General features: G+C 32.1%; 3 protein-coding genes and 1 long non-coding RNA gene across 4 annotated transcripts; 3 read left to right on the plus strand and 1 right to left on the minus strand.

Annotated features, from left to right (window-relative positions):
• The first annotated feature begins 6,071 nt into the window (after positions 1–6,071).
• LOC104881989 (uncharacterized) lies at positions 6,072–6,737 on the plus strand. The gene is made up of 2 exons (XM_010663866.3): positions 6,072–6,447; positions 6,544–6,737. Exons 1-2 carry the CDS (start codon positions 6,081–6,083, stop codon positions 6,558–6,560), a joined length of 384 nt encoding a protein of 127 aa, XP_010662168.2. The 5' UTR covers positions 6,072–6,080; the 3' UTR covers positions 6,561–6,737.
• Positions 6,738–35,600: 28,863 nt separating this feature from the next.
• On the plus strand, positions 35,601–36,236 carry LOC104881990 (uncharacterized). The gene is made up of 2 exons (XM_010663867.3): positions 35,601–35,941; positions 36,053–36,236. The coding sequence occupies exons 1-2, from the start codon at positions 35,614–35,616 to the stop codon at positions 36,067–36,069; spliced, it is 345 nt and encodes a 114-aa protein (XP_010662169.1). The 5' UTR covers positions 35,601–35,613; the 3' UTR covers positions 36,070–36,236.
• An 11,215-nt stretch (positions 36,237–47,451) lies between these two features.
• On the plus strand, positions 47,452–48,570 carry LOC132252694 (uncharacterized). Its single transcript, XR_009464462.1, has 3 exons — positions 47,452–47,595; positions 47,745–48,193; positions 48,377–48,570. It is a non-coding gene; the product is annotated as an uncharacterized LOC132252694 (long non-coding RNA).
• A 3,022-nt stretch (positions 48,571–51,592) lies between these two features.
• On the minus strand, positions 51,593–52,376 carry LOC100258077 (putative germin-like protein 2-1). The gene is made up of 2 exons (XM_002276279.3): positions 52,247–52,376; positions 51,593–52,149 (listed from the first exon to the last, which is right to left on the minus strand). Exons 1-2 carry the CDS (start codon positions 52,374–52,376, stop codon positions 51,593–51,595), a joined length of 687 nt encoding a protein of 228 aa, XP_002276315.2.
• Positions 52,377–67,781: the final 15,405 nt, after the last annotated feature.

Here is a 67,781-nt window from a genome sequence, read left to right on the forward strand (position 1 = left end):
CACCTAAGTAAAACCTAATCTAAACTCGAAGATAGTCAAGGTCACAATAAGGGGTCAAATAAATCCCTTAATTAAAGTCTCCAAAGTGGCTCAAAAGAAGTAAACTGTATGAGTGTCAATGGGCCACCAAGGGATAACTACGAGTCAAAAGAGAAATACAAGAAAACATCTAGTGTCACATGTGCTAGGAAGACAAAATGGAGGATCTACAACAAATTAAAAAACAATTTTGAAAGATACTGTATTTTTCAAATATATTTTATAATCTTTTTAAAGATACGTAGTTCTTCAAAAAACCTGAGTATATTATATTGCATTATTTTTAAATAAATAAGAGTTTAAATTATAAAATATGAGCACAATGGATGGTACTTTGGAATTATATGCAAGGCATTCTAACAAAGTCTTATCCACCACATGCACAACATAAGCATGGTTGGAACCCTCTAGATTGGGTATTGACAATATTTTACTAAAATAATATTTTATTACATTTTGTTTTTTTTTTCTTTAGCATAATAACAAAGCTATATTTATTATAAATTAATAATATTTGTTCTATGACTCTAATTCATAATTAGACTAGGAGTCCTAATTAATATAAGAAACCTAAAGAAATAATAATTCTTAATATTTCTCAAATTTCCAAAATTCTTTTAATTTGTCTTTAAGTTGGATTACTAATTTCAATATCCTCCCATCAGTCGATTAAATCAAGTATTATCTTCAACTTATTCAACACATCCACTTTTAGTAGCTTTGTAAATATATTGGCAATTTGATTTTTTGATCTACAAAACTCAAGCTTGATTTCACTATTTTTCATGAGTTCACTAATATATATATATATATATAATGAAACTTGATGCTTATAGATTTGCTTCTATCATGAAATATCAAATTCCTTATCAATGCAATAGCAAACTTATTATCACACAAGATCTTTGTAGGATTTTTTTTGTTTATGTCCAACTCAACAAACATCCTATAAAGCGAAATTGTTTGGCATGATGTGAAAGTCATTGCCATGTGTTTAGCTTTTGCAGTTGATAATGCTACAACTTATTACTTCTTTGATGATCGGGAGAAAGTTCATGTTTCAAAAAAAAAAAAAAAAACCTATACTTTTTATAATCTCTACATCACCTTCCCAATGATTATTTGTGTAACCCACTAAATTGAAGTTACTTGATTAAGAGTATAAAATTTCATGATCATGAGTACTATTTACTTACCTAAAACTTCACTATACTATTTGCAAGTATGAATGATATGGTTTTTCCATAAATCGATAAACAATTCCTACTTTATAAACAATATCTAATCTAGTAGAAGTAAAACAATGAAGACTTCCTACTATCCCCTTGAAATATGAGATTTAATAATTCTACAATGGCTTGCTTTTTCCTGTTTAATCACTCTACAATAGGAGTACGAATTGTTGATGATGATGATTCCATCTTAAATCATTTTAGAATGTCTATGGCATAGTTCTTTTTTGTGAGAAGAAGATACCATCAAATGTTTGTTGAATTTCAGTTCTAAGAAAATATGACACTAATTTGTAATCTATCATTTCAAATTGTTGTGTATGCCTTTATGAAATCTGAAACATCTGCCAACAATTTCTTGTAAAAATTAAATTATTCATATAAAGACATAAATCAATCACACCAACATTAGAATTTGATTTGATGTAAAGTGTTTGCTTAAAAGGACACTTTTAATAATCATGCTTCAATAAGTATGTGTCAATCCACATGTATTAAGCATGTAGTGCCTACTTTAACCCTTACAATTATTTTTTATGTTTATAAACTTATTTCTCTTTTCATTCCTTAATATATCTTAGTGGTTGTTTAATAAAAACTTCTTCTTCAAATACACTATTAAGAAAAAGGCGACTTATCAATTTGGTGAATTTTTCACATTTTCAGAACTGTAAGTGCAATTTTCATGTGAATGGTATCTAGCTTGGCAACTGGTGTAAAAACTTTAAAATAATCAATACGTAGCTTTTGTTTGTAACCTTTTGTCACCAATCTTACCTTAAATCGATTAACTTTACAATCAGATTCATAGTTTGTATTATAAACTCATTTAACACCTATTAGCTTCTTTCCAATTGGTAGAGTAGTTGGCTCCCATGTATTGTTCTTCTCTATTGGTTGAATTTTTATTACTTTAATCCAATTCTCATCACTTGCTACTTCTTCATATGAAATTAGATCACAATATGCAAACATACAAAAGTTAACTAAAGCTTGATCATTAATTTCATCAAAGTGATTTGTTATGACCAAGAGATTTTACCTTACTAGGATCACATACATCTATATGCGTCAATTCTAAAGGTTGTTTAGCTCTTTTGAATCTTACAACTAGAAAAAAAATCCTTATGTTAGTTCTTTAGGAAACATCCTTCATTGACACAATCTAGAACATCAATAAGTGGTAATTTTGTTACCATATTCTTATACACTAATAGCTTCAACCTACAAAAATTAAGATGACCAAAGTGAAAATATCAAAGCCCATTGTTATATTCTATTGTTGCCTTCAAATTAAATAAAATTTCTACTTGAAGAAATATAGAAAACATCCTATTCTTTGTCATATGTACTTTTGCAATCATCTTCTTATTTTTACCACTAAGAATGTAAACTCCATTAGATATATTAATGCTACGCCTTTTTCCTATTAATTGTCCTATGCTTAACAAATTAAATTTGAAGAAAATATTTGAAATAAAAAATGCATTTGTTATAGTAATATTAGTACCATCTTTAGAATGTATTTTAATATCACCTTTGCCTATGATTGAGACTTTGAATTTATTTCCAAAATGAACTTCTCTTTTAACTTATTCATCAAAGTGTAAAAACAATTCCTTTTGACAACACATGTGATTGTTGCATCTTATATCAAGGTACCAAACATCTTTGTAGTCTGTGTTTGATGTTATATTATAGGCTAATGCTAAATTTTGACCTACCTCAATGGTATTTGCCTGCTTTATTTGTTCATTCTGTAATTTCGTTCAACATTCTAACTTATATAGTGTTTGCACCTCATACATTTGAAATATTGTTTGTGCAACTTGTCTTTAGATTCAAGAGTGTTGCACCTTCCTCTAGAATAATTTTGCTCACCATGTCCATCTCTATTATTGGAGTTGTTGTGTTCTCCTCCACCTTAGGCATGACCACAACATCTACGACCTTGTTACCCACCATAACCTCTTGTAGATGCTCTACTCTGTAAGCTTGCTTCAAATTAGTAAAGTTGATTCTCTTATTCATTCTTTGTTCATGTGAACACAATGAATTCATCAACCCTTCAACTATGAGAAATATATCCTTTCCTTCTTCAATCACTAAAACATATTTGAATTTCACACTTAAAGATCACATGACTTTCGCTACTATTCTTTGGTCATCAAGCTTCTCACTTTAACTTGCATTTGGTTTACAATGGTATGTACTTGGTGAAAATAATTTGAGATTGATTTAGAATTAGTCATCCAAGAGACTCAAATTCACCTTTTAATGTTTGCAATTTCATTCAAATAATCTTTATAGAATAACCTATGCCTTTTTTGCTATTTTTGTCTTTGAGATTTTCTCAAATATGAATTCATTTACTGCTTAGAATAATGCATATGATGCTTTCTAATCTTTCTTTCAAGTTTCTTTCCACAAATCTTTTATATTCCTTTGATAATGCCTTGAATTCTTTTGAATTGGTCAATATTTACTAGATCCCGTAAATCCGAAGATCTAAACAATACACATATTTGAATGCACTAATTATCTAAATGCATAGTCCCTAGTATTCTAGCTTTGATCTTCTAGATTTTGCACCTTCCTTGATCAACTTGACTTTGATACACATGTTGGAATCCACATGAATGGTTGTTGACGATAGTTTGCTAAAATGATATTTTATTACATTTTATTCTCTTTCCCTCCTCTCTCTCTCTCTAACATAATAACAAACCATTATTTATAATAGACTAATCATACTTGCACTATGACTCCACTTCATAATTAGTCTAGGACTCTTAGTTAACAATAAGAAACTTGAATAAATAATAATTCCCAATGTTTCTCAAATTCTAAAATTCTTCTAACTCGACTTTAAGTAGGATAACTGATTTCAACAATCACATTAATGAATCTTATTAAAGACTTCAATTTCCTACAAATTTGTGAGACAACACAAATTAAGAGTTCGTAAGTTTTCTTTTCTCCTTGGTTTTTGGCTACAACTTGATTGCTCTAACCTATATAATGAGCTAGAAATTTGATTATTCTTGATGGGTTTTGGAATTGCTATATAAAAGTGTGTTTGGAACATGCTTTTCAAAACAATTTTTTATTCTTTAGAACATAAAAGCTATTTTCTCAATTAAAAAGCACATTTAACAAAAAAATTTATGAAGAAAACATTTTAAAAATTTGTTAAAAAACAAGTTACTTTTTAAAACAAATTTAAGATGTCTTTCGGAATTTTTTTATAGTATGCGTTTTGAAAAGCAATTGAAAATATGAATATTAATACTTTGAGAAGTTTTATATTGTATATAAAATCAACATTAATTTTATATAGAATAAATTGAGAAAACTATTTTCCATATTTAAGTTCTTAAAAATGACCTCTAATAGACTCTCAAACTCTTAAGAGAAACGCATCATCATGACCTTGATCAACCTGATTCAAACAGTTTTATATCTATGATTTCTTCATGTTCCTCATTGCCATGATGCAAAGTTTGAGGAATGAGAGAATTCACCGATTGGGTCATGGATATGTACCGACAAAGTGGGAATTTGGGTTGCAAGGAGAACATTTTGTAAGATGAAAGAAGGGGAAAAAAAATTAAAAAAAATCAAAGCTAGTTTCTCCAATGGGGCTTACTAAATTGTTTTAAGTCAATGGGTGAGCAAGGGTGTCTCTGACGCTCTGCCTTGACCATTTCACCATCTCTATGATGAATTATGGCAGGATCATTCATGGGGTTGGTCTCAAATCTTGGGACTCTTCACTGTTGGGCCTAATTCACTGGAGTTGTTTGATGATCAGCTCGTATTACCAACAGACCCACTTTTAGCTTATGTTTTGGTTTTGGGAAAAGTTGATGGAAAATATGAGAAAACGTAGAAAAGAAAAAAAAAATTGAAGTTAATATATTATTTTTATACATTACTTTATATTAATTTAATTTATTTTAACTTTTTTTTGCATAAATATTAAATAATTTGAAATCGTACAAAACTCAGTAATTTTAATTAAAGATAGAAATATAAGAGATTTTTAACTTTATTTATTTATATTTTTTTCTTATTATATTTATTTTCAAATTTTATAATATATAAATTATATATTTATGATATTGCATATTAATATTAGATTTGATTATTGTTGAATCACCTATACAACCAATAAATTAGGATTCGATAATATTTTCAATTCAATGATTGATTTGGATCTAATTTTGAAAACGTATGTAACCGCACTACAAAGATCAAGTACAACCGCTCTACCTAAGATGGATTGAATCTCGAACATTTTATTGATTCCAGGTTTTGGTGTGCCTACTAAAAGAACACTGCAAGATTTTCCAAACAATATTATAGCCGGCCAAATTATTTAATACATAATGTATGATGATATTAGAAAAAAAGAAAATGTCAATCTCAGTGAGACCAAAACCTTCAGAAACCCCTGGGAAAGTCCCATAGAGAGGTTGGCGTGAATTTTGGGAGATGGAAACTAAAGCCCAATCAATAAAATGTTCTTCATAGTCAATGGAAACTAGAGACAAATTAATTCCACAATCAATAAAGACTACATGTAGAGAAAGTTCTTCATAGTCATCATGAAAGTGACATTGTCTCCATTGTTACAGTCTTATGGATATGAGTCTGTACCCGCAGCTTAAACCCAACAACCTCTGGTTTGAACACCACCCGGGAGGCCATAGACTTTCTGCGCAAAGTAATGGACACGGCAAGTAGAAAATCCACTTGGGTCCCATCTCATTTCTATATATTGGAGCGGCTCTTCCGAAGTGTTATATGCTAATTGTAGAGAAAAAAGAAAAAAAATTGGTGAGAAGCATGAGGGGGGCAGTGGTGGTGGCGGTGGTGGTGGCTGCATTGGTGGTATGCGGTTGGGGGAATATTCAGATGGCAAGTGCGGACACGAGTCCCAGCCAGTGCAAAGAGGAGAGGAACCTGCTGGTTAACGCTTGCAGGCCAGTGATCTACGGGCGCAGCCCATCTGCGGACTGCTGCCAGCGCGTTCGAGTGAGCCATGTGGAGTGTGTGTGCCCCTACGTCACTCCCAAGACCGCCTCCATCATTGGGGTCATTGGTGTTGACAACGTGGTTAAGAAAATTGAAGGGTGTGGAAGGACAGTGCCTCGCAAATTCAAGTGTGGGAGTAAGTTTAAGCTACTTCTCTACGGCTTTTATTTTATTTTATTTTTCATATTTTGGAGGCCATTGATGATTGATTGATGATGATTGGTTTCTGTAGGTATCACCACTCCATGAGGAAGACACCCTACTCGGCTTCGTATGAATAGCGTTTTAAGTACTATTATATATGTTCATGTACTTCGTACAATGGGGTGTAATTTTTCTGATGTTTAAGATTTGATTATCTCCTCGCGTTATGTGGGAGCTAAAAACCTCCAATAACTCCACTATCAATGAAACAAGAGAACGATTTCAATATATTGCTAGCCTGTGGATATAAGTATGGTTTGAAATTTTGTGAAATATCGTAGATATTTCACGTATCGGGAAGAGTCGACATGATATTCCATGAAAGTCACGCAGTCGATTTTCAGCAAAATTTTAAAATATCACAAAAATATCAACGTTTATCAGTTTTTTTTTTTTTAACCTTATTTTAAAGAAAATTTTCAATTATTTTGAGAAATCAACATGGATCAACTTGGGCAACGTGGGTAAGTCCAAATTTTTTGTGCCCCGAACTCGGGCCAAAAGGCTTGGGTTGAAGCCCGAGCCAAATCCACATTTGTTAGTATATGTTAACAAACATAAATATGTTAAAGTTCATTATTAAAAGAATAAATTAATTAATTCTAATGACTTTATTTTAAATTTTATTTAATTGATTAATAAAAGTATAAAAAAACTTTACTATAATTTTCTTAACAAGACTTTTTTTATATCATTTATATGATAATTAAATATAAAAACATAAATATTTTAAAAAATTATATATACATAAATTATAGTTTTAATATTAAACATATCATCATTTATCTCATTAATCTTATTTTAAAAAATTACTAACACTTTATTTTTAATTTTTTTATATTTATCTTTTTAATTTTATTTAATTTTGAATATTTTTATTTTAGAATATTAAAAATATAAATTTATTCAAAAAATTACTAATATATATATATAATAAAGTTCTAATATTTTATAAATTAAAATTAATTTGATAAGATAAATTATTAATATAATTTTTAATAATTTAATTATTAATAAATTAATGTCAATAGAAAAAAGTTATCACCACAAGTAATAAAATTTTAGAAATTAAATATCAAATAAAATATTTTTATATAAATCTTAAAAAGGCTTTATTTATTTTTATTTAAATTGAAATAAAATATATTTTAATAAAAGTAGTTTTTAATTTTTAAAATAAATGAATATAAATATATTAAAGGAATTTGAGATAATTTTTTCTAAAAAATTTTGATAAATATTTTTTTTAACTATACTTACATCAATTATATTTACAAAATAACTTTAACTATATGTGGACCCCGCAATTTCACGTGGGTTCCCACTCGACGGCGTGACTCGCTTTTTTATTTGTTTAGTGAAAAACTGAGTTTTAGAAAAATACTTTGAGTCGCCACTTATTTTAATTTTTTTTTAAGGGAAAAACAAAATAAGAAAGAAAAACTCTAAGTATGACTCTTAAAAGAAAAACAGGTTTATGAAAAATCAAAGTCGAGTTTAGGGGTTAGGATACTTATTGGGAAGGTACGGTGGTGAGCCGTAACACCCCCTCTAAGCCCGTATACATACAGCCTCTACTAAACGAATGAGGGGAATTGTGGCAATTAATTAATTAATTAATTATGGATACTAAGAAAAATAATCAATGTACAAATCATAATGAAAATCAATATACACAAAAATAATGATGAAATCTAATTATAAGAATACATAAAATGAATAACAAGAGAATTGTGCAAAATTGATTTATTGAATTAAAAAAAATGTATTAAAAAAATGGTTTTCAAGAAATTTCAAAGGATTTTATAAAAAATGATTTTGAATTAATGATTTCAATTTATTTATTTACAAAAAAAAAAAAAAAGTTTCAATTTATTTTCATTTAATGATTTGATTCAATTTCATTTGTATTTAATTTTCAAAAAAAATTATTTGTACTTGTTGTACCAAAAAAATTTATTACAAAATTTTAATTTGACAACAAAAATTATTTTACTTGTTTTTTTTTTTTAGAAAATAATGATTTTTTAAAATTTTATTTACAAAAGTATTTTGATTCATTTTCATTTTAAAAAAAAAGTGATTTTTACAAATTATTTAAAACAACATAACTTTATTTGAAAAAGAAATTTTAATTAAAAAGAAAAACAAATATTTAAATCCTCTATTTCTAAAAAACAATTTTAATCCCATTTTAATTAAAGAAAAATAATTCAAAAAAATATTTTTTGGAAAATTTTATTAAAAGTTAATTTTTGGGACAACTTTATTTACAAAACAATTTTTAGACAATTTTTATTAAACGAAGAAATGTTTGGACAATTTTATTAAAAACAAATTTTCAAATTCTATCAAAAACAATTCTTTTGGATTTTTATAAATGCATTTTTTTTGAGTTTTTATAAATAAAAAAACTTTCTCTTATTAAAAAGAATATTTTAAAATTATTATTTTATTAAAACATATTTACTGAATTCTTCCTCTTAATTAAACAAAATTTATAGTTTGTTCGATATTCAATTCTGTATACACTCAATAAATATATACGAACGAATATTTATAAAAACTAATAAAAATAAAACCAAATAAAAGTGGAAAATAAAATATGTACCTAAAAAAACTTACAACAAGCTCCACGTGTCATCAATTCGTACTCAGCCAATAAGATTGCAGAATGGACCCATGCAAAAAAACAAGAATAACACAAATGTAAATATAAAAAAATATGTAGAGTCCAAAATAATCATTCAAGTTTCAAATTAGTCCAATAAATTTCAAAAATGGGCTCAAATTAACAAATATAACCCAACAAAAAATATCTCACATGTCATAAGCCCTAATATAAAATTTTCAAATTAATAGCTAAAATATAAGCTCAATTAATTAAACCCAAAATATGATAAATTAAAATAAATCTCATTAGGCCTAAATTTAATATCTCATCATTCAAGCTCAATTTAACATGGAAACCTAAATCCACAACCAAAATCAACCCAATTTAATATTCAAACCCACATCCAAAATATACTACAATATTACATCATATCCAAATAAAATAATTCAAATGAATACAACCATATAAATTATCAACTAATTTAGCCCAAATTAACAAATTCCAAATTAATTCACCAACAATAGATTAGCCAAAATTTCATATTAATTCAACAATCCAAATTTCACAAACAACAACAACAACAGCAACAACAACAACAACAACAGTAATAATAATAGAAATGAGTGGGATGGGAAAGTGGGGGAACGGGAGAAAATGAGAGTCGCTGGCCGGTAGTGGCTTACCGACGTCACGCCTCCGCTGGCAGTGGTGATGGAGATTGCTAAAGAAGGGAAGTGGTGTGAAGAAGAAAATGAAGAGAAAAAAAGTAAATAAATAATAAATAAATAATAAAAAAATAAAAAAATGGGTTCGTGAGAGTGAGAGTTTAGGGAGAGAAGTAGAAAAAAAAAAAAAAAAAGGAATAGAGGGTCGATCGGTCTTCTGGGAATGAGTGGCTATGTGTGGGAGGAAGGAGAGGAAGAATGGAAAGGAAATGGGAAAAAAATTGGCTAGCCGTTTCTTGGGAAAATGGGGAAGAAGAAAAAAAATCAAATGGGGAGAAGTAGTGGGGGGTTCCTAGCCGTCCAGAATGGGTGTTGCGAGAGGAAGAAAATAAAAAAAAGAAAAAAAAAAAGAAAAAGAAAAATGGGGCTGTGAGGAGGAGAGAAAAAAATGGAAGCGGGAATGGCACACGTCGTGTGTGTGAGAAGAAGTGGGAAGCCAAGGAAAAAAATGAGGGGGAAAGGAAGAAGGATGGAAAAATAAAATAAAAAAAATAAAGAATAAATAAAATAAAAATATAATATAATACAATATAATATAATATAATTATAACAATAATAATAACAAATAAACTGAATAAAAAAAATAAAAAAATAAAAAATAATAAAAATAATTTACAAAATAATGAAAACTAAAAATTAAAGGGTGAGTGGGCCTAAAATAACACATGTAATCGGGATTTAAAATTAGGCTCAAAATTAATGTAAAATTAAAATTGGGACAAATTTTGGTGTTTACAAATATGCCCCTCTTCGGTAGAGTTCACAAGTAAAGTGAGTGTATACACAAATGAAACGAAGTGAACTTTGTCGAAGAACAAGAAAGACTACCAAATTTGTCCCAGTATGACATGGGAGAAGATGATGGCTCTAAATGTCAAACTGAAGACATGGCTCTGAACACCAAACCGAAGACATGGCTCTGAACTCCTAAAACTGAAAGAGATGGCTCTGAATGCCTAAAACTGATGAAAGTGGCTATGAATGCCTGAAATAGGAAGAAATGGCCTTGAACGCCTGTACTAAAGACATGGTTCTGAACGCTTGTATTGAAGACATGACTCTAAACGCCTAAAATTGGAAAAGATAGCTCTAAATGCCTATGAAAGAAAATGGTGGCTTTAAATGCCTAAATGGTGAAAATGGATCTGGATTGTGAGCTTAGGGCTCTAAATGCTAAAAATGACTCTAGGTTATAAATGAGAAGAACGACTTTGAGTGGCTTTGAGTGCTAAGAATGACTCCGGGTAAAAAATGAGAAGAACGAATCTAGGTCGTGAGCTCAGGGCTCTAAATGCTGAGAATGACTCTGGATCATAAATAAGAAGAACTACTATGGGTCGTGAGCTCAGGGCTCTGAAGGTTAAGAATGACTCTGGATCATGAATGAAAAAAACGACTCTAGGTCGTGAGCTCAGGGCTCTAAATGGATAGCCGGTCAGGATGTTTTCCGGTTCATGGTGTCGGGTCGAGCCCACTCACATGTGGCTAAAATGATGAAAATGAAACATCTCAGGGATGTGAAGGATAGGAACGACTCCGAGTCGTGAAATCAGAGCTCGAAATGCCATGAATGATTCTAAGTCATGATGCAATGAGTAACTCAGGGCTAAGTGAACAGCTCAAGGCTATGGGCTCTAGGCTCTATGACTGATCAGTTGGAAAGAGAATGCGATACGCAAACTCCAAGTCATACCACTCCTGGCTAACCAACTGATGAAGGCTCAGCTCAGGGTTGGAAAGACTCTGGGTCTTAAATGAGAAAAATGACTTTAGGTCTTGAGTTTAGGGCTTTAAATGGAAAGAATGACTCTGGGTCATGAATAAGAAGAACGAATTTGGGTCGTGAGCTCAAGGCTCTAACAGAAAGAATGACTCTAGGTCACAAATAAAAAAAAACGACTTTGGGTTGTGAGCTCAAGGCTCTAAACATCTAAAGTGAAGAAGATGACTCTGAATGCTAAACTAAAAGAAAACGACAACTCTAAATGCTAGTAATGTGGCTCTGAACACCGAACTAAAAGAGAGTGACAACTCTAAATGCTAGGAATGTGGCTCTGAACACCAAGCTGACTAATGGCTTTGAATGACTGACTATGAATGACGGCTCTAAACACCAAACTAAATATACGACTCTAAACGCCAAACTGAACAATGGCTCTGAATGCCAAACTAAAAACACGACTCTAAATGTCAAACTGAAACAAATAACGACTCTAAACACCAAAATGAAGATACAACTCTAAACGCCAAACTGAACAATGGCTTTGAATGCCAAACTAAAAACATGGCTCTAAATGTCAAACTGAAACAAACAACGACTCTAAACACCAAAATGAAGATGCAGCTCTAAACGTCGAACTAAAAGAGATATGGTGGATCTGAACGCCTAACTGAAGAAAGACATGATGACTCTAAACGTCGTAACTGAGAAGATATGATAGCTCTGAATGCCAAGCTGTAAAGAGATGGTGGCTCTGAACGCTTAAATTGAGAAGAGATTATGGCTTTGAGCACGGAAACTGAGAAGAGATAGTGGCTTTGAACGCTAAACTGTGAACATGACTCTAAAGGCCAAACTAAAAAAAAATGGTGGTTGTGAACGCCATAATTAAGGAAGGATGGTGGCTCTGAACGCCAATAGGAAAAAAGACATGATGACTCTAAATGTCGAACTAGGAGCAAACAACGACTTTGAATGCCAAACTAAAAAAGTGGCTTTGAAAGCTAAACTAAAAAGAGATGGTGGCTCTGAACATTGGAAAGGTAGCGACGAATGCCCGATCGTGATAGGATGATGGCTTTGAATGCTAAACCGTGAAGGGATAGTGACTCTGAACGTCAAACTGGAGATGCGGCTCTAAACGCCAAATTGAAAACATGGCTCTGAAAACCAAACTGAGAAGATATGGTGGCTCTAAATGCCAAACTGAGAACTGATATCCCTGAATGTCAAACTTAGAAGGACGACTCTGAACGTTGAAACTGAGAAACGATGATAGCCCTAAACGTCGAGCTATAAGGAGATGGTGGCTTTGAACTCCAAAACTGAGGAAAATGACTCTGAACGTCATAACCGAGAAACAATGATAGCTCTGAACACCATAACTAAGAACTAACATCTCTGAATGCCAAATTGAGAAAGATGACTCTGAACGTCATAACTGAAAAGGAGTGGTGGCTCTAAACGCCAATCGGAAGAACTGACATCTTTGAATGTCAAATTGAGAATGATGACTTTGAACGTCGTAACTGAAAAGAGATGGTGGCTCTGAATGCCAAACTGGAGATGAGGCTCCGAACACCAAACTGAAGAAGATGAAGGCTCATAATTCCAAATCGAAAACATGGCTTTGAACGCCGAACTGAGAAGAATGAAGGCTTTGAACGCCAAACTAAAGATACTAAAAGTTTTGAACGCCAGGAATATCAAACCTAGGATAGATGACAGAACCAAACACCGAAACTGAGAATGTGACTCCGAACGTCAAAATGAAAAGGCGACTCTGAACGTCAAATGGAAAAGAGACATGATGGCTCTGAATGTCGAACTAAGGACAAATGACGGCTCTGAACGCTAAACTGAAGATGCAACTCTAAATGTCAAAATGAAAAAGCGACTCTGAACGTCAAACGGAAAAGAGATATGATGACTCCGAATGTCGAATTGAAATGACGACTCTGAATGCCAAAATGAAAATGCGACTTTGAACGTAAAAGAGACATGGTGGCTCTGAATGTCGAACTAAAGACAAATGACTTATTTGAACGTCAAACTAAAAATGCGGTTCTGAATGCCAAAATGAAAATGCGACTCTGAATGTCAGACGAAAAAGAGACATGGTGGCTCCGAATGTTGAACTGAGGACAAATGACGGCTTTGAATGCCAAAACTGAGAATGCGGCTTTGAATGCCAAAATAAAAATGTGACTTTGAAAGTCAAACAGAAAATATACATGATGGCTCTGAATGTCGAACTAAGGACAAACGACGGATCCGAATGCTGAAACCGAGAATGCGGCTCTGAATGCCAAAATGAAAATGTGACTCTGAATATCAAAAGGAAAAGAGACATGATGGCTTTGAATGTCAAGCTGAAAATGCAAGGGAATAATGAGAGGAGATATGCCCCAATGTAGTGTGCTGCTACAACTCTCAATCCATTGGAAGGGTTTGAAAGAGACTCCATGTGTCTCAAAAGATGCTTCACTGATGAGTCGGGATGGTCAAACCGACTATAAATATGGTCTCACAGCCCATCTGACTGAATCACGAGACCTGATGATGTGACACAATAAGTAAGATGCCTCTAACTTGACATGCTCTACTGGAGGAACCCATCGTCGTCTCAAAGGAATGATCCACTAGGGAGTCACATGAGAATAAGCCACTAGGGTAACTATCATAATCTCAACATAACAATATACTGAAGAGTCATGGATGGTGGGACAGTCAAAACTCGAAAGTCGTGATCATCTGGAGGCTCATCTCGACTAAAATCATTGAAACAATGACATAGTAATGAAAATAAGCATACCTTGACAGAGTAATGAAGATCGTAATAGATTTGCGAGAAAAAAATCATCTCCATAGCTAAATAAGGGAAATATGCCCCAGTATAACAACTAGTGCATCCAATCTGTCTTGATAACTCGAGAATAACTCCATGGGATGTATAAGAAATCTAACATGTACTCCACTGAAACGATGATATGGGAGGCTATGCATCTAAGGTAACTCCACCCAAGAATCACGGCAATATCAGAAAGCACGAGCCCGACTGAATGACTTAAGAAAGGCTCTACTAGAGAATTATAACAAAATGAAATCGGGTCATTAGCCCGACGTACATCTAGCAACTGAGGATGATCATGCAAATCAATGAAGATCTACAAATCTCAACCGAAATAGGAAATATGCCCCAATATGGCATCGAATGCGTGATAGGTCAGAAAATCAGATGATATCAAATCATCCATCATCGAATGTCCAATCCTAGTCATCCACGTCCGTAATTGAATCGGACCCACATATCAAAAGGCGTACCCCATGAGGAGCATGATGACAACTAAATGTAGAAAATTATGAGTCTGACTGGATGACCCAAGAGAGGCTCTCTTAGGAGATCATGATAAGATGACAAACAATTCATTGTCACGACGTGAATCTCATAAGTGAGGATAAGCATGCAACTCCATGAAGATCTATAAATCTAAATCGAAATGGAAATATACCCTAGTATGGAATCAGATGTAGAATAAGTTGAAAATCGGACAACATCAAATCATCCATCATCAAACATGTGATCTCTGTCACCCAAATCCACAGCTGAATCAAACCCAAACATCAAGGAGACGTCTCCTGGAAGAAGAAGGATGATGATATCTAAATGTCAAAAAGTGTGAGCTTGACTGAATGACCAAAGAGGAACTCCACTGGGGGATCATGATAAGATAACAATAGACTATCAACTTGACATGCATCTCGTGAGTGGTGAAGATCATGTGACTCCATGAAGATCTGTAAATCTCAATTGAAAGGGAAATATGCCCTAGTATGGCATCAGGTGTATGGTCGATCGGAAAATCGAACAACCTCAAACCATCCATCATCAAATGTGCGATCCCAGTCATCCATATCCACAACTGAATCAGGTCCAAACATCAAAGAGGCGTCTCCAAGAAAAAGCATGATGATATCTAAATATCAACCAAATCTCAAATGCCTGTCTAAGTAGGGGCTGTCGAAGATGACATCTGATCCTATGACCTCAGGGTGGTCTTAAGACACGGGACGTAATGTAGGCTTGGGCGATAAGGTAATATAAATGAAGGGAAACTAGGTCCAAATACCCAATGATAAAAAACTCATGCCCTCATGTATAAAATGCAACATGTATAGAAAAACTCGTGAGCCATGGACCTGAGGGTGCACAATGTGAATATAATATTAATAATGAGACAATGAAGCAAATCAAACTGATAATGAGATACGTAAGAATGATGCAAAAGAGATATCAAACATGGAATAGGTCAGTGTAAGAAAAGAACAAATGGGTGAAGCAAACGGATGAATTGCAAGCAATGACGGGGATGATAGCGAAACAAAGAATATACGAAGAAAAGTGATGATAAACTCAAGTCAAACATGGAGTGAAGTCACATCAATAATGAATGTAATGATGGAAAAGACAATGACCCAAAGTCTCTAGGAGAAGGTCACTCATCTTACTCTAAAAAAACATATGACAAAGTGAATACAAAGAAAATAGGATCTTAGAAAGCTCAAATACGAACTCTTAACAACAAACATACTTAATAAAATGACCCTCAGATCTCAATATACACACTCAATGATGGAGAATACTATGCACATACACACATGTGCTTAATTTTTTTTTCTTATATTTTTTGTTTCATCAATTTTTTTTTCAATTTTTTTTTGTTTTACATATATACAAATACACATACCCTGAACATAAACAAATGAACCCCAAAAATGATATCAATAATGAATAGACACACTCCCAAGTACTAAGGTAACAAAAAACTCTCTTTGACAAGATGACCTTCTCAAACTAAGGATCTCTAAATCAGTGTTTGTAGGATAGATAGTGGAAATGATGTGACTATCCCCCATGTAGTGAACTGAGGAGGATCACCACTTAGGGTGGAGAGAATATGAAGCAAAACAAGTAGTAGATAGAATAAAGAAGGAGAGATGAAGAACACAACTAATGAGATATGAAGGAATGCAGTAGTGCGATGGTAAGAAAAATAATGAGATAAAGATGTGCCTATAGGCCCAAGGCTCACAAAACTCCTAAATGAAGCGTGCATACACTAAAGGGCCCTTATCTCGGTGTAGAAGTGTCAGCAAGGTAATAAGAAAGAAAGGCTCTGATGCACATGTGAGACTCAATGGGCTAGCAACGGTCTATATATCCAAATGGTATAACAAGGTATATGCCTAACGGAAATGATGGCCACCCATCCTACGACTGTGATCTCAAACATAATACTTCTTCAGCTGATCTACATTAGTTGGTTTCGAGAATCGGTTTCCATCTAGACCCATCAACCATGCAGTGCCCTCTAGGGTCAACTCCCTAATGAAATAAGGTCCGCTCCAATTGAGTCTAAACTTCCCTCTAGGACCTCTGGTCAATCCCCTAATGACCCTCAAGATCATCCCAAGCTGTTGAACTGTCAGATACCCTCAACTGCCTGATACGCTGCTCAATACGATCCATGCATGCGTGAGTATCCTCAAGGACTGTGGTTTGTACTACTACTAGTGAGGCAATCTCAGAATGACCATGTAATAGATAAGGTGGGGCTTGTGGCACTATCGGAACAAGTGGTGGTGATGGAGGTGGCAATGAATCATAAGATGTCTCATCCTGAACTACAAGTTGTTTACTCTACTGACTGTCTATCTTCTGTCTAAGACTAGCCAAGGCCTCCTGAATAGAAGCCATGGCAGCCGTGAATTGATCAACTATGACAACCCGTTGATCCATGTTTGATCTCTCGGAAAAGCGAACTAAACTCCCCTCTACTCTGACCCAAGGTGGTAAATCCACACTGAGAATGAAAAACTAATCCCGAAAAGCATGAAACACGAGATATGGTATGCATAGGGAAAACATGGAAGAAATGCTAGTTTGAACTGGACTGAGCAAGACATCAAAGTGTAGAAGGACTGTTCGACTGTAACTCAAACCCGTACTGATCTCGGTGCACTCTCAACTGGAGACTAAAAGAGGGAATATTGAATCCAAACTATGACAAAAGAGGCTTTGAAGGCCCTTAGATGCACCCAAGTGTAGGGAAGGAGTCCTAATCGAAGGATCTACGGCTCAACCTACAAGGTCAAGGTGGCTCTAAAAGGATAAGGGTGTACTTTAAAAGATCCTTAGCAGAAGCGATCATACCCTCCGGCGGTACGCAACCCTCTGCACGCCCCCTAAGAGACGGGGCGCTTCCATGCAAGGTGGTTATCACCTCCACACATGCACTACCTCGACATTCCAGGGGGTTTCCTATGGTGAAACCTCTCAAAACTCTCAACACTCAGTAGTCGATTAAAGTGCACAGTGAGTAGTGTGGGTGCATTAGAAAATCCTATGAAGTTAAAGTAGAAAAAGAAACACACTGATCACAAAAATATCCATGAAACCTAGCTCTAGGCTATACAAGTGTTCCAAGATCGGACTCCAATCAGCATCAATGTGTCGGCCTCCTTTAGAATGCTCCTAAACATCGATATAGCCCGTCGCTAGACCCTAGTCCTAACATCTAGCTCGGTCGAAGAGCAAACAAAGTAACAAGTCTCATATCAAATATGAGATTAAGTGAAACAAGGTCGACCGAGTCTAGGGAGTTGGAGGTAAGGGGATAGATGTGTGTCCCACATAGACAAGTAATACATGCATCACATAAAAGAATAGCAGTCATGCAAATAACAGGTATATCACTCATATTTACACACAAGCTAGGCAAAAATATGATAAGCAAAATAGGAATATAAGAAGAATAGACAATATGTTGAGATAAACAAGATAATATACAACAAATAGAATCAATCATGCCAAGATGAATGAGATATACAAAAATGAGAATATACATGTCCAAGAAAGCAAGATAATCATACAACAAGAAGAGTCACTATGCTAAAGTAGGTAAGAGAATCAATCGATGTAATCAACATGTCAACATCTCCCATGAACAATAATAACCAAACATGCATCACAGATAAACATATCAAAGCTCTCAACACGTAATCAACACCCAATCATACAAAGACACGTAGAGAGGGGTATCAACTGATCAACTAATCAAACGCCACATTTCTCTCAACTTGAGTTCAAGTTTGACCCTTTAAAAAAAATCCCCAATGGAGTCGCCATTTTGTGGACCCCACATTTTCACGTGCATTCTCACTCGATAGTGTGACTCGCTTTTTTATTTGTTTAGTGAAAAATTGATTTTTAGAAAAAGACTTGGAGTTGCCACTTATTTTAATTTTTTTTTTAAGAGAAAAACAAAATAAGAAAGAAAAACCCTAAGTGTGACTCTTGAAGGAAAAATAGGTCTGTGGAAAACCAAAGTCGGGTTCGGGGGTTAGGTTACTTATTGGGAATGTACGGTGGTGAGCCGTAGCACCCTTCTAAGCCCGTATACATACGACCTCTACTAAACGAATCAAGGGAATTATGACAATTAATTAATTAATTATGGATACTAAGAAAAATAATCAATATACAAGTCATGATGAAAATTAATATAGACAAAAATAATGATGAAATCTAATTATAAGAATACATAAAATGAATAACAAGAGAATTGTGCAAAACTGATTTATTGAACTAAAAAAAAAAGGTATTAAAAAAATGGTTTTCAAGAAATTTCAAAGGATTTTATAAAAAATGATTTTGAATTACTGATTTCAATTTATTTATTTACAAAAAAAAAGTTTCAATTTATTTTCAATTAATGATTTGATTCAATTTCATTTGTATTTAATTTTCAAAAAAAGTTATTTATACTTATTGTATAAAAAAAATTATTACAAAATTTTAATTTGGCAACAAAAATTATTTTACTTGCTTTTTTTTTATTTAGAAAATAATGAATTTTTACAGTTATTTACAAAAGTATTTTGATTCATTTTCATTTTTTAAAAAAAATGATTTTTACAAATTATTTAAAACGACATAACTTTATTTGCAAAAGAAATTTTAATTAAAAAGAAAAACAAACATTTAAATCCTCTATTTCTAAAAAACACTTTTAATCCCATTTTAATTAAAGAAAAAGAATTAAAAAAAAAACTATTTTTTTTTGACAATTTTATTAAAAATTAATTTTTGGGACAACTTTATTTACAAAACAATTTTTAGACAATTTTTATTAAACGAAGAAATTTTTGGACAATTTTATTAAAAACAATTTTTCAAATTCTATCAAAAACAATTCTTTTGGACTTTTCTAAATGCATTTTTCTGAGTTTTTATAAATAAAAAAACTCTCTTATTAAAAAGAATATTTTAAAATTATTATTTTATTAAAACATATTTACTGAATTCTTCCTCTTAATTAAACAAAATTTCTAGTTTGTTCGATGTTCAATTCTGTACACACTCAATAAATATATATACGAACGAATATTTACAAAAACTAATAAAAATAAAACCAAATAAAAGTGGAAAATAAAATATGTACTTAAAAAAACTTACAACAAGCTCCACGTGTCATTAATTCGTACTCAGTCAACAAGATTGCAGAATAAACTCATGCAAAAAAACAAGAATAGCACAAATGTAAATATCCAAAAATATGTAAAGTCCAAAATAATTATTCAAGTTTCAAATTAGTCCAATAAATTTCAAAAATAGACCCAAATTAACGAATATAACCCAACAAAAAATATCTCACATGTCATAAGCCCTAATCTAAAATTTTCAAATTAATAGCCAAAATATAAGCTCAATTAATCAAACCCAAAACATGATAAATTAAAATAAATCTCATTAGGCCTAAATTTAATATCTCATCATTCAAGCCCAATTTAACATGCAAACCTAAATCCACAACCAAAATCAACCCAATTTAATATTCAAACCCACATCGAAAATATACTACAATATTACATCATATCAAAATTAAATAATTCAAATGAATACAACTATATAAATTATCAACTAATTTAGCCCAAATTAACAAATTCCAAATTAATAAATTCCAAATTAATTAACCAACAATAGATTAGCCCAAATTTCATATTAATTCAACAATCCAAATTTCACAAACAACAATTACTGTTAAAATAAAAGAAAATAACAACAATAACAATAACAATAACAATAACAATAACAATAACAATAATAATAATAATAATAATAATAATAATAATAATAATAATAATAATAATAATAATAATAATAATAATAATAATAATAGTAATAATAATAATAATAATAATAATAATAATAGAAAATGAGTGGGATGGGAAAGTGGGGCAACGGGAGAAATGGGAGTTGCCGGCCGGCAGTGGCTTGTCGGCATCATACCACCGGCAGTGGTGATGGAGATTGCTAAAGAAAGAAAGTGGTGTGAAGAAGAAAATGACGAGAAAAAAAGTAAATAAATAATCAATAATAAATAAAAATAAATAAAATAAAATAAAAAAATGGGGTCGTGAGAGTGAGAGTTTAGGGAGAAAAACAGAAAAAAAAAAAAAAAAAAAAAGGAAGAGGGGAATAGGAGGTCAACCGGTCTTCTGGGAATGAGTGGCTGTGTGTGGGAGGAAAGAGAGGAAGAATGGAAAGGAAATGAGAAAAAAATCAGCTGGCCGTTTCTTGGGAAAATGGGGAAGAAGAAAAAAATCAAATGGGGAGAAGAAGTGGGGGTTCCTAAACGTTTAGAATGGGTGTTGCGGGAGGAAGAAAATAAAAAAATAAAAAGAAAAATGGGGCTGTGAAGAGGTGTGAAAAAAATGGAAGCGGGAATGGCGCCCGTTGTGTGTGTGAGAAGAAGTGGGGAGATGGGCCAAGGAAAAAAATGAGGGGGAAGGGAAGAAGAATGGGGGGCCCATGGTGTAGGAGTAAGGGATGAGAGATGAATAGAGAGCTGTTAGGGAAGAAAATTGGGGAAAACTTGGGGAGAAAAAAAAAATGGGGTGGCCGGCCAAAGGGAATTGGGGGAGAGAGAGAAGAGTGGGTGAGTGAGGGTAGGTGGAGAAGAAAAGGAAGAGAGGAGAGAGGAAAAATAAAATAATAAAATAAAGAATAAATAAAATAAAAATATAATAATAATAATAATATAATAATAATTATAATAATTATAATAATAATAATAATAATAATAATAATAATAATAATAATGATAATAATAATAACAAATAAAATGAATAAAAAATAAAAAAATAAAAAATAATTTACAAAATAATGAAAACTAAAAATTAAAGGGTGAGTGGGCCTAAAATAACACATGTAATCGGGATTTAAAATTAGGCTCAAAATTAATATAAAATTAAAATTGGGATAAATTTTGGGGTTTACACTATAACATATGTTTTCTTACTTATTTTATCATTTAAAGTTTTTCTAATTATTTTAATAAATTTTAAATAATTTCTATCTCACCAATGTTTTTATTAAAATATTCATTGATATTTTTATCAATTCTTTTTATATATTTATAAAATTCAAATATTGATATATCTATATTTTTCGATAATTTCTGTATTTATTGATATTTTCATCCTTATATAATACAAAATAGAAGGAGTTAGATCTCTCTAGAACAAATCAAGAAACAATACAAAAGGGTTTGGATATTGAGACAATTCATCTCATTATTCTTTGTAGTACAATACTTCAATAGATTTTGCTTCATTTATCATTTAGTTCAATTTTAATTTAAGTTTTTTTGTAAAATGAAATTTTAATAAAATAAGGAGTCTTTATGTCGCGTTACCGAGGGCCTCGTTTAAAAAAAAATAAGTTGTTTGGGGGCTTTACCGGGACTAACTAGTAAAAGGCCTAGAGTCGGAAGTGATCTTAGAAACCAATCGCATTCCGGGAAAAGATCTCAATATCGTATTCGTCTAGAAAAAAAAATAAAAATTGCATTTTCATTATGGTCTCATAGAACAACAATTACTTAACTATGTTCGTATCGTTGGAAAAGCCAAAAGGGCAACAAATTGGGTTTTACTCCAATTACTTGAAATGCGTTTGGATAACATCCTTTTTCGATTGGGTATGGCTTCCACTATTCCTAGAGCCCGCCAATTAGTTAGAATCGTTGATGTGTTAAGCAATACGGGAAAGTACAAGACATCACATTAATTGAAAACATTGGTTTGTCATGCACATGGCTCCAATGGTTCTCTTTTCACTAGCATATTAAATGTGAGTTGACCATCTCATTATTATATTAAGCAAACAACCTTGAATGAGTAAAATATCGAAATTTACGAAAATATCTATACTTAAATTTTAGGGAAACATACAAAATTTCGATAAAATTTTTAAAAACTTATATCCATAAAAAGTTTAAGAAATAATAAAAGTAATAATTTACATATTAAAGTTGTTTTACTATAAAAAAATTACATGAATACATTTGATAAAAAAAATGATTTATGTAATTATTATTTTGTTTAAAAATGTTTATGACTTATTTATTAGTTAAAATTTATATACATTTGTTTAATTATAAAATTACTCATTATAAAAGTAATTATGATGTTTTTATATCATGAGATAATTAAATTTAGTTGATTTATTAGAATTTTATTTTTATTGTAAATAAGTGGTAATGACCACATTGAATAAAGTATTGAAGTTCATTCTTAAACTTCCATTTGTTCATTTTAAAGATGACTAATGGGAGTTCATAGGGTGAAAGCCTATAAAAGGCTTCTCATACCCTGTGTAAGGACCATTCCCCGAGTAAGAAAGTCATTTGACATTCTTTCACTCATTCTCTCCTTTATTTTTATTTATTTTTTACAATTTATATTTTGCTAGTTTGTTGTTTGCTTTATAATACATTATCAACATGAATTGCTCTAAATGTAATTGTTGTATCTTAAACTTGAAGTTGTTTGTGTAGAATAAATTTTAAATATTTATATTACTATTGATTTTGTTCATTTAAATTATGTTATATATTATTAGAAGCGATAAGCAAATTATTTGGTTTTGATTATAATCAAAAGTTATACTAATGTTATCAATTTATTGTAACTGATTCTAATAATATTATTTTATCATATCTCTAAAGTTCTTTGACAATGTTGAATCTCACAAAACTCAAATTTGTGGTCTTGATATTTAGGGAAAGAACTATATATCTTGGATCCTTGATGTTGAAATATATCTTGATGCAATGAATCTTGAAGCTATGATCAAAGAAGGAAATCAAGGATCTTTGTAGGATCACACAAAACGCTAATTTTCCTTCACCATCATCTCCATGAAGATTTAAAAAATATCTTATAGTAAGGGATCCTTTTACTCTATGGAGTGATTTGAAGGAAAGATATGGCCACCAAAAAATTGTGATTCTCCTAAAAGCTCAATATGACTAGATGCACTTGAGGTTGTAAGATTTTAAAATTGTTAATGAATAAAACTCCGCATTATTCAAAATCAACTCTTAATTAAGGCTATGTAGAGAGAAAGAAAAAAAATATATAGAACAAGACATGTTAAAAAAAACTTTTACTACATTTCATGCTTCGAATGTGTTCCTATAGTAGCAATATCAAGAGCATAGATTTACAAAATACTCCGAATTAATATCATGTCTTCTTATTACCAAACAATATAATGAGCTTTTGATGAGAAATCACTTGTCTTGTCCAATTAGTTCTAAACCGTTCCTTGAAGTGAATGCAATATTGTCCCAAAGTCGTGGACGTGGACGTGGACGAGGACGAGGACAAGGATGGGGTTGTGGTCATGATCATGGAAGGCATCCTTGATGCTATGGTTCTCATGGTAGTTATTCCTCAAATTCTCACAAAAATAAAGTCTCATTGCACCATCAGAAGTGGAGTAATACTAAGGCAAAACAAGAAAATGGGAAGTGTATACAAAATAAACCTCCCAAGAACCATGGGAACAATTGTTATAGATGTGGTATGAAAGGGTATTGGGTGCGTACTTGTCGTATTCTTAAACATTTAACCGACCTTTACCAAGAATCAATAAAAGTAAAAGGAAAAGAGATATAGATGAACTTCACTGATCATGACAGATTGAATTGAACCTACTATGACATTGATTTCTTTGGAGGTCCTAGTGAAAAAACTGACTATTTAATAAATGATGAAAATACTTGTGTTGATTGATGTTACTTTATGTATTAATTAATATATCATTATGTCTTATATTTACATCTTGTTATTACATTTATTATATCATTATTTACATTATACCTTGTTTTTTTTTTCTCTAAATATTAGTTATATCTAAAATCCATGTGTTATTGGGGAATGTGGATGATGAATGTCTTGTAGACTATGTGACCACGCACACAATTCTTCTAGATAAAAGATACTTTCTCAAATTGACATTAATAAAAGCTAATGTAAGTACCATATCTAGAACTACAAACTTGGTTGAAGGCTTTGGAAGAGCAAATCTAATGCTAACAAATGGAACTAGATCCCATATAAATGATGCTTTATATTCTAGAAAATCCAAAAGAAATTTTCTTGGTTTTAAAGATATTTGTAGAAATGGATATCATATTGAAATCATGAATGAAGGTAATGTAGAAAATATTTACATCACTTCTATTCTTTTTGGCCAAAAGCTTATAATGGGAAAACTCTTAGCTTTTTCCTTTGTGTTGTATCACACAACTATAAAGATTATTGAATCATATGTTGTTGTGAACTAGAAATTCAATGACCCAAAATTTTTTATCCTTTGGCAAAACATACTTGGTCACCTAGGGTCTTCAATGATGCATCAAATAATAGAATACTCACATTGACATTCACTAAAAATCCAAAAGAGTCTTTTTCCTAATGAATACTCATGTGTTGCTTGCTCACAAGGTAAATTGATAGTTATACCATCTTTTACTAAAGTCATATCCAACTCATTGATCTTTTTAGAAAGAATACATGGGGATATATGTGGGTTTATCTATCCACCATGTGGAATATTTCGTTATTTTATGATCTTAATAGATGTCTTTACTAGGTGGTGACATGTTTATTTCCTTTCTACACATAATATTGCCTTTGCTAGGCTCCTTGCACAAGTGATCAAATTACAAGAACAATTTCCAAACTATCGAATCAAGACAATACATCTTAATAATGCTGATGAATTTACTTCTCAAACATTCATTGACTACTGCATGTTAGTAAGGATAAATATTGAGCATCCTATTGCTCATACTTGTACCCAAAATGGTTTAGTAGAATCCTTCATCAAACTTCTTCAATTAATAGCTCGACCATTACTAATGAAAACCAAATTACCTACTTTTACCTGGGGACATGCTATTATGCATGCTGCAACTTTAGTTTATATTTGACTTACAACTTACCATGAATACTCCATTTCACAACTCGTGGTTGGAAAACAACTAAATATCTCTTACTTATGAATCTTTTGTTGTCTAGTATAAGTATTGATTGCACCTACACAACACACTAAAATGGGTCCCCAATGACAACTTAGGATTTATGTAGGTTTTGATTCTCCATCTATCATAAGATATCTCAAACCCTTGACAAGAGATGTTTTTATAGCCTGCTTTGCAGATTGTCATTTTAATGAGAGTGTTTTTTCGCCATTAGAGAGAGAAAAACCAATTCCAAATCAACGATGAGAAATTAATTGGAATATATTTACTATGTCATCTTGATTCTTTTACAAATCAATGTGAACTAGAAGTTCAAAGGATCATTTATTTGCAAAATCTTGCTAACCAATTACCAGATACATTCATTGATATAAAGAAAGTGACAAAGTCACATATCCTAGCTGCAAATACTCCAACACCGATTGATGTCCTTATAGGATAGTTAACAAATGAATTTAAGATACGTTTGAAGTGTGGTAGACTTGTTGGCCCAAATGATGTAACTCCTTGGAAGAGGAGAACACAAGGAAAACTTAGCACTCTAGAAGAGGCCATCAAAATGACTGATTAGTCTAAAATTGATAAATCTATAACCTCAAAAGAGACACAAATGAAGAAGAAAACCCCTAAAGAGGCACATATTGAACAAGAAACCCCTGAAGAGGTACAAATTGAACAAACAACCCCTAAAGAGGCATAACAACTTGAAAATTGTGAGATCTTAATAAGTTATGTACACACAAGAGAAAAATGGGATTGAAATAATATTGTTATTAACAATATTTTCACTTTCCAAAGTGGCCTTTGATATCATAAGAAATGATGAAGATCCTGAGCCATGAAATGTGGAAGAATGCCAACATAGGAATGATTGACCAAAATAGAAAGAAGTTATTCAGGTAGAGTTAAACTCACTAACAAAATGAGAAGTTTTTGGGCCTGTAGTCTAAACGCCTAAAGATGCAAAATTTTTTGGGTACAAATGGGTATTTGTATGAAAGCACAATATGAATAATGAGATCATAAGATATAAAATGCGATTAGTAGCACAAGATTTCTCATGGAGACTAATTACTACCAAAAAGTGCTATTTTGTAGACCTAATTATAATGGTTTTAAGCACCTTTGAGTAGTAATCATATTCATTTAACCCAATTAATTCATTAAGGTCCTTAGTAATTGGTTTTAACCATTTTGTGGCAAGTTTACATGTTTTTATCAGCTTATGAATCAATTCAAGCATGCCAAATGATGGAGGAGCTACTTGGACAAGTTATGGCAAAGCTTTTGGAAGCTCAAATTCATGAAGGAACCAAGCTTTGGAGCCTCATAATCCTTTGCCTTAGTCGTTCAAAGGAATGCAAGGAGGGAACAATAGAGAGAGGAAAAACAGAGTGAAGAAAACAGAGGACAGCAGCTGCAATCTTCTTGCGTACTTTTGGAGCACTTACCGAAGTCCATTTTCTACATGCTATATACCATTTCAAAGCTCAGGAAGTCAAGAATCCAACGCTTCAAACCGTGTATGATTTGGAGCTGAAATGAGGAAGTTACAGCCTTTGGAAGATGACTGCTCCAAGTTGAAGGAAGGATTCAGCAAAGTGTTGCGAAATCAGCCTTTTGTTGCGAGAATTTCGCAGCCTTTTTGCACAGTGCTTTGGATTTCCCTTGAAGTTTCACGCCGCGATGGAAGCCAAACACCACAAGATGAAAGCCAACTTCGCAGCGGTGCGGAACCAGCCTTTTGCTGCGAAGTGATTTCGCAGCCCTTCTTGAGTGCCTGCGAAATCTCGCAGACACCATTTTCTCCCGCGAAATGGTCCTTAGTGCTTCCCGATATTTTCCACCGACTCTTTTGGATATTTTTCTTCAGATATTTTTGTATAAATTTCCATTTTCTCCTTATATTCAGCCACTCATGTAATTCCTTAGCTAGGAAGTGTCCAAGGAAGGGTAAATTACCTTCCTATATAAACTCTCTTGCATCCACTGTAAAAGGGGGCATGTGAGATATATGTAATCCATCAATCAATATATAGAATATACAGAGCCTTGCTCTGTTTTTCCTTCTCTTTCATTTTTCATTTTCATTTTTATTTCTAGCTAACCAAACTCTGAGGATTTTTCCTCAGAGGATGAGAGGCTAAGCTTTTTGTCTCTTGGAGTGAGGAAAGCCGGGTAAGTTTCCACATGCATAAATTGGAAGTTTTGTTGTTTTGGTTTTTAATGAAGAGAAAATGTAACCCGTTAATGGTTTTTATCTTTTTAGTTAACTTAAAACACCTTAGAGTCACCTGGGCCAACACTTGGTAAGGCAAGTGATTTCCAACCATGGAAATGCACTAGTTTACCCCTTGCGAGCCTCTGGGAGGTGACTTCAAGGTAGGATTTTCTAGAATAGCCAACACTTGGTAAGCTTTTGGACTCCAAGGAGACATCCATTAGTTATCTCTTGCGAGCTTTTGACGGGTAATCCAAGGTTAAAGATCACCTTGAATGACAAATGCTAGGTGAGAGGCATGAGCCATTGCAAGATGCATCAGTGAGAGGGATTTAGTGTTTGAACCCATTAATGGGAAGCATCTGTACAACACCGGTTAGAGAATTAACTATATGTTAATTCTCTAATGCGAGGAAAAAAAACAAGTGACCGGAACTCCCTTTTTGTATGAGGAATCTGAGCCTAGTGATCTGAACTCCAAGAAACATCTTTCTTTGTAAGTAAAATCAGTTACTATTTGTGGTTAGTTTAAAACCAAACCTTTTTCATTCAAACATCTTTATGTTTTCTTTTAAAGCTAACCTTGAAATGAAAATGCACCAATTCAGCTTTGAATTAATATCATTTGCAAAGTGAAAACCCATCCCAATGAACGATCCTAGAGCCACTATACTATAGTAGCTTTGTCTTTGCTACCCTAGTATATGGTGTAATAGATTATAAATTTTGTTGATTACTCCCTCAATCAAGGAGCACCAGCTGGACACGAATCAGCTGAGACACCAATTGGGCACGAATCAAATGGCGCCGTTGCCGGGGATCGAACCCCGAATTAGATGGTGCCATTGCCACTTTCGCTGCTAGGGACGAATCAGAGACCTGGTATTCACTACAAGGAAATATACTCTTCCATCATGGATGCAATGACATTTCATTTCTTAATTAGCTTGGCAGTCTCAGAAGAACTGGATATGCGTCTCATGGATGCTACTACAACATATTTATATGGATTCATGGATAATGATGTATACATGGAAATCCTTGAAGGATTTAAATTGCCTGAAGAAAATAATACAAAGCCTTGTAGCATGAACTTAATCAAGTTATAGCGATCCTTGTATAGATTAAAGCAATCCTAACACATGTGGTACAATTGCCTTAGCGAATACTTGCTAAAAGAACCATATATGAATAACTATATATGTCCATGTATTTTTATTTAGAATTCATAAACCAGATTTGCAATTATTGCAATATATGTTGATGACTTAAATCTTGTTGGGACTCCTAAAGAGATCACAAGAACAACAAGTTATTTGAAAAAGGAATTTGAGATGAAAGATCTTGGAATTTTTTTTTTTTGTCTCAGCTTGCAAATTGAGCATTTTCCAAATGGAGTTTTAGTACATCAATCAACATACATTAAGAAAATTTTGGAGCCTTTTTATATGGATAAAGTGCATCATTTAAGTTCTCAAACGGTTATCTGATCACTTGACGTAAAAAAAAGACCAATTTCATCCTTGCGAAAAAGATGAATAATTACTTTGTCTTGAAGTACTATATCTTAGTGTTATTGGTGCACTTATGTATCTCACCAATTGTACACCCCTAGACATTGCTTTGTTTATCAATTTATTAGCACAATGCAGTTCTACTCCAATCCGAAGACATTGGAATGATATCAAACATATATTGCGCTATCTTCGTGAAACTACAAATATGGGTATATTTTACTTAAGGGAATCAAAGCTACAATTGCTTGGATATGTCGATGCAGAATACCTTTCAAATCCACATAAAGTTAGGTCATAAATAAGGTATGTGTTTAATTGTAATGGTACTGCTATTTCATGGGGATCTATTAAATAAATAATGACATTCACATCATCAAATCATTTAGAATTATTTATAATTCATGAAGCAAGTCATGAATGTATATAGCTAAGATGTATGATCCAACATATTTGGGAATCATATGGACTCTCCTCCATCAAAGGCAACCCAATAATATTATTTGAAAATAATGTTGCATACATGAACTCCAAAAGATGTTCAACAAATATAGTACTTAAGTGATAATCTAACATATTTATTCACAAAGTCATTGCCAACTTCAACATTCAAGAAGTTAATATACAAGATTGAATGCGTCAACTCAAGGATATTGACATAAAGGGGAGTATGCTTATAAAAGAATGTTAATGTATTGTACTATTTTTCCTTTTGTCTAAGTTTTATTCCACTAGGTTTTACTCACAAGGTTTTTAATGAGACAGTCCTAATAGATTAAGAATAACTTAAAGTATAAAAATGTGGTACTTTTTTTTTTTTTTCCTTTGATAGTTTTTCCCATAAAGTTTTTTACTAGAAAGGTTTTAATGAGGCATAATATGACGGTCATCTAAGGGGGAGTGTTGTAAATAAGTGGTGAATGACCACATTGAAAGAAATAGGGATAACTGATTAAAAGGGATGAAATCATCCCCACTTTGGAAAACTAACCCTTCACCTTTTTTCTACCTAAAAAATACTCATTTTGGACAAAAATACCCTCATCTTTTTTTTTTTTTTTTTTTTGCAAAAGTAACATTTTCTTTTAAAATATACATGTAAATAATGAAATTATTGGAGGGTATTATATCAAAAATGGGTTACTCTTCAAGTTCCAAAATGGGAGAGGATAGTTTTACAAATTTGGGATGTTTTCATCATTTTTAATCAATTAATCCAAAGAAATATTGAAGTTCATTTATGAACTTCCATTTGCTAATCTTAAAGATGAGCAATGGGACTTCATATGGTGAAACCTATAAAAGACTTCTCATACCTTGGGTAAGGACTATTCTCGAAAGTCATTTGATATTCTTTCTCTCATTCTTTTTTTTCTCTCCTCTAAATCCTCTTTACAATTTATATTTTGTTAGCTTGTTTTTCATTTTATAACAATCTTTATATTTTATTAGTTTCGGAAAAAGTTTTAAATGGCACAATCATATATATAGTATATAATTAATATATGTGACTTAAAATATCCAAGGACAAGTTGCGTTGGTGGTTAGAGTTCGTGTTTTGCATACCCCCGGTCATAGGCTCAAGCCTAGCCAAGCGATTTTTTAATCCAAGTCATTCCGATCACGATCAACCATATATACATTTACCTCCAAGTCATTCCTAATAGATTACGATCAACCATACTATAATTTACCTCACATTTATTATAGAAAACACGTTCATATTTTAATTATTTTCAATTGTTTTTATTTATTTTTTAATGATTATTTTAAAAATAATTATATAAATATGGAGAATGATTAAAAATAAAATACCATATATAAAAGTTATTTTTAAATCATATTTTAGAACATAGAAAATAGATTAAAAATATTTCATGTTTCTAAATAAACTTTTGTTTTACAAAACATTAGAGAAAAATTTGCGAAAATTATTTTCAAAAACAGTTTCCAAACAAAGTCTTAGACCATGTTTGGTAATTGTTTTCAGAAATAGTTCTGTAAAGTAATTTTTAAAAAGTATTCTCTGATTTTTATTAAATAAATGTCTCTTTGATAACCTGCAATGCTTTTAGCCTTTTTTCTATGTTTTTAAATATGTTTCAAAAATAAATTTTATATGTAGTATTTTTTATTTTTTATTTATTTTAAAGAACAAAAAATTGTGGTAAAAAACAATTACCAAAAACGGCTTAAATCTTTGTTTTTTCCCCACGAAGTCCAAGTGTAGTGTAGTACAATGGAAGAATTAGCTCACGCTCCATTTCGTTACGAAGAAGTTATTAGTTTAAATTGGAACCATCTCTAGCTAGTGCATTGGTTTACATGTTAAAAAAATGTGAACGACCTCATAAATCAAGAGAAAATTTCACTTCAATCAATGAAAAAAATGTCATCTCTTGGAATATGATAACCTCAAGTTATGGAATGCATGGAGATGAGAAAATGTATTGGAATAGAAATCCCCAACACAGAGCAATCAAGTCATCCAAAAATCCACCAAGTTAGATTTTTATCTGGTGAAGCTCATTGTGACTGAACTGGATGACGACTTTTCCTTTGTGTATAATCAAGTGGAAATCAACCAAGAAACAAGTTCATCAGGACTAAGTTTTTGCCATATAGGGTAAAATCACAGTGCAAAGTTCAAAGTATAACCAGTACATCTTACTGTTTGTCTACCTAAATGCCCAAGATATTTTTTATTGTTTTCAGGTTTTCTTGTACAAGGCACATACCAGACAAACTCTGATAGATTTTCCTAATAATCCCGTCAAGTACTCAATACACATAATGGAAAAATAACCGAAATATAAGCACCAAAGTCACTGGCTTGGGTCCCATGGCGCATTTGGCTTCAATTATGGGACATCTAATTAGGACCTATTTCCCCACAAAGAATACACTTTGAATGTTCTTCAAATTAATAATTGCAAGAAAATGACATCCTCTACCATGTTGATGGGATCCAACCAACCCAAAACTAAAAAAACAATACACATATTGTATCCTCAGCTTAACCCCAATAACCTATGGTTTGTGGATGGCAATAGACTTCGTGCTCATAGTAATGGACACGGCCACTTGGGTACCCAACTCAATTCTATAAATTTCAGCTGCTTCTCAATGTTTTGTGATTGTGTGGGCAAAAAATGATGAGAAGCATGAGGGCAGTTCTGGTACTGATGGTTGCAGTCTTAGTATGCATCTGGGGGAATATTCAATTGGCGAGCGCAGACATGAGCCCCACCGAGTGCAAAGAGGAGAGGAAAGTCGCTGGTAACGCGTGCCGGCCTGTGCTAGTATGACTTTACTATGGAAATTTTATCGGAAAGGAATGGCATGTTTCTTGTATTTTCTATGGGTGGATATATTATTAGTCTATTACCAAATAACTTTGACTTTTTAAAATCAAATTGATGGCTTATGATATGGAAATTTTAAAGTATCTTTGAAAACTATTTTTGAGAATAGTTTTTTATTATTTAAAATATAAAAATAGAAAACATATTTAACAACTAAAAAACTGTTTTCTATTAAGAATAAAAAATAAGGTGTTTTCAAATAACATCTTTTAATTGTTTTTAATTATTTTTACTTGTTTTTTGAGAACTGTTTTAAAAATAATTATACAAAGATGTAGAATGATTTAAAAAAAAAGCATTAGATATAAAAATTATTTTTAAAACATATTTAAAAATATTAAAAATAAGTTAAAAAAAAATCAAGTTTTTAAACAGATTTTTGTTCTACAAAATATCAAAGAATGATTGTCAAAAACTATTTTCAAAAACCGTTTTTCATACATACTTTAAAAAACAGTTATCAAATAAGACCTTAACTTTTTAATTACTTATAACATTAAAATTTTAGTTTTTAATTAGATTAGCTTATGTTATAAGTTAAAGGAGAGCTTTATTCCAAAAAAAAAAGTGGTATTTTTCTATCTTCTCTATGAAAAGTTCCCTTTTCTTAAATCATAAGTTGTTTAGCAAAATTATTCAAACTTCTATAAGTCTATCATTGAACTTCAAAAAAAAAAAAAATGAAAAAGAAAAAGGTGACTTATAAAAACCTAGGCTAAATAGTGCTTTAATATGCAAAATTAAGTTATAGTAATAAATTTTAAAAATAATATTAATATTATAAAAGTTTTATTAACCATAAGGAATTCGTGATTTATTCAACATGTGGAACTCAAGCTAACTTCCATATTAAGGTTTTTTCTAAGTTGTTAACTTTTTTTATAAATAAAATTAATTAAATAGATATAAAAGTTTTTATTGAACTTAGAAAAAATTCTTGATTTATCAAAAGTCAATTTAAATAGTATACTATTTACATGCATGAAAAAAAAATTATAATAAAAATATGGTGAAACTTTTGTCTTACCAAAAGTAAAGTTAACATGGTGATCATTAAGAACATTGCTTTGATGGAACATTAATTAATAGCTTTTGATCTCAAAACTTGGGACTATTCACTATTGGGCCTAGCTCACTGCTGGTTTTGATGAGTTCCTACTGGCGAGAGAATTGAGTTTTAGGACATTGGCAAGGGGCGTCAAGCTTTTTTGCTGTATTAGAAAGTAAATGATTTCCATAGTTTGGAGGTGAAAAAAGCAATTGGGTGTTCCCATGGTGCTTAAATCTTCATTTTTTCCCCATGAATTCCAAGTGTAGTGTAGAACCATTGAAGAAGCTCACATTCAATTTCGCAGTGAAGAAGTTATTTAGTTTGAATTGGACTCATCTCTGGCAAGGTCATTGGTTTACATGTATAAAAAAAATGTGGGCAACCTGATAAATCAATAGAAAATTTCAATTCAATCAATGAAAGAGATGTCATCTCTTGGAATATGATGACCTCGTTCAGGTTATGAAATTCATGGAGATGAGAAAATGTGCAATAGAAATGCCCAACCAGTGCAATCAAGTCATCCAACTATTGACCAAGTTAGTTTTTTTATCACTTATTCGAAATCAACTAAGTGGAAATCAACCAAGAAACAATTTCATCAAGACTAAGTTGTTAGAATTTAGTAATTCAAATTCTATTTGGTCTGATCTGAAAAGCTCGTGGTGTGACATATATAATGAAATTATAATTATGAGATTTTTGGGGTATATGGTTGACCCAATTTTGTAGTTTGGACTTACTTTGTTAATTACTCTCTCTCTCGTTTTAGGATTATGATGATTATGTTGCTGCCATAGCCACTCACAACTCTCTCTTTTTATACTAATATTTTAATATAGTGGATTTTCTTCTCTATCTATGATTTTTCCCATTTAGGGTTTTTCACGTAAATCTATGTGTTATTATTTTATTTTATTTTTTTATTACCTTTTCTCTTGCCAAAACTACAGTGGCAAGTTCAAAGTATTACTAGTACATCTTACTGTTCGTCTAACCGAGATGGATTGAATGCCCAATATTTTTTATTGCTTTCAGGTTCTCTTGTGCAGGGTACATACCAGAAGAGCTCTGATAGATTTTCCTAATAATCTAGTCAAAGCACTCAATACACATAATGAAAAAATAAAGCGAAACGTAAGCATGATCAGTTCCGTCAGAAACCTCACCAAGTCACTGGCTTGGGTCCCATAGAGCATTTATCTTGAATTTTGAAACAGAATTAACCACGACCTAGCACATGGACATAAATTTTCCCACAAAGAATACACTTGGAATGTTCTTCAAAGTGATAATGGTAAGAAAATGGCATCCTCCACTATGTTGATGGGCTCCAACCAACCCAAAACTAAAAAGGCAATACACATATTGTAAGAAAATGCCATAGACTTTGTGCACAAAGGAATGGACACGGCCACTTGGGTACTCAACTCATTTCTATATATTTCAGCTGCTCCTCAGCAATGTTTTGAACTTGTGGGGAAAAAAAATGATGAGAAGCATGAGGGCGGTTCTGGTGCTGGTGGCTGCAGTCTTAGTATGCATTTGGGGGAATAATCACATGGCGAGCGCAGACACGAGTCCCAGCGAGTGCAAAGAGGAGAGGAACCAGCTGGTTAACGCTTGCAGGCCAGTGCTATACTGGCGCAGCCCATCTGCAGACTGCTGCCAGCGCGTTCGAGTGAGCCATGTTGAGTGTGTGTGCCCCTACGTCAGTACCAAGACCGCCGCCATCATTGGAGGCCTTGGTGTTCCATACGTGGTTAAGAAAATTGAAGGGTGTGGAAGGACAGTTCCTCGAAAATTCAAGTGTGGGAGTAAGTTAGCTTTGTTAATATTTTAATTGGAGGCCATTATTGATTAATTGATGATGATGGTTAATTAATGCACTTGTTTGATGTAATTGACTTGATTATTGGTTTCTGCAGGTATCACCACTCCATGAGGAAGACACCCTGCTCGCTTTGATATGAATATAGTTTGATCAGTTACCATGTTTAAGTACCGAGTATTAGCTACTGTTGCCATGTTTGTGAGTCGAATATCTCCTTGTGCTCCTGTTGTGCTACTATGACTTTACTATGAATAAAACAAGAGTATATTACCAAATAACTTTACTTTGACTTTTTAAAATCAAATTTATGGCTTATGATATGGAAATTTTGGCTATTAATGGCTTATGACATGGAAAGTTTAGTTTTTAATTAGATATCTTATAAGTTAAAATAAAGAATTGACATTTTTCTACCTTCTATTATAATTTTCTTTTTCTTTTTTTTCTTTTTAGTCAAACATCTACAAAGCTTTTATTGAAATAAGAAAAGTGTATTTTCATACATTCATATGAAAAATCAAAAATCACAAAATAGGAACTTAAGTTTATAAAATACAAATTTCAAATTGTTATTTAAATTAGTATTTCATATATATATATTTTTTTTGCCAAAGATACTACCTTTTAATAATATAAGTACTACCTTTGAGTATTCTACGTACTACCTTTGAATCGGTGAGCATATAAAACTTCAATTATTTTTAGATGTTCTTATTTTGTAATTATTTTTATATTAGTGTGCGAAAACTCATTTTTCCTATTGAAATTAAGAAGCCTAACTTATAAGAACTCAAGCTAAATAATACTTTGATGTGAAAATTAAGTTATAATAATAATTTTTAAAGAATAATATTAATACCATAAAAGTTGTATTAAAAAATAAAGTTTTTATAAGAAATAACATTTTTTTTCTTTATATATTTCATAGGAATTTTTTTAAGTATATATATATATTTTTTCTAACAAAATTAACCCAACATATAAAAAGCTTTTGTGAAGCATAAAAAAGAATTCTTGACTTAACAAAAGTCAATCTAAATAATACTTTAGATTAAGTCATGAAGTATATAAATATGTTTTATAAAATAAATTAATATCATAAGCTAATTTTTTTTTAAAAAATAACTTAACATAATGAATAAAAATAACTAATTTTTAAATTTTATATAATTAATTTTTAAAATGTATCTTTCTTCCTTATTTAGGATAGATATATTAATCTAATGATTAAGAGATTTTTTTAATTCATTTTGGTATATAACCTCAAATGCTTGGGAAAATGTTTGGTTCTAAAAACAAATATTAAGGGTCTGTTTGGTTCTTATTTTTAATAACTGTTTTCTGTTCTTGAAAATAAAAAAATACAAAAAAACTAGTTTGGGGAAGGGGGTGTGTTTTTATTTTTTGTGTTTTTAAAAACCACTTTTTTGATAACAATAAAAAGATATTTTCATTACTTTTTCATTATTCAAAGAATAGATTATTTTTTGTGTTTTCTCTTCTTTATTTTTGTGTTTTCTTAGCTGTTTTTTGTATTTCCATAAAGGTGAGCTCCACCCAACTACCACACCCCCACCCACAAACCATTTCTTCTTCTTTAAATTATTGAAATTAATATACTTACACATGTTAACAAAGTCATCATTTGTTTAAGCAAATTATAATTGGTGTAAAAATTTCAAAATGGTTTTTTTTTAATTTAAGTGAATTGTGCATATGAAAATTATTTATATATTTATAATATCAAGTTAATAGAAGAAAATATTTTATTAATTAAAAAAAAAACTTTTAAACATGTTTTTTATTTTACTTATTCTAAAAAACCTTTTTATTAATTCAACCAAACAAGTTTTTTTTTTTTTTTGAAAACAAAATCTGTTTTTCAAAATTCAGTCCTCAAACACATTTTTTATTTTTTCTAAAAACAGAAAAAATTGTTTTCCGAAACAATTTTTTAAAAACAGAAACCAAACGGCCCCAAGTTTCTTAGGGATTTTAAAAACACCAATTATTCTTTAAAACACAAAAAAAATATTTCTTTTTAAAATTCGAGACCACCTGAAATATTTTTGAAGATATCTATTGAAAGTTGTCTTAATTACAATTGTGTTTAAAAAAATCAATTTATTATCAAATTCTTCTCTATTTTTTTAAAACTTCGTTCTTTTAAAAATTATTTTGTTTTTATTTTTTTCAAAATCAACTTAAAAACAACTGGCTTGCTCAGACATGGCTAAGTGATTGACGTGGTAGGACCTACTTGTTCAAGATTTACACGGGGCAAAAGTTGTTGGCAGTTGCCTAGTTGGAAATTTGGAATATGCCTCCACTAGTGTATGGGTGTCAAGTGGGCGGTTTTCGAGTCCTTTGGTCAATATGGGTGCTTGGAAGTTTTACCTATTAATCATTTTCTCTTGACAATAAAATCTAAATTCTTTTCTAACACTCTCATACATATATTTATGGTATGAGAACCATTACAAGAGCAACAATTCAGATCAAGATAAAAAGGAAAATTTTATGGTATTAGCTATCCAACTTTAAATTTCAGCCGTTGAAAGCCAGTATGACAAAATCCAAATCGTTAAATAAAAACACAAATATATAAAAGTAATATATAAATAAATAGAACAAAGTAACTTAAAACAATAAGATCACATAAGAAGTGCATCAAATTTTTGAACGAAGGCAAATGTAGATGATGAATATAATAAAATTTTCTCAAACTTTCTTTATTTTTTTTCTAAGGAAATTAAAAGGAAATTTTCCTCGCATCTTGTCGTAATATCTAAATATAAATATAAAGAAAATGGTTTTTTTTCCTTAATTAGTACTTTCCATGAGCCATGATTAATCTTAATTCACCATGGATAGTGTTTTTATTTCTAATTTCCTTTTGTTTTCCTAGATAACCCACTAAGGAAAATATTTTATATTTGTTTTCTTTTATTTTCTTTCTCTAACACTTTTATATTTAGGAACTAAATACACATACACTTGAAACAAGAATTTATTAATAAGTTTTAAATCAATAACTTAAGTCTAATTTAACATAAAGTCAAATTAGTTCATTTAACTACATATTAAGTGAGTGTTTAGTAAACAAACTTAATAAGTTAAAGTGACTTAATAACTTAATTTAAGTCATTAAATAAATTAAGTATGTTTGATAAAAAAAACTTAATGATATGATTAAAAGTAAAAAATAACTTTAATTAATAAATAAAAACAATTAGTTTATTATTAATTCCATATCTTTATTTTATCTTTTTACTATTATTTGTTATAATTACCTACACAATTTCTTTTGATACTCCACGACCTTCATTATCATTTGACATCATTTGCTCTACTTATAATTTATGAGGATAAACATATCAATTTAATAATATAGAATAAATTTTAAATTAATTTTATTAAATAACCTTAATACTTAAAGTAAGAATTAAGTAATAAGTTTTAAGTCAATAACTTGAGTATAATTTAACTTAAAAGTCATCTTAAGCTATCAACTATCAAACTTTAATCTTTTGCAGCAATTGACATTGACAAACACAATTTCTAAATATAAATATTTAGAGCAAGTAGAGAAGAATATCCCATAGTAAACAAATCCACAATCCATTTTATTAAGCAGAAAAATGAGTCAATTGCTTTGGTTTTATTTAAGGGCGTGGTTGTGGCATGAAAAGAAAAAGAACTTATTAAAATGCATAAATATTTAGACATCCATTATATCCTTAATTATACGTACATTTTTCCATAAAATACATCAAGATACGATGTTCAAGAACAAAAACTTAAAATCAATTGTAAAATGTATTACATGCATATGATATTCCATCTCAATGTCTTTGCTTAGATTAAAAAACTTTAGATAAAGATTCAATTCTTTGGACGGAATTTTCATGCCCATAAGGGACATTAAAAATAGCTAGTATTAGCATTTGGATTAAAAAAAGGGCACCAAGAATATTGCAGCCAAAGATGGATCATTTCTTTAAATATTATAATTTTGTTTTGATGCATGTAGATAATATACTAGTTCTTAATAACAATTATTCATTATGAACATTTACCATGAGATTAAAAATTTTTATATGGAGAAGAATTAATTCCAATAAATGAAGTAAATGGTTCACTTCTCATATTCGTCAATTAAATATGTAGAACTACCAAATTCTCAATTATTATTAAAAAAAATTATTTTTTCTTATTAATATTTATTGAAAATTTCTGCAAATGACGGAGGATAATGGTGATGATAGGGGTTTGATTTGGATAACCTTTGTGATCCATATATTCTTATCAAATCTTCACGATGAATGATAAAAAGAAAAAAAAAAAAAAAGAGAAAATGAGTTGGAAATTAAACATAGTTCAAAAGGTAGAAAATGCAAATTACACCTCGTTAGATATAGAAAAATTTAGAGAATATATATGTGAATTACTTAAGTTAGAAATAATAGGACAAAACAACAAACATCAGCTTTTATGGTTAGCAATAGGAACAAAATCAATAGGGGAAATCTAGACTTGTAATTGATCATAAGAGACTTAATGATGATTGACAATAACTATTTCGATGGATATAAGATACCTAACAAAAATCACCTGATAAATTGTATACAAAATGCTAAGGTTTGCCATATATTGTTTCTAGTTGGTTCATTTGTTAACTTACAAACAGTTCTCTTATTAGATATCTAAAATTGTAAGGGTTGACTCTTAATTCCATTAGTTTCTTAAATTTTTCTAAAAAGACTCTCTTGAGGTCAATCACAGATTCTTCTCAATCAATCTTAATGAAAGCCTTCAATGAAGCTCATACATTTTGATAGGTTGACAAATTAGGGTATTCCTCATGATGATGTTGTGAATTGAGTATTTTTATAGTATTTTGCTAGATAATTAAAATTTGGTTGAAGTTGTTTGGTTTCTTTTAACTTGTCTAGAAAATCTAAAATGCTTTTACTGATATGAGGTTGTAATGCAATTTTTCCTTTTCCTACTCTACAAATGGCCCTCTATATTCATTACCATTATTTGCACATATGTATTTCAGCTTCCTTTTAGTTTCCCACTCAACTACAATATCAAAGAGCTTGAAAAAAAATTGGATTCTAGTCCTTGTTTTCTTCTTTTTTTTTCCAAAAAATTAATAAGCCCAAGTTTTTCTCAAATGATCATCAATGAAAGTAAGATAAGAATGAGTACTGTGAAAACTCACAACATCCATATCAATATGGACAAAATTTAAACCATTTGGTTTCCTAGATGAATAGAAACTTTTAAATACAACCCTGTGTCGTTTACCTATCATACAATAAGTGCATACCTTCAAATCTATAAATTTCAATCTATGAAGATTATGCTTCTTAGAAAGAATCGACATACCATTCTGACTCAAGCGAACAAGCGTACATACTAAAGTTGAGTGGAAGAATCTTCAACTGTAATTACCTCTCCCATAGGATGTAGCCTCTGTCACATAAAGAGAATTACATTTACTTCCTCTAGCTACTACTAAATACCCCTTTATGAGCTTTCATTTTCCTTCACCAAAATGGTTATGATAACCCTTGTCATCAAATAAACTAGTTGAAATTAAATTAAGATGAATTTCATTAACATGCCTTACATTGTTCTTCATAAATAATTTATAATTAAGCAATGTTTATATTTAGATAGATATCTCTCATGCTAGCAATTTTGCACTCAACATCATTCCCTATCCTCGTACAATAAAACTAGCCACTAGTATAAGGAGAAAACATCACGAAGCAAAGTGACATGATGCAAAGCATTGAAGTCTATGACCCAATGTGAATCCTAACATGTGAGATTAATTCTACCATCATCACAAACAATATAAACATCAATGACAACTACAACTGCAAGACTGACTCCTTTGTTTTCCTTACCTTTTTCTATATTTATTCCCTTCAAGTACTTTATATTAAAACTTCTTGTGTGTCCTAGTTTGCCACAAATAAATAAAACAAACAAAAAGAGTCTCGCAACCATAAGACAATAAACCAATCAAACACAGAGCATAAATCTCATCACCTAAATTAATTTCCATTGTATCCAATTGGTTCAATATACCTTGAAAAACATTTAAGTGCTCAAAAGTAGAGGGTTTATCATGATATTTCAAAAAAATAAGGTTTTTTTGTTTTTATTTATTTATTTATTTATTATTATTATTATTATTAAAAAAAGAAAAGCTTTGTTTTGTGCATTATTCTTTTCACGCGACTCCTGTAGAGTATTCCACACTTTATAAGCATTAGTTTCATGTGTAACACATTGATATACATTGTAGTGAACCAATTGCCTAATCTTTCCAATTGTCTTTCTATTTAGTTTTACCCAATCCTTATTAGATGAATTATTTGGTTTGCTACTATCACCTAACAAAGTATCTTCATACTCAAAGCAAATTCTTCATTCATGACTTTCAAATTAAATAATTTGTAGCCGTGAGTTTGATCATAGTATTATTATTATTATTACCCAAATCATCCATTTAATTAGGGTTGAAAAATTCCTCAAATAACTTGGCTCTAACATCACTTGTTGAAAAAACTAGCAATCTTAGAACAATTCCTCATAGAAACAAATCTAAACAAAACAAATAAATCATTTTATCCTTTATGCAAGGAACTAGGCATATTGTTACAAGATTCTTCAAATGACCCTCATCATGGGCTTATATAAGAGGTGGGAAGCTTCTAGAGACCCTTGGAGACATCTACACTTAGCTACAAAGTGGAAGAGTATGGAAGCTTCTAGAAAGGGCTAGAGATGTGCATACATCTCTACACTTGGCTAAGAGAGCATTGGAATAGTGTGGGGTGTTCTAGAATCTTCCAAAGTCATTTTACCCTTGTATATAGACTAGTGTGAGAGCTTCTAGATTATTCTTAAGTTGTAAGGAACCCTCCAAGATTCCAAAGAGTTCCATTGGTGCCTATAAATAGGTTAAGCCCTTATTTGGCCAAGGCACCTCCCAAAAACCACCCAAGAACCTAACCAACCAAGCAAATGAGTTCTAAAGCACTTGTAAAGCTTTCTTTGAGCAATAAAAGATTCCATTATTTAAGAGTTGCCTACTATGCCTTCTAAAGCTTCCAAATTGTGAGCATCTTAGCCTAGCAAGCTAAGTATTGGGAGTAAGGCCGACTTAGCAAGATCAAGTATCTTGACTTGTCTAAGTGCTGCACAAGCTTAGGAAAAGATTAAGTTTGTGACAATTGGTATTAGAGCGCGGCTATGAAGCGGGCATAGTAAAGGAAGCATGTTGGGCTCCAACGTGGAGGAGACTAGCGAACAACCTCGAGGGAGGGAGGTCGACCCTACTGCACAGGGCAGGGGCAGGAAGGATAAATCTCGTGATGCCATAGCTAACATGGAGGCAAGGCTAGCTAAGGTGGAGCTAGCCATGGCAGACACCCAGGAAGGGGTGGACGTGATTGAACTAGGTATGGAGAAGGGCTTAGAGGATTTAAGGGACCAGATCCAAGACCTTTGTGAGGGGGTGCTAGGCTCACAAGTTTAGTCGATGTCACACACAAGGAGTTCATGTCCTTCCAAGACAAGGTCATGAACATGTTCGCTAGTATGGAGTCAAGGGTGGAGGCCTTGGCTGCATGCATGGAGGCCCGAGACCAAGAGGTTCGACAAGAGCTGGCTCTACAAGACTGTCATATCAACATGAGTCATGACCACTCATAAGGCACCAAGGGTGGAGGTGCCCAAGCCACACATGTTCAATGGAAAGAGGGATGCTAAGGATCTGGACAACTTCTTATCGCACATGGAGCGCCACTTTGAGGCTATCGCACTAAAAAATGAAGCGATCAAGGTATGTACCACGACCCTTAACCTCACCGATAATGCTATTCTATGGTGGCGTCAAAGGTTCGACGATATGGAGAAAGACATTTTCACCATAGAGACGTGAGAAGACTTAAGAGGAGATTAAGAGGCAATTCTACCCCTAGGATGTGGCTTACCTAACTAGGAAAAACATGAGGCATCTCAAGCACACAGGCTCGATATGCCACTATGTCAAGAAATTCTCTTCACTCATGCTGAGATTCTTGAGATTCCTGACATGACTGAGGAGGAGTTGCTATTCAACTTCATGGATAACCTTCAAGGGTGGGTCGAGAAAGAATTAAAGTGTCGAGGTGTTCAAGACTTAGCCACTGCTATGGTAATAGAAAAGTCTTTAATAGATTACAAAAGGGAAGACTCCTCCAAGGTTGAGTATTTGGAGGATAGCCACACCACGGGTGGGGGAAACGAGGTTTCAAGGGACCACAATACTCCTAGATTGGGATTAGGTAAGACGCCTAACGTCCAGGAAGGAAGGGGTAAGGTGGAAAAGAAGGAGTTTACTCCTAAAATGAAATGCTTCCTGTGTGACGGTCCACATTGGGCACAGGATTGTCCAAAGAGGGAGACGCTTAGTGCCATGATCGAGGAGAGGGAATAAGAAGACGAAGTACATATGAACTCGATGCAGCTGCTAGGTGCCCTCCAAGTCAACCTAAAGCCTAGTACGCCTAAGACCTCCTTATTATCAGGGGTGCAAGTAAAGGAGGGAAAAGGGGAGTGAGCTGAGGTAGCCCACACACACATGGACAAGGTCACCAAGGGAAAAGTGAACTCAATGGGCAAGAGGGAACAACACTCTAAGTATCGAAAGTGTAGGGGTCTACATCCATCCTAGGCTTCATGGGAGAAGGAGGTGAAGAATGTCCTGGTTGAACGGGTCACCAGGAGATAAGGGATCCCTCCTATGATAGAGTATCTAGTTCGATGGAAATGACTACCTAAGAGGCAGGTAAGCTGGGAACATGCGGATGCTTTGAGAAGGTTTTGGAAACACATTGAGAGATTTCAAATAGAGACAATGACGAGGACGTCGACGGCATGGGTGGGGGAAAGTGTCACAAGATGCTTCAAATGACCCTCCCCATGGGCTTATATAAGAGATGGGAAGCTTCTAAAGACCCTTGGAGACATCTACCCCATGTTATACAATGAATTCTCTTTGAGTAATCTTTGATGGAAGAGCAAGGAATTTTACTTATACAATGGACTGCGATGACAGCAAGAGTTTCTATGACTTGCAATTTAGAGAATTACCCGATTGTCTATTTATAGATGAAGAGACTCTAACACGTTCCAACTCTGAAGCAGTCTCATAAAATTAATTAAGCAAAAGTCGAAATTCACAAAGAAGCTACTTAATTGATCAGGTACTTTGTGTATTAATTAATATTTTGGATAACCTTTGAGTTATCTCTAGCCGGCTAACAGGTCTGTGACATATAAGATGTGTGTTTTTGGTTCTTTTATTCTGCTATAATATAATAGTTTTGACCACGTCACATGCAATCTACCAAGTTGCTTCAGGTGAAGAATATGTTAATATTTTGCCAGAACTTAGATATACAATTAGAAGAGATCTAAGTAAGGATATAATTAAGACTCGTTCTACTTATTTAAGAAACTTTGCAACTCATTTAACACATTCCCACTGCGGCGGCTGTGACACAAACTAACACTACTACAAAAATAGTTAATGGTGTCACTATTTACGGTGTCATTTTAAAATAATGACACCATAGGGTTTATAATAAATAAAGGTGACACATCATATAAAAAATCTTCAATTGAGGTAGTTAGATGATATTAATTTTATATTTATAGTGTCATTTTTTGGGAAGTGACATCATATAAAATAAATTTTTTTAAGTATTATAACTTAATGAGCCCACTTTTAGAATTAATAATGATGGATACCATATAAAAATCCCATTGTTTCCATATCTCACCCACAATCCAAAAAATCTCAATATATAAATCCTATATATAAAATCATGATCTTCTTCAACCTTTTCTCTCACCCATCCATAGTCAACACGCTCAAAACCGACATTCTTCACTTTGTGGACTCCCAGGTAACCCAAAATCTCTTGAATCTATCATTTTTTTTTTCTTTTATTAATGTCATTATATTAATTGTTTCAACATCTTTGTATTATGGTTTTTGTGAATTGTGTTTTCTTGAGTTGTAGGGAAGAAAAATTTAGGTTTAATCTTCTAGCATGGAAGAAAAAACTATAGATTAATTGATTTTTTTAATCTAAACCAAACACATGATCAAGTCCTTAAAAAAAAGTGAAAAACAGGAAAAAATGAATGATTTTTAATATGTATTTGTGTGAGAATGACAGGTACAAAATTTTTTTAAGATATACTATCACATAATCTTCATCATTTCAAAAAAACGAGAGAGGAAAAAAAAAAAGAATGATTTTTCTGTTTGTATCTAAGTGGGAATGAGATATAGAATTTCGTTGAGAGTATCCAACCCCAAAATGACCAATCCGGGCAGGTATGTGTGTTATTGACGGGAGATTATAAGATGGAAATCATAACCATAGCCATGTTCTCTCTGTGTCTTTCTATCCTCTTCAATTAATTCATGGGCATAGATATTTTATTTAGTTTTTATATTTAGTTTATTTATAGTTTATTTAGTTTCTAAAATCCAATTAGTTAGATATTTTATTTGATTTTGTTTTTATATTTAAATATTTGAGTTTTGGAAAGTTTTTATATTTTGTTAATAGAAATAGAAATTTTTATATTTTTTATTATTAGGAATTTCTATTTTGTTAAATTGTAAGTATCTATCTCAATAAGAGATTATTAATATTCAAATGAAAGTGATGAAAGAGAGTAAATATTTTAATGCTCAATTATATTTTAATGTTTTTTTTTTTTTTTACATAAGGGTTTATTTATGTTTTTAATTTTGAAGTTCCCTTTCCAAGTGCAGCAACAAAAGTAGTGTCCAACCTTAAAATGGGCATGTGTGGTATTGACGAGAGATGATAAGATGGAAATCGTAACCATAGCCATGTTCTCTCTATGTCTTTCTATCATCTTCAATTAATTCATGGGCATAGATATTTTATTTAGTTTTTATATTTAGTTTATTTATAGTTTATTTAGTTTCTAAAATCCAATTAGCTAGATATTTTATTTGATTTTATTTTTATATTTAAGTAGTTGAGTTTTGGAAAGTTTTTATATTTTGTTAATAGAAATAGAAATTTTATATTTTTTATTATTAGGAATTTCTATTTTGTTAAATTGTAAGTATCTATCTCAATAAGAGATTATTAATATTCAAATGAAAGTGATGAAAGAGAGTAAATATTTTAATGCTCAATTATATTTTAATGTTATTTTTTTTTACATAAGGGTTTATTTATGTTTTCAATTTTGAAGTTCCCTTTCCAAGTGCAGCAACAAAAGTAGTGTCCAACCTTAAAATGGGGCATGTGTGGTATTGACAGGAAATGATAAGATGGAAATCATAACCATAGTCATGTTCTCTCTGTGTCTTTCTATCCTCTTCAATTAATTCATGGGCATAAATATTTTATTTAGTTTTTTGGAAAGTTTTTATATTTTGTTAATAGAAATAGATATGAGGACTTAAAGGGTTTATATTTAGGTAGTGCTTGAGCCAAGGAAAATGATAGTCCACTATCTTGACCCTATGCATCACAAACCATGTGAGGACTTAAAGGATATCGTAAACATGTAAGTTCTTCCTATTATTTTTCATAGTATTATTTTTAAATAAAAAAAATACATTCACCTCAAACACATTTTTTTTTATTATTTATATATATTAAAACATATAACATTTACCTATTTTAAAAATGTACCCATTGAACTTATTTACATAGGGCTCTTCGAATATCTGCAAAGAAAACATCTAAGAGGGAGCCATCTTAGCAACTAGTGCAGGTGACATCCAAAAATTTTTCTTTACACATTAGCTTATGCATTTGCACCATTTATATATGTGAGTACTAATGTTATTTTATAATTGATCGATTAGTGTCCAAGACAAGAAGGAGGGTTCGAATGTGGCTACTTTGTTATGAGATTCATTAAAGAGATAATTGTTTATCCTACAATTATTGCTTCAAAGGTATTACTTATTTAATGAATTGTACATAGTTTTAGGCTTCCAAATGTTATGCATTTTAATGTTATTTTCTTATTTGATTTCAGTTTGGTAATAAAAAAAACATATTCTCAAGTAGAATTCGATGAAATTAGAGGAGAATGGGCTACTTTTGTGCTACAACTAATCATGAATCATGTTGATGCATCATGATCACCATGCATGGTGAGTCCCTTAGCTACTACATGAATTTTTCCATAGGTATTGTATAGTAATGCTTATTCTTTGAATAATGTTTCTATTTGAAAAAAAAAATTAATTCTTAGATTTGTTCATTTATGATAACATAGATCCATGTTTATTTTCTTCAATAAAAATCTCTAAAACTTATTAAATTTTGAAATGCAGGTATACACTCTTGGGAGGGTGAAATGGAGAATAAAAAGAAAGAAGAAGGCAACAAGATTTTGGGTTTTTAAATGCAACTCTTATGTCATACGTTGTAGGACATAAACGTTACTTTAATTGCAACTGAGAAATTTAGATTTTTAGATGGGACTTCTATGTCATTTTATGGTTAGCCGGTTTTATGCTTATGAAATGGAGGTATACATGGATCTTGGGATCTTTAACATTTCTAAATCATGTTTTGGTATGTATTCACTCTTCTTTTTTAGTTTTGATGGGTTTGATATGTTGGACATACTATCCTTTATGAACATTTGATATACAAATATTATTAGATGATCAATGTATTATGAGTTATTCCAGAAACATTACAGAAAAATGAGTTAAATATAATATGATTGTTATATTTATGGAAAAAATATAAACAGGTTAATCTTATTAATTCATAAGCATTACAAAAATCAACAACTAAAACCAATCATATATTCCACAATAATTTACAATGATGTGATACCATAACTCAAAGGTGATGCATTTAATGTGACATCATAACTCAAAGATGATGTATTTAATATGACACCCTATCATCACTAGAAATATATGGTGTCACTTCTGAATAGGTCACCATTTATCTACTTTGGTGTCACTTCCAAATACGTCACCAATTGGTACCCTCTATGGTGTCAGTGGAGAAGGTGACGCTATGTTGTAGTGACACCTTATGTTTATGGTGACCCGTTATAAATGTCACCATATACCTTTTTCCTTGTAGTGTAAGCTAATTTATATCAATGATGGGATATCGGAGAGAGACCAAGCACCAAGGACCCACGATGTACACGCCCAGACTTAAATAGTCCCAAGAGGAGCTAATTTAAAAAAAAGGGAATTTTGGAGATGAATACATTTTTAATGCATTCTTATCGAATACAAAATATTAAAATAAAAATTTAATAAATAATTTAATTTTAATTATCTTTTATCCAAATTCAACTTGACCGAGTATTAAAAATATGAAAAACATTATTATAATTTTCTAATGAGTCTTTGTTAATATTTTGAATATCATGTCTATAAAATCATTTCTTTTCATTAAATACATCTAAATTATTTATTTATTTGTATAAAATGTATTTTCAAGTACTATATATTATATTATAGATATATCATTTAAGAGTAACAATTATTTTGTATTATTTTATTCTTTTATTTTTATTTTTCAAAATTTTGTATATTTTGTATCAAAATATTCACTAATATTTCTCAATATATTCCAATATATCCATAAACCGAGTTACCGATATATCTGTTGAAATTGATATTTTTGTTATTGATTAGTTGTTTGATAAGTTGATTTTCATAAAATAAAAAATACAACATTTTAAAAAAGTATATTTTTTAAAAGGGTGATTAAAAATTAGAAGAACTAGATAACAAATTGTTTTTTTAAAAAAGATAATTTTAGTTGAATTTTGAAATTATCTTTTGAAAAAAATAAAAAACCCTCTTGCTTTTTAAGATTATTTGTTCTATAATTATATCAAAAAATTTTAATCAGAGTAATAAGATATACATACAATTTTGTATTCTTCTAATATATATGCCAACTAATTGTTGAATTTGGCATGTACAATTCATGAGTTCAAGTATTAATTTGATATATTTGATTTAATTTATTTAAAATTTATATAATTTACAATTTAAGTAATTTTTAAAAAATTTATTAAAAATATTCTTAATAAAATAAATCAACATAACTTGTTAACCCAAACTTTTATTTTTATTTTTAAAAAAAGCATATAAAAAAGCACAACTATTATTTATGATTCATGTTATAATTGCATCAATGTTATATAAGAAATCAAATCATTACACTTTATGCAGAAGTTTAAATATGCAAAAGATCTTTCTCATTATTGAAGAGTTTTATAATGCCTTATACATATGAAATGACTTCATAGTATGAAATATTTAAAATTTAAAAACTCTCTTCAATAAATTATGCTCTTGAAGACAAGCTAATATGATCATGAGGTTTCAAAATCTTATATTTTTATACAAATCCCTTGTATGAAAACCTTGCCAAAAAATATATTGACAAATCCCAATGGCATCCACTCCACTTTTCTCAAGGTACACATTAGATCAAGTTGCTAATAAATCATAACTTAAAAATATTTGGTCCTAAGTCCAATAGAATATGATGTCTAATTTGAATTATTCAACCTAATCAACCTCATTCTTATAAAAGGAAAATTGTATTTCTTGTACTCATTTGAAAATGTACACAAAATGATAATTCGTATTTTCATATTTTAAATGATATTATGTAATCCCAAAATGTTTGTTGTCTTATGCACATCTAAGTCGAACTAAGATAATACGAGATACCATTTTTGGATGATATATGTATTGCATTTCATTTGAATGGGTAATACCTTTAACTTTAAAGTACATAAAATTCTAATTATCTTTCGAAGTCTATAACATGAATTATTTTGGAACTTGTGCATAACTTAGAAATCTTAGCTCCCTTCTCACTACCCTTTGTTTCATTGTTTTGTTGGCATTTAACTAGAGATAAATACTTCATATGTAATTACAAATGCTTTATAAAATTTTAAAAGTAAATTATTGTTTTTTTTATCTTCTCATATTTTAAAATTTTGAAAACCTTTTAAGAAGAGAATGTAAATTTCTTATTTTTATATAAGAGTTCTTATATAATTTGTATATAAATTTTTATTTTTAAAAATTAAAAAATAGGAGTTGCATTCAAACACCAAACCTTCTATATAAAATATAAGACTCTTACCAGACATAAAATGATATTAAGGAAAAAAATCAGGTATTAAATTTTGAAAGTAATTTTTAGATACATAAAGTAATACTTTTTTTTATTTTTTATTTTTTTGTAAAAGTTTCTTCTTTTTATCCAGAAGTTATTATTATTTACTAGAAAGCAGCCTAAAGAATTTAATATAGCAATGATTATTGCCTTTTAACCGTTTGAATTAATTCAGTGATAATTAATTATCATGGTACAGGAGCTTTTGCCTTTAGGAGAAAAAAAAAATTGAAATTTATTGGATAGCTGAATGATGAAAATTACATATTATTTTCATAGGGATATGCAAAGCTTGATGGTTGCATATTTAAACAATCTATTTATGGTATTATCATGAGTAGCTGGATCTGCATGGTGAGTCCTTCCTCCTAGTAGGTGTGGTTGTCAGTCCAGAACTGAGATTGAAGATAGTTAACCTCATTCTTGTCCACTTGGAAGGCCTTCGTGAGAACATCAGCTGATATTGCTGGCTTTGATCCAAACACTGCATTTGCAATGGTGATCACGCCTGGGTTCTGGCTACTCAATGAAGCAATGGCCACTGCGTTTGTTTTTCCCACATTGAGCTGGAAGTGAATGAGACCTTGTGGGAAGACGAAAACGTCTCCTTTGTAAAGGACCTTGGAGATGAGGCGGTTGTCAGGGTTAGAGGTGACAAAGCCCACATAAAGTGTGCCCTCCAAGACAGTGAGGATCTCTGTGGCACGCGGGTGGGTGTGGGGAGGGTTGAGACCGTATGGCGCATAGTCAACCCGAGCCAGGGAAACGCCAAGGGTGTTGAGTCCAGGTATCTGTGCCACGTTTGCTGGTGTGACCATCGAGCCAAGTTTGTTTGATGTATTCCCTGGAACACGAAGCCCCGAAAAGAAGAAATCATTTGGCGTTGCAAGCTTTGGATCCCTGCAGAATTTTCCATTCACAAACACTGCAAAGCAACAAATATATTAGGACGTCGACTAATGTAGCCTTGGAAAGATCAATATACATAGATGAGAATGCTAGAGAGAGCATGAGTATTTTACCAGTGTCGTTTGTATCATTAACAGCTACACAGAAGTCCTGAAGAGGACTGGGATCAGAGGCAGAGGCAACAGAAAATGCCATAGCCAAGAGTACAACGTATGAAAGGGTGTTAGCTCCCATCTTCTTCATGTTATACAAAGACTTCTCTTCGAGTAATCTCTGATGGATTTCTTTGATTTGCAATTTTGTGGATTACCCGATTGTCTATTTATAGATGAAGAGTCTCTGACATGTTCCAACTCTGAAACAGTCTCATAAAATTAATTAAGCAAAAGTCAAAATTCACAAAGAATATGTTATATATCTCTAGCCGGCTAACAGATCTGTGACAGATAAGATGTGTGTCTTTCGTTCTTTTATTCTGCTATAATATAATAGTTTTGACCACGTCCCATGCAATCTACCAGGCTGCTTCAGGTGAAGAATATGTTAATCTTTTGCCAGAACTTGGATATAGAATTAGAAGAGATCTAAGGAAGGGTATAAGACTGAGATATACAATCTGACATGTTCCACTGCGGCGGCTATGACACAAACTAAGCTAATTTATATCAATGATGGGATGCCGGAGAGAGACCAAGCACCAAGGACCCACGATGTATACGCCCAGACTTAAATAGTCCCAAGAGGAGCTAAAGAAATACCTCAGCTGATCCTGTCTTTTTGAAAAACTTTGTTGGGTTTTTTTATATGCGGAGACCAGGTAGATCACTGGGATATCAGATCAATGGGTATAAATTCTTATTAGAATTTATACAAAATATGAATTAATTCATATATAAGTTCACTGGTTAATTTATAGGTGAATAACAAAAACCCATCCGTATCCGTATCTTGAGATTTCACATTTTCATCAAGACTAAGTTGTTAGAATTTGATAATTTGAATTCTATTTGGTCTGATCTGAAAAGCTCGTGGTGTGACATATATAATGAAATTATAATTGTGAGATTTTTGAGGGTATATGGTTGACCCAATTTTCTAGTTTGGACTTACTTTGTTAATTACTCTCTCTCTCTCTCACACACACACACACATATATATATATATATTATAGTTTTAGGATTATGATGATTATGTTGTTGTCGTAGCTGTTCACAACTCTTCCCTCTTATACTAATATTTTAATATAGTGGATTTTTTTCTCCTCTATCCATATATTGAGATTTCACATTTTAACTAGTATTAAACACAGATTTTACAAATTGAAACGATCTTGCAATCATCAACATCATGTAGTGTGTAATAATTAATTATGTAGTAAGCATGGTTAAAAATGTCGATATTTCCCCAATACATCGGAATTCCACAACAACATATTTTATTTTGGGGGAAATACCGATATTTCAGGATATTTCCCGATTTTTCATTGCCGATTTTCGGATGGTCAACGCTTTGGTCAAACTCCAAAAATTTTGCAATTTTGCTTCCTTGAGACTTGAACCCCACTCTTTTGTGTAGGGAAAAGAAATTCATGGCCACCTTAATTACCATCTTAATGAAACAGACTATTTGTGTACCCTGCATTTCGACTCATGCGTTTCCCACTTGATGGCGAGCTCGATTTTAATTTGAAAAATGATTTTTATTGATTAAGAAAATGACTTGGAGTCGCCACTTATTTTTGTTTTATTTTTAAAAGGGTAAACAAAATAAGAAAGAAAACCCTAAGCGCGACTCCTTATTTTGGAAAATGTGATCTACGAAAAACCGGATCGGGCTCGGGGGTCAGGTTACTTATCGGGAAGGTAAGGTAAAAGACCATAGCACCCCTCTAAGTCCCTAAAGTCGGGTCTCTACTAATAAAATGAAGCTGACGTGGCAATTGACGAGTAAATCAATGAATATCCTGAATGATCATGCACACATAAGAGTCGAGACATGCATAGACAACGATTATAGGGAAAATGGGTACATACCTGGGCAACGAGCTGCCATGCGCTATCAATAGAGAGAGTTAGTGCACAATTTAGGAATAATCGCATGTATGTCAGAGAGTAAGGTAAATCAATCATGTATGATAATCAAAGCAAACAATCAATCAATCAATCAATCTTAAAGTCACCCATATTGGGCCCCCCACCAAAGCCCGTTTATTTAGCATGACTTAATGTCACAGATTCCATTATTCTGGAATTATGAAAAATTCGTTCACGCTTATTAAAATCAAGAGGAGTGGAAGATCGTTTGAAAACCAGAGCGGAATTGAAACTATTTGAGAGAAAATTAGACTTTTGAAATTTAATTGAAAAATTGGAATCTCGATGATCACTAGAAAATTGGAGTTTTAGAGTTTATTTGAAGATCAGACTCTTAGAGGTTGAATGTGAGAATGTGAATTTTAGAAATCGAATTTGAAAGAGGTTAGAATTTTGAAAATGATTTGAGGGTTCGGGATCTTAAAAAAAAGATTAAGTTACGAAAGTTGGGATTATGAGAGTTGAATTTTGAAAGATATAAGAATCGTAAGTTAATTGAGAAGTAGAAATTATGAAAGCTGATTTATAAAAATTGGAAATCTCGAAAATCGTTTGAAGGCGGACTTTTTAGAAATGAACAAATAAAATGGTAGTAAAAATGATGATGATAACAAATAAGTAACTGGGTAAATATGGTAATCGGAACATTAGGAACTGAAGATTAAATTTGGGAGTAGGACACTTGGAGTTTTAGATAGCTAAATTTAGGAATCGTAATTTTGAAGAATTAGACTTTAATGATTGAGATTTTTTAAGAGAAATAAATAGGTAAATATGGAATAATGTTATTAATTAATCAAAACGATATTTGGACTGATGAATAGTGAATAGTGGGATTTCGAAAATTAAGTTTGAAAGTCGGATCTTTGAATAATTGAACTCTAGTTATGGGAATTTTAAAAATAAAATAAAATAAGTAAACGTGGAATTTACAATAATGATAACAAAGATGATATTTAAATGAATGAAAGTGAATGGTGGAATTTTTTTAGTCTAAAGGTTAAATTTGGAAATCCGGTTTTGAAGAGTTGAATTTTAATGATAAATGAATAAATAAATATGGAATAATGAAACTTATTAACAAAAATAATGTTTAAACGAATAAAAAAGAATAGTGGAATTTTTCTAATTGAAAATTTGAATTAGGGCGTTGGATTTTTAAAGGATTAGACTTGGAATAAATAGTAGACATGAGATTATAATACTAATTAACAAGAATAATATTTAGGCGAATAAAAACGGATAGTGGAATTTTTGGGATTGAAGTTTTAATTCAGAGATTGGATTTTTTTGAAGAATTGGATCCTATAAAAATAAATAGATGTGGAACAAGAATCCTAATTAACAAAAATAAAATTTAGATGAATAATGGAATTTCTGGGATTGAAAGTTGAATTAAAACATGGGGTTTTCAAAAAATTGGACTTTGAATAGATATGGAATAATGATTCTAATGGATGGGGATAAAATTTAGACGAATTGTAGAATTTTTAGGATTAAAAAAAAATTAAATTAAGACCATGAGACGTTTGAAGAACTAGGTTTTAAATAAATAGATGAATGTGTGACAATAATTCTAATTGATGAGAATAAGGTTTAAACAAATATTTGAATAATTAAATTAAAACATGAGATTTTTGAAGGATTAGACTAGATGGATGGGTGAATATAGGATAATGATTCCAATTGATGAACATAAGATTTAAACAAATATTGAAAGATTAAATTACTGAATAAATATGGGATAATGATTCTAATTGATGAGAATAAGGTTTAAACAAGTTATTGAAAAATTAAGTTAGGGCATGGGCTTTTCAAAGGATTAGACTTTAAATAAATAGGTAAATAGGGGAGGATAATTCTAATGGAAAGAAGATTTAAGCGAATTGTGGAATTTTTAGAATTGAAAAATCAAGTTAGGGAGCTAGATCTTCGAGGGATTAGACTTTAAGTAAGCAAGTGAATATAAGATACTAATTCAAATTAAAGAAAATAACATTTAGACAAATAGTAGAATTTTAGTATTGAAAATTAAATTATGACATTGGATCTTTTTAAAGGATTGGATTTTGGATAAATAAACTAATATAGGATGATAATGCTAATTGGCGAAAATAATCATTTAAAACAGAATAAAGAGAACAATGGGATTTTTAGGGGTTTGAAAATCAAGTTAGGATATTAGGTTTTTGAAGGATTGGATTTTAAGTTAGTAAACTCATATAGGATGATAATACTAATTAACAAAAATAACATCTAAACGAAAAAAAGAGAACAATGGGATTTTTAGGGGTTTGAAAATCAAGTTAGGACATTAGGTTTCTGAAGGATTGGATTTTAAGTTAGTAAACTCATATAGGATGATAATACTAATTAACAAAAATAACATCTAAACGAAAAAAAGAATAGTGGGATTTTTAGGGGTTTGAAAATTAAGTTAGGACAATGAATTTTTGAAGAGTTGGACCCTAAATGAATATAAAAAAAAACACGGGGGATAAGAATTCTAATTAACGAAAATATCGTTTAGGCGAATAATAGAGTTTCTAAGGTTGAAAGTTAAATTGAGATTTTTGAAAGATTAGACTGTAAATAAATATGGGGTGACGATTCTAATTGATAAAAATGAAATTTAAACGAATTGTAGAATTTTTAGGATTGAAAAATTAAATTGAAAAAATATGGAGTGTTCAAAGAATTAGACTTTAAATATCTAAATAAATACGAGATTATAACCCTAAGTGATGGAAATAAGATTGAATTGAATTGTAGAGTTTTTAGGATTTAAAAGGTTAAATTAAAACATGGAATTTTTTTAAGGATTAAACTTTAAATAACTAGATAGATATGCGATAATAATTCTAATTGACGTAAACGAGATTTAAGCGACTTATGGGGAAATCAATTCAAGACATGGGATTTTTAAAAGGGTTAGACTTTAAATAACTATATAAATAGGTGATAATAATTTTATTTATAAAAATAAGATTTAAGCAATTATTTGAAGAAGTAAATTAAAACAAGGGATTTGTGAAGGATTAGCATGAGGCCATTCACCCACACGAACTGGGTCTGGGATGCAACTCAAATCTGAGCCCAAAGTCTTCATGGGCAAGCCCAATGCAAACACCCTCTTCATCATAGGCTTGGGCCTGGGCTCCAAAAATAAGCCCATATCTGATGCTATGGGCAAGCCCAAAACATCCAATGCCTTCACAAACCTGGGCCTTTCAGCTGGGACCCATCCTCTAAAGCCCAAATCCACTCTCATCTCCCTTTGGGCTGTTCAAACACATGTTCCTCTCCACTTCAGGCAGCGACGACGGAGGAACCGGAGATGAGAGGCGTCGCCGGGGGCTCTCGAAGCTGGTCCAAGCTGCCGACGCTCCGCGCCGCCTCGCCGCCTAGTCGGGCGTGTGCGCTGCCACTGCCTGCACCGCCACGGATCTCTTCACGTTGTCTCTGGTGATCGGTGCTGCACGTGGCCCTATCGTCGGCTGCCCCTCCTGGTGCTGATCCCGTCGCTTAGACACGTGAAGGCCATGGCTGGGCTGGTGAGATGGGATTCGCGTACCCATTGATAACTTAGAGAGAGGATCTACAGAGAGGAAGATATAGAAGGAGCGAAATGGAGAGGTGCTTTAGAGAGATGAAAAGGTGGTGATAGAGAGAGGAAAGGTGACGACATGCATGGGACTTCGTTTGCATGGGAATTCAAGAATGTGTGAGAGATGGGCATGAAGATGAGTGGGGGGTGCTATTGACAGCATAGACGGCTGGCGGTGATGGAGAGTGACCTTGATGGAGAGGTTGGGAAAAGGTTGGAGAGATGGGTTTGATGGAGGCTCGGGTGTGGGCAAGGTCGAGTCCAGTGTTACCAGGTGGGACAATGACATCAATATGAGCAACTAATCCAGCACGGGCAGGAGCTCCAACCTTGTATTTGGCCACCTCCTCGTCGACCTCCTTTAAATCACCCTTTGTGAAAATCAGACCCACATTACCCACGAGAAGAGGAACGAGATTGAGGAAAACCGGGTTTCCAGTCTTCTCAGCACGAAGCCTGATGGAGTGCTTCATCATGGCGACAACAAAGAAGCAAAGAAAATAGGAAGGAACACAGAGCCTGGAACGTTTTACAAGCATGCCAAACCCGTTTTACTATCTCATTCATGAATCTAACATTCAGTGGATTAAAGTAGAAGATGCTTGCTGAGGTGAAACATTAAAATATAACAAATTCTTTAAGGGTCAAACTGATAATCATCAAAAACACAGCAGCTCCACAAGTAGGGTTGAACTCACGGAGAACAAAAACAAGGAGAAATTGAAATATGAGGGAGCCTACGAAAAAGCTATAAATGGTGATACCGGAAAATACCTGTCCTCCTTTTGCGACCACCAGGCTCCTTTTTCCCCAAGATCTCTGTACCCCTCTCAATCCCAGTCTCCTCCTTTCCATCCCCTCTGTTTGTGTCTCCCTCAGCAAGTCACTACTTGCTTTCCCTGTTCACCAGTCAGCAGCATGGCTTCCTTCACCTACCAGCCCTGGCTGCCCATTGCCGTATCCATGAAGCTGCTCCCACCCCCACCCACCCCCCCCCCCCCCCCCCCCCCCCCCCCCCCCCCGGGCCATGTAAATGCCCTATTGTTTTTAAATCATCAAGAAAAAAAATCCAAGCTGAAGAGAGAGGGTCTACACTATTGCTAACATATATATATATATATATATATAAAGGAAGTTTGGAGATGAATATACTTTTAATGCATTCTTATTCAAATACAAAATATTAAAATAAACTTTTATAAATAATTTAATTTTAATTATCTTATATCCAAATTCAATTTGACCGAGTATTAAAAATATGAAAACCATATTTGTAATTTTCTAATGAGTCTTTGTTAAAATTTTTATAATAATTAAATATATAGAATTATAAATTTAAAAATAAAATTATAAACATTTCAAGTACTATATATTATATTATATTATAAATATATAATTTAAGAGTAACAAATATTTTGTATTTTTTTTATTTAATTTTTCCTCAAAATTTTGTATATTTTGTATCAAAATAATTACTGATATTTCTCAATAGATTCTAATATAACCATAAATTGAGTTACCAATATATCTGTTGAAACTGATATTTTTGTCTTTGATTGGTTGTTTGATAAGTTGATTTTGATATATATATATATAACATTTTAAAAAAGTATATTTTTTAAAAGGGTGATTAAAAATTAGAAAAACTAGATAACAAATTGTTTTTTGAAAAACATAATTATAGTTGAATTTTGAAATTATCTTTTGAAAAAATAACTTTAATATTTAAATTAAAGATGCCTCTATAATTTTAATACTTAAATTGAAGGTTCTTTTTATTTTTTATTTATTTTATTTTGGAACAATCGTATTTAAAAAAAAATATATATTTTCTTTTAAAAAAAATGATTTCTTTTTCCAAAATCCTAATTATAGTGCAACAAACTTGGAATTTGTTTTTAGAACTGAACATACTCCCAAGTATTTGAGGTTATTTACAAAAATGAATTGAAATTTTTTCTAAATTATTAAATTAATATATCCATCCTAAATATGGGAGAAGAAAAGAAATTTTAAAAATTAATTATTTTTATTTATTATTTTAATTTTTTTAAATTTAAATTATTATACTAAGATATTTTGTCAAAATATTTATATATTTCGTGGCTTAATTTTCATATTAAAGCATTATTCAAATTGACTTTTGATAAATCAGGAATTATTTTCTAAGTTTTATAAGAGCTTTTATATGTATTTAATTAATTTTATTTATTAAAAAAAAGTTTATAACTTAGAAAAAACCTTAGTATGGAAGCTAGTTTTAGTTCCATATGTTTAATAGAAGTTTAACATGAATTTGACATATGCTCTTTGGAGGTAAAGTGTGTTAATTAATCACATAATAAGTGAGATTTGTAACTCAAGGATTGTAGAGGTAATCTTGATAGGTGATAGTACTATCTTATTAGATTACAGATACCAGTTCATGAGGAGTTTGAATGCAATGGATAGTAGGCTATGAACCCAAGCTTCATCTCGTTAATATTAATATAGTTTATTCGAGTGTAGTTGATTTTTTATAATAGAATGTTGAATAAACTTTAGAATTGGATTTTAGTTCCTAGTGGTTCCTACTTTGAACTCATATACTAGGATGACACAATTTATAAGGGTTGGATTGACTCTAGGTTCACTCTTATGCATAAAGGAGTTTTGGTAATTATGCAAGGTTACATACGAAATAGTAAACAAGGTCTTTGGATTGAGCTAATTGATTGATTAGATGGTCCAATATGGTTAACTAATTAATGAGGACCTATTTTAGGCTAGATTAAGTGACCTAAGCTTTGATGGGCTTAAGTCACTTAAGCCTGGTAGGAAACCCTATAAATACCCCCTTAGGAATTAGGGTTTCCTAATGACTTTCAGTTAGTCTTCTTCCATATCCAAAGAGAGAGAGAGCCAAAGTTTCCTCCTTTTAATTGCGTACACTTTGGACTGCCAAGATCATGGTTTGAGTCATTGGATGGAAGATATTGGGTGTATGAGACCTTTAAACTTGTTCTTCTCCACGCGCGTGGAATTGATATGGGAACATACAAATCTAGGTATGAGCCTTTTCTTCTCTAGATCTTAATTTTAATATGGTTTTTGTAACCATATGTTTCCACTTTGATAGATTTAGAGAAGCCTAGTTTGCATGCACCCTATAAGATCTAAGGCTAAGGAATGGAAAAATTAATTTGGATATCCTTGTACTAACATGTGTGAACCTTTTAATGTTCAAGCACGTGGAGGGTATGAGTATTTCATCTCATTCACTGATGATTACTCTAGGTATGGTTATGTTTACCTTATGTATAGGAAATCTGATGCCTTGGATAAATTCAAGGAATTTAAGGCGGAATTGGAAACATCTTAAGGCATTGATCCGATCGAGGTGGAGAATACATGTCCAATGAATTTGATTCTTTCCTTAAAGAGCATGAGATTATATCTTAGTTGAGTGCCCATGGAGCTCCACAACAAAATGGAGTAGCCAAAAAAAAAAAAAAAATCAAACTCTTATGGACATGGTGAGATCTATAATGAGTTTTTCAACACTTCCTACATCATTTTAGGGATATGCATTAGAAAATGTAGGATATCGTCTTAATCTAGTTTCATCTAAATCAGTACCTTGGACTCCTATAGTGATGTGGATAGGATGTAAACTTAGTTTACACAATGTTCACATATGGGGGTGCTCAATACATGTGTTGAAACCAAAGGTTGATAAGTTGGAATTGAGATAAAAAAATTTGTCAGTATGTTGTGTATCCAAAAGGAACTAGGAGTTATCACTTTCATAGTCAAGTTGACCACAAGGCATTTATGAGTACAAATGCTAGATTTTTGGAAAATTATTATATGATGAGTAATAAGGTTAGGAGTGAGGCCAACTTGAGAGATCTAAATGAGACTCCCACAACAACATAGAATACTATGGATCATGTGATTACTACTCAAAAAGTGCTTTTTGGTAGCTTGTATTAAACCCTTTTAAACACTTTTGAGTAGTAGTTTTGGCCTTTTAACTCAATTGGCATGTTAAGGACCCTTGAAAGCAATTTTAATCACTTTGTATAAGTTTTGGTGTTTTTGTTAGTAATTTGATCACCAAAGCAATCCAAGATTGAGGAGAGTTATGAGGAATCTTGGGCAAAGCTTGGAAGTCATTTGCCAAGAGTAAATCCGGAGTGCAAGGAGAAAAAGTAAAGAGAATCTGCCATGAAGCATATTCTTGATGACAGTCGTGGCAGCCACTTTTGGAGCACTTTCTGAAGTCCAATTGATGCATGCTATATACCATTTCAAAGCTCAGGAAGTCAACAATCCAATGCTTCAAACGGTGCACAATTCGGAGTTGAAACGAAGAAGTTACAGCCATTGCAAGTCAATCACTCTAAGCTGAAGGAAGCATTTTGCAAAGTGTTGCGAAATCACCCTTTTGTTACGAAGTGATTTCGCAGCCTTTTTGTACAGTGCGGTGGATTTCCTCCTGAAGTTGCCCGATATATGCCGCAAGCTGGAAGCTGAGAACCTCAAGATGGAAGCCAACTTCGCAGCCTTGCGAGAATAGCCTTTTGCTGCAAAGTGATTTCGCAGCCCTTTTGTGTGTCTGCGAAATCTCACAGACATCATTTTCTCTTGCGAAATGGTCCGTAGTGCTTCCCGATATTTGCTACCGACATTGGGAGATATTTTCCATCAGATTTTTGTTGTCTAAATCCCAAAATACTCCTTGTAAGCCACCAATTACAAGATTCCTTAGCTTTTAAGTTAGTAAAAAGAGAAAATATCAATGTAATAATTAGTTTTATATTATGTTCATATAAATACCTCTCAAGAGCCTGTTCTCGGGGAGGAGACCTTTTGTAAAGTTTTGAAAAGCAAGTAAAGTTGAGGCCCTTTGTTTTTCCTTATCTTCTCACTTTGTATTATTTATTTCTTACTAAGTTATGCACTCTCTGAGGAATTTTCCCCAGAGAATGAGTAACTAAACCTCTAGTTCCTTGGAGGTAAGGTTGCCGGGGAAGGTTCCAAGTGCAAGAATGCAAAGCTCTGTGGTTTCAACCATGAATGAAGAGGAAGTGAAATCCTTTAGTGATTTCTATGTTTTTAGTTAACTTAAAACACCTTAGAGTCACCTGGGCCAACACTTGGTAAGGCAAGTGATCTCCGTCCATGGAGATGCACTAGTTTACCCCTTGCGAGCCTCTGGGAGGTGACTTTAAGGTAGGATTTTCTGGAATTGCCAACACTTGGTAAGCTTTTGGACTCCAAGGAGACATCCATTAGTTATCTCTTGCGAGCTTTTGAAGGGAAGTCCAAGGTTAAAGATCATCTTGAATGGTAAGTGCTCGTGAGAGGCATGAACCATTGCAAGTTCATCAGTGAGAGAATTAAAGCTAAAATCTAATTAAAGGATGTATCTGTACAACACCGGTTAGAGAATTGACTATATGTTGATTCTCTCACGTGAGGAAATGAACCAACTGACCTGAGCTATGTCTTTTGCATGAGGAACCTCCCCAGTGAACCTGACCCTCCAAGGAATGTTTTTCTTCCTAAGTAATTTCCATCACTTGCTTTGTAGTCATTTTAAATCTCAATCTTTGCCAATCAAAGTTTTTGTTTTATTTCTTGAGCTAACCTTGAAATGAAAAAGCACCAATTCACTTTGAATTGATATCATTTGTAATTTGGAAACCCTTCCCAGTGAACGATCCTAGAGCCACTATACTAAAGTAGCTTTGTCTTTGCTACCCTAGTATATGGTGTAGGTTATAAATTTTGTTGATTAATCCCTCAACCAAGGAGCACCAGCTGGACACGAATCAGCTGAGACACCAATTAGGCATGAATCATCATGTACTAACCATTTTCATTTCTAATACACAGGTGTCTCATCATAGAGGGAGGGTTGTTATAAAAATAGACCGATTCATGTATTTGGGAGTCTTTTGAGGCCATTATAGAGGAACATGAGATTGATCCCATAAATTATGATAAAGTAATGAGTGATGTGGATACACATCTTCAACAAAAGGCTATGGAGGCAAAAGTTAGAATTTACATACTCTAACCAAGCCTAGGAGCTTGTGGAAGTGCCTGAAAGGAAAAACCCATAGGGTGCAAGTGGGTTTACAAGAGAAAGAGGGGAGTCAATGGAAAGGTGGAGACTTTTAAGGTTAGGCTTGTAGCATAGTGTTATAGTAAAAAACTTGGTTTGGACTATGAGGAGACCTTCAAGCTAGTAGTCATGCTCAATTCCATCATAATACTCTTATCCATTACAACACATCTCGATTATGAGATATGGAAAATGAAAGTTAAGGCTACATTCTTAAATGGTAATCTTGATGAGTATCTATATGATGTAGTCAAATGGTTTTTATAGCAAAGGGCCAAGAGCATATGGTTTGCAAGTTACATAAATCCATTTATGGATTAAAGCAAGTATCTTACTCATGGAATAAACATTTCGATTAGGCAACCAAATCCTTCAACTTTAATCAATATGAGGATGAACCTTGTGTGTATAAGAAGGTACAAGAAAGCATGGTGATTTTAATGATCTTGTGCGTTAATGACATTCTACTCATTGGTAATGATGGACAACTACTGTCATTAGTTAAGATCTAGTTGTCTACTTAGTTCAAAATGAAGGATTTGAGAGAAACACAATATATTCTTGGGGTTAAGGTCCATAGAGACCACAAGAATAGGAAATTGGCATTGTCTCAAGCTACCTATATAGATAAGCTTTTGGTCAAGTATATGATTCAAAATTCCAAAAATGTTTGTTACCTTTCATGCATGGAGTACCCTATGCCTCTATAGTTGGTTGCCTTATGTATGCGATGCTATGTACTAGGTTGGATATTTTCTTTGCAATGGGTATGATGAGTAGAAATTAATCCAATCCAAGTCCATAACATTGGACAAGTGTTAAGCATATACTCGGGTATCTTAGGAGAACGTGATATTCTATGTTTGTGTTCCAAAGTGACAAGTTAATACCTAGAGGGTACACAAAATCAAACTTTTAGTCTCATAAGGATTCTCGTAGGTCTACCTTTAATTTTGTTTTTACTTCTGATAGTGCAACTATTAGTAGGAGAAATTTGAAGCAATCTTGCATTGTTGATTCCATTATGGAAGTTGAATATGTTACAACTTCTAAAGCAACAAAGGAATTTGTTTGGCTTAGGAAGTTCCTCATAGAACTTAGGGTTGCTCCTTTGCTATATGACCCATGATACTATTTTATGACAATAGTGGGGCTGTGACATAGTTATTGGCTCAAGGGTTCTCCTAATTGTGTTTTGATGATAACAGACCATGGTCAAGTTGCTAATCATTTTGATTTGAAAGGAATTTCAGGTTTTAGTTTGAAAATTCAAAAGGATATTCGAGAAATTCATCAAAGGACAAAATGGATGCAAGATCAAGACAAATGGAAGACCTTTTTTATCATAGGAAACATTTGTAAGATGAATGCATGGGTGCACTTAGAATTTTCATATCTTTTCATGCATTTTTAAAAAATTGATTTATGCATTCAAGTTATATTTTCATTAAAACCCAAGTTTTATCAAATGAACCTTAGGCAAATCACTTCAAAATTGACATATTCATTTACCTTAAGACCTTGCCTAAGTGTTAGATGTGAAAGGAATAGAAAATGATAGGTTTTCAGGCCAAAAATTGTGAACCAATCAAGGCACTAGTCGACTGGTTCAATCGGTTAGGGTACTTGTCAACCGATTATGATTTCTTAATCGAGAGATGTAAAAATCTTCTTTCTCTTCCAGTAGCCTTAATTCCTAGTCGGTGGCTATGTCTTCCTGGTCAAGGTCTAGTCGAGGCGTAACAATCACCTGCCATGCATTTATTATCCAATGGCTAGTCAACTGGTTGATCCTTAACTCAACTGGTCGAGGCTACTTTTTGGCATTTTGAATCCTAAGGTTAGAAACCTATAAATCGAGAGCTTCACTTCATTTATGAGTATAAGAACACCTGCATTTATTTTTTTTACCTACATGTTCTTGACTTAAAAGATCTTATTCTTTCCTTGGTGCATTAAAATCCTCACTTGCATATTTTTTAGTACACCCTTATTATTCATTCTAGCATCTGAGTTGTATTTGAGCACCCTTGTTGAGCTAGGTTGAGAGATTTAAATTTTTTATTTGAGTGTTAGAAACTTCAAGTCAGTAGAGACTAAAAGGGATTGTGTAAGAGCTAATTGGAGCCGAAATCCAAGTGTAAAAGAGTTAAAAGCTTGGTTGAAGCTTCAAGTATAATGGAACCCTCACTTAGTTAGGAGCTTGAGGAGAGTGGACATAGGTAAGGGGTGTCGAACCATTATAAAATGATCCTTGTTATTCATTCTAGCATTTGAGCACCCTTATTGAGCTATGTTGAGAAATTTAAATTTGTTATTTGAGTGTTAGAAGCTTCAAGTCAGTAGAGACTTAAAGGGATTGTGTAAGAGCCAATTGGAGCCAAAATCAAAGTGTAAAAGAGTTGAAAGCTTGGTTGAAGCTTCAAGTATAATGGAACCCTCACTCAGTTAGGAGCTTGAGGAGAGTGGATGTAGGCAAGGGGTGCCAAACCACTATAAAATCTGATTTTGCTTTCTTTGACCCTATTTCTTTATATTTGTGCTTTTTTTACTTTAATATATTGTGTTTAAAGAAAAAAATTTTAAAACCTAATTCCCCCCTCCCCTCCCCCTCTTTGGGTGTTTTCCTAATTAAGTTTAGCCTTTATTTTCTCAATTTAAGTCTCTTGTTTAAGACTTAACCATTTAAGAGGTAATGACTAATCCATCAAGCTCATCTCACATTAAAAAATTTTACATTGGGCTATGCAAGTGGGACTGTGGTGGGCCATTCAACCACTTCATATCCAAATTAAGTGTATCACCATTGTCATTGAAATCAATGGCCCTAAGCGGAGAACCCCACCAATGGGGTGGTTGATTTCACTATAAACATATCTAGTCCCATGTAATTGGAGAATCTATATCTCTTGATTCCTAAGGTGTAACCCACCGGTGGAGTGGTAATGAACCCAAATTAAGATGTGCTTGACAATGAAGGTTATGGGCTTGCCTAAGGCCCTCTCCCACTTAATCTTTTGAAATAAATAAGAGCATTTGAAAACATTAGTAATTACCTTAATGAATAAATTATCTACTTTAAGAATTTTCAAAAATATTTATTTCTTAATTAGAAACCTAAGGGAAGAGGAGAATGTAATTCTAAAAATTTGAAAATTTCTATGAGATTATTTTATGCCAAAAATAATTTTTTTATAAAATATCTACTCTCAAATTTTAAAAAAATTCTATGAGAGTATCTCTTTTATATTTTGTGAAAATCTACTTTGACAACATGGCTAACACTTTCCTCAAAAATTAGAAGAAATTAAGTCTAAAGCAAGTTAGATGGCAGGAGTTCTTAGCTGATTTCAAGTTTGAGTGGGTGCACAATCTAAGAAGACACAATATGGTTGTTGATGCCATAAGCACGAAGGGTCAAGTAGGCGGCCAAGCTTGATGCAGCTTATGAGAAGCTAAGGTAACAAATCAGAAATGGCTCCACCTTAAAGTACTAGTTGGAGGATGACCTCTTAGTGGTTAAATGAGATAGATTAGATGTACCAACGAGCAGCTTGCAAAAAGAGTTGTTGAAGGAGACCCATAATGTGAAGTGGGCAGGATTTCCTAGTGGGGAAAGGACTCTGGTACTGTTGGCTAGATCCTTTTATTGGTCAATGATGGGAGAGGACATCTAGGCATATGTGAGGTCCTACTTGGTGTGTTAGTTAAACAAGATTGAAAAGAAAAAAAGTAGCAAGGTGCTATAGCCTCTCTCTATTCCAAAGAGACCTTAAGAGAACATTTTCATGGATTTTATTGGTGGAGTTCCAAAGGTGCAAGTTTTTAAATCT

Source organism: Vitis vinifera, chromosome 16, assembly GCF_030704535.1.
Source record: "Vitis vinifera cultivar Pinot Noir 40024 chromosome 16, ASM3070453v1".
Taxonomy (NCBI): domain Eukaryota; kingdom Viridiplantae; phylum Streptophyta; class Magnoliopsida; order Vitales; family Vitaceae; genus Vitis; species Vitis vinifera.

Excerpts from the sequence above, each read along its gene's own strand:
- LOC104881989 (XM_010663866.3), top strand. The coding sequence starts at position 6,081 with ATGCTAATTGTAGAGAAAAAAGAAAAAAAATTGGTGAGAAGCATGAGG.
- LOC104881990 (XM_010663867.3), top strand. The coding sequence starts at position 35,614 with ATGATGAGAAGCATGAGGGCGGTTCTGGTGCTGGTGGCTGCAGTCTTA.
- LOC100258077 (XM_002276279.3), bottom strand. The coding sequence starts at position 52,376 with ATGAAGAAGATGGGAGCTAACACCCTTTCATACGTTGTACTCTTGGCT. Across the intron at positions 52,150-52,246 it reads TAATGATACAAACGACACTG|TGTTTGTGAATGGAAAATTC; the intron begins GTAAAATACTCA and ends GTTGCTTTGCAG.